Source organism: Panthera uncia (assembly GCF_023721935.1).
Source record: "Panthera uncia isolate 11264 chromosome D3 unlocalized genomic scaffold, Puncia_PCG_1.0 HiC_scaffold_8, whole genome shotgun sequence".
Lineage (NCBI taxonomy): Eukaryota > Metazoa > Chordata > Mammalia > Carnivora > Felidae > Panthera > Panthera uncia.
The window spans coordinates 69,160,386-69,231,705 of NW_026057586.1; the positions used below are offsets into that span (position 1 = coordinate 69,160,386).

Genomic DNA, 71,320 nt, shown 5'->3' on the forward strand with positions numbered 1-71,320 from the left:
CTCCAAACTGAAACTCTTGTCTATGATGCTGGGAAAACTTAGAGAGAGAAAAGCTACAGTTAAAAAAAAAAGGTAAACAGAAAAAAATGATTGGGAGATATCTGTGTGGTATATTCTTTTTTTGTTTATTTTGAGGCAGACAGAGACAGACAGAGTGGGGGAGGGGCAGAGAGAGAGAGGGAGACACAGAATCCAAAGCAGGCTCCAGGCTCTGAGCTGTCCGCACAGAGCGCATCATGGTGCTCGAACTCACGAGCTATGATATGACCTGAGCCCGAACTCAGACGCTCAACCAACTGAGCCACCCAGGCGCCCCTCTGTGTGGTATATTCTTCATTTATTTTTTAGGGCTTAGCACAGCTGTGACTAAATCATTTTCCCAAAACATCTTAATACCCAGATCCTGCCTTGGACTGTGAACTCCATGGGGGCGGGGGCCCAGTCTTTCTCACGCATGCCTGACACAGTGCCTGGCACCTAGTAGATCTTGGTCCACATGTGCTGGGTGGATGCATTTATCCTCTCCTCCCGTGGTCCTCCCAACCTGGCTGACCCAAACCCTGAGGGCAGGCAGTAAATACTGGGAGCTCTGGACAAATGTCCAGGCCATGTCCTGGCCTATGGTCCTAATTTTGGGGCTCCCTCGGTCTCTCCCATCCTTCTTCCTTATCCACCCTGGAGCGTTTGGCCCTGGCCTCTTGGCCCCCTCCCTGGCCTCAGTGCCCCTCGGGCTCTGCTGCTCTCCTCTTAGCTGAGAGAGCTCCACTCCCAGCCTTTTCTCTGCTTCCCCTGGAGAGGGACTGGACATAAAAATGAAGAATCATTCAGCGGGCTCAATGGCAGACTGGACACACAGACGAAAGGATGCACGGATCTGAAAACAAAAAGTGGAAAAAAATGCAGCAGGACATCTGAGATCTGACCGTGTCCAATGGTGGAGCGTGCATACTAATGGAGTCCCATCAACCTGGCCTGACAAAACGGGACTTCCCATCCTCCTGTTCTGCAGCTACTTGATTTGTTATTTTCTCCTTTGTAGCAACAGCAGTAACAAGGATAAGGATGTGGGGGCAAGAAAGGAATGGCATGTGGTTTAGGGGTTAAGAGCATGGGCTTTAGGAGACAATCCTGGGACTGAATCCCTCCTTGGTCACCTACCCTCTCTGACCTTGATTTTCTCCTCTGTACCTACCTTGTGAGAATCAAACAAGGTAACATAAGGAAAGCGCCCAGCAGATACTCTAGTCATGGTAAGTACTCAGTAAGTGCTTTTATTCTCATTACAAATATCATGGTCTTACCATCATTTTCATTTATGCACATTCCTTTCCAGACTTGGTCTGTATTCAAATTTTTAAAAAATATTTTCACAATCATGATGCATTACCATTCAATTTATTCTCTTCAAAAAAAAACTCAAACAACTTATTTGTCAATATTTAGTTTTTTACATTGCTATTAAGAGTTCATTGACATCATTTTAAAGAAGGGGGCTCTATAACCACCCCCTGCATTTTTGGTGGGTTTACTTTTGTGTTTTGTTTGTTTCCTTCCCTGTGTTATTTAGCCCAAGCTCCCAGTGTGACAGGGACAGGCAGGTTCTTGCCAATCACTTCCTTTTCCAGACAGTACCTGGAACTCAAAAAGGATCTGCATCCAGGCTCTGCTGCTAACTTGCCATGGGCTTTGGACAAGTTCATTGCCCTCCCTGGGCTCCCGGGTCCCTTCTTATCAACGACAGGCTCTGCCCTACCTATCTCACAGAGGCACAGAAGCACTGTTCAAACAAACATGTCTGCCATCATTGCCACTCATGAGCTAGAAACAAAGACACTCAAAGTCCTAAGTCCTCTTGGAGGCACTAGGTCGTACAAGCTTCCTAGGAAATGCCTGTGATAGTCATGTTCTCTAACAGGGTGTAGAGAAGGCACTTAGAAATTCCTGCTTAGGAGTAGTGGGGTGATGGGGCCCAGTGATCAAGTGAGCAGGGTTCAGACTCCCATCCCACCTCACTTGTAACACTTGTGCCATTGCTCATCTTAAACCTTGGGGCCTCCTCAGAGGATTTAATTGGCACCAGGTGGAAACCATTCACCTGGACCAACATACCCACTTTGCAGATGGGAAAACTGAGGCCCTGAGAGGTGAAGGGGTGTGCCGACCAGCACTGTTCTGGATGATCCTGAGTGAGGTGTTTGCAAAGCATCCCTGAAAGGGTGCCCTCAAGATCTGAAATGAGAAAGAACATAATTCTTCAAGGGAGATCCAGTTTGACCTAGCAGTACATTCTGGGAAATTTGAAAAATTGCTTGTCTTCTCAAATCCTTTAAACCAGGATGCCAGTAGGAGGCTTGAACACCGCTCCGAGCGGTCAGGAGCTACGTATGACAAAATGAAGGTGAGAGGGGCTGTGTGAACCGTAACAAGTAAGGTAGGTAAAGCCCAGAGCTCCCCCGACTCACCTCACCTTGCTCCAGGAACAAGAGCTAGGTCTGAGGAGCTCAGGGAGAGAGAAAACAAATGACTCTTGCCTCTATGGTCCCTGGCAAATGCCTCTGGGAGGAAACAGAGTCTTCCTGCTGCCTGTCAGAATGGCTGACCCCCAGCCTGATCTCACCTAATTCAGCAGCTCGAGGGGAAGACACCACTCCCATCTCCGCTCTGCATCTCAAATGCACCAGGAGAACTGGTGCGGCTCAGAGGAATTGCTATTGATTTTCACTTGTGCAGCTGACCTAACAAAACCAATTCGTCAAGTGCTTGTCTGCCTGGCTGCTCCAGACACTCATCCTACCCACGTGCAAATAAATTGCACAAGCATCTACGGTGATTTGTCAAGGTCCACCTGGGCAGGGGCCTGGATCCATGGATGGACTTCAGGCTAGGCTGGGTAGGATCAGGCCAGCAAATACCCCACTGCTGATCCTCTGTTGATTGGCAGTGTTCTGGGGGGGTGGGGGGGGGAGGCGGGAATCAGGATGCCTGCCAGCTGCTGCCACACTGTGAACCAACTGCCTGCCCACCCCCCCCCCCCCCACCCCCCCCACACACACCGGGAGGAGGTTTTGAGGAACTAGGTCCAAGTCCTTCAACAGGGCTTGGCAGTGACATCCTCATTTGTGTCTTCTGGTCTCTGACCCCCTGATTTTGGAGGATTTGATGGAGTGTACACACAACCAGGAAGTACCAAGCTCAGGTTTTGGCTGTTACTGGAGAGGCGTCCTCGAGTCAGCTAAGAGACGGTGATGATACCACCTATGGGGGTCTAGAACCCTATAAAGACCAGGGGTCAGACTGAGGGTCTAATCCCTGTTCTCCTACTTCCTAGCTGTTGCCTGGGCAGGCAGCTTCAGCTCTCAGTGCCTCACCTTCCTCACCTATACCTCACCTACACTAGGAAATAGTACCTACCTCCCTGGGTGGAGGTCGCAGGGACTGAACGAGAGGGTACTGAAGGACCACAGGACCTCACACCTTTATCTCTTCCTTCCACGAGCAGGGACTGGATACTCAGAGAAGGGAGTGATGTGCTCAGGACCACACGGCAAAGCAGGGCAACATCAGGAGGGGTTACAATGAGACGCAAGCGCCAAAGGCTGAGGAGAAGAGCGGGTGATCATCTGGCTTTCTTGCCCTCCTGATGGTGGCCGTCACTGAAGAATGGGATACAGGGGGAGTGGGCCATGGGCACATCATGGATCATTGCTTGAAAGGGTCAAAAATTTTATTTGCAGGCCTTTTTTGTTTTTGTTTTTTAAATTTACAGGTTTCCTGCCGTCCGGGGTAAAAGAGAAGTGGTGTGTTGCTGCACGAGGTTTGTGGGGCTTGCCTTGGGACTCTGTCCCCATCCCTTTTGCCTGCTGGGGTTCTTCCTGCCCCAGGGGTTCTTCCACTGTGGGATAAGGCACTGTGTGTTCTGCAAGAAGGCGCTCACGGCTGGCTGGTGGACGGCGAGGCGGCCTTCTCAGGGGCTGCAAAGCTGAGGCTGTTGAGGGGTGGAGTTGAACTTGGGGCCCTGGCAGGAGGCCAACTGGTGAGGAGACCCAAGGCTATGGTAACTCAGCCCAGCAGGTCTGGTGTCGCTGCCTCCCGGCTGGCCCTGCCATGGCGGCCTCAGGATGGAATCATGCCTTTGCTTCTTTTGCGGTCAGCCATGGTTCTCCGGTTGTGGTTGGCTCGCGTCGCCTTGTTGGCTTCCTTCTTCCTGCGTTCCTGGGTTGTCTCACGGTTCTGCCCGTGGCCCCGGGGGCTGCCGGCCACTGCTGTGGAGCTGTCGTGCCGGTACCTGAGGGAAGAACAACCCACCCCAGGAGATGGGAAGAGCTCACTGCCTTTCTCAGAGGTCTCTGGGAGAGGACGCACGGCTTGGGCCAGGAAACCCATGTCCCAGCTTCCAGTAGGAGAAGAAATAGAGCCCAGCAAGGGCAGGGCTGTGGGGATTTTGGCCGGTCCTGTGTCTAGTGAATTCTCTTCTCTGAGCCTTGCCTCTGGATGGGTCCCTGGCTGAGGGAAGGACACGCTGTGGGTTGACCACAGCCCACAATAAGGAGAGGAGGGCTTAGGGATGGGGATGGGCCTGTTTCTTCCTCTGTAAAGTAAGGATAATGATAACAGTGGCTACTTCATAGGGCTGTTGTGAGGGTTAAATTAATACATGTAAAGCACTCAAGGTTTACGTGTGGGCTTCCTAGGTGGTTGGCTGAGCCCTTCCCGGATGGGTCCCCTCCCACCAGAAACAGCGCTTGAAAATGCTCACCCCTTCCTGGCAAGGAAGGCCATGCGCCTGGCTTCTGCTTTCTCCCGTAGCACCGCTGGGTCCTGCACAAAATGGTCGGGCTGTGGAGGGGAGGGGAGAAAAAAAATCTAGAGTCATGAGCCTCTCTATTTCCCAAAGCTGTGGTGAGGCTGTGCCTGACTGGATCTTGTTGATGCCTCCATGCTAGGAGTGGGGGAAAGCCAGGCTATGGCAGGGTGATGTCCTAGAAGGAGACACCCTTGCTTGGTCCAAGGTTTCTATTTGAAGCCTCTCTCCTCCGTCCCTCCCACCTCTTTTGTGATGGGGAGGCAGCTAAAGGGACTGAGGCTTCCTGCACAGGCATGATGGGGCGAGTGGACCATAGCTGGAGCATGGATGACAAATGGGGGTCAGGCCAAGATGGCCACCATGAGAGGCCACATAGGGTCTTGAAAGCCAAGAAAGCTGCCCCTGGGAGCTGACTCGTTCTCATTCTAGCACCACCACCAATGTGCTATGGGAGTACCCACTCTTTTTTTTTAAGTTTTTATTTATGTATTGGGGGGAGAGCAAGAGACAGAAGGTGGGGGGGGAAGAGAAAGAATCCCAAGCAGACTCTCTGCCATCAGCACAGAGCCTGATGTGGTGCTTGAACTCTCAAACTGTGAGATCATGACCTAAGCTGAGATCAAGGGTCGGATGCTTAACCAACTGAGCCACCCAGGTGCCCCAAGGGAGTACCTTCTCTCAAAGATTTTTTTTTTTTTGGGGGGGGGGGGGATCAACAAACAAAGGAGTCTAGACTAGCAGCAGGAAAAGCTGTGGCCTAAGAACCACAGATAGCTTTTGGTGGCCTGTACTGTTAACACACACACACACACACACACACACACACACACGTACAACTGATAACATTTGAAAACTGGGAGATTTTACATAAAAATCCAGGCTGACCTCTTGCCTGGGAAGAAGGGAAAGCCCTGGAAGCCCTAGGCCTACATTTATGCTGAGGAGCCCCTTGGGCAGAGGGTATGTGTACTTCTGTTCCACTAGTCACAGTCTCCATCAGGACCCGCTACTCGTTTATGCTGGTAGCCTGGCCTGGACACATCTGAATTTGTCACCCTGGTGGGAGGGCATGAGGGGATACAGGGGGTCCCAGGGTGCCACTCGGGTTCAAGCTGAGCAATCCCGTCCTTATCTGTTTCATATGTTGAGGTTCTAGTTAAGATTTCATTTGAAGAAAAAGTTCAGTTGCTAAAAAATACAATTTGCAAACCCACCAGCCCAGATGACCTCCAAGGGCCCTTGGGCTCTAACACCTCTGTGAGTTTAAGAACTGGCATCCTGAGCATGGTGGCCAAGAACTGCCTGCCCCTCTCTCGGCCCCCAGGCTCCTGGGTCTCATGAACCCAGCAGCTCAAAGGCTTGGCCCCTGAGCCTCCACTGAGTAGTGGAGGGGAGTTCTAAGCCAGCAACTCTCCAAGTGGGCATCTCAGGCTTGAAGCAGCCCCTCTTCTCCTGGGCAGGGATGCTGGGGCTGCCTGAAAGCCAGCTGCAGGCAAGCAGGGGCACGGTGCTCCCAATATGCCCTTCAGAACCACACCCTCCCCTTCATCTGCCACCTGCCAATGAGGTACCTTGGGAGCCTCGTCCTCAGCCTCCTCCTCCTCCTCATCTTCGTCCTCTTCCTGCCCTTCTCCAGGCACTTTGGTTCTCAGCACCTGAGGGATGGTGAAGGGCCTGAGGGTTTAGAGAGAAAGTGAGATCAAAGACTAGATTAAACCTGGAGAGGGAGCCTCAGGGAGGAGGGAATCAGGGTGGGTGAGAGGGGGCTGTCAGGATGGGGATGGGCTCAGGCAGCTGGAAAAAAAACAAAGTGCTTTTCAAGCCAGCTTTGTTCCAGTCCCCGGACCCTCTGAGGGTACCAGAGTCCGATATGGGGGCTTAGCCAGAGCTGGGGCAGCTCTGCTTTTATCTGCATTGGGAAATCTCTGTAAGGTTCTATTGGGGAGAGTTTTCTGTAGTTAAAAAGAACAATGTAAAATGACTGCCTGAAACCAAATTAATGCTGCCCCACTCAGGATGGGTTGGGCCAAATGGCCAAGGGAGTGACTGGGGGTGGAGGGAGCACTGGACCAGGAGTCAAGAGGCCTCGGTTTGGGCCCTGGCTCTACCACTGACTTGCTCACGTAATCAGGGCCTTGGTCTCCCCAGCTGTGTACACAAGAGGCTTTGGGAGAATCGCTGTGCCCCTGGGATTCCGCCCTCTAGCTGCCCTGCGGCCTCACCTGCGGCTGATGAGCTCATCATCCGAGTCAGCATCGTTGGCGCCCACCTGGTTGCCATCATACGTGTCATCGTACTCGTCCTCATAGTCATCCCCGCGATAGGGCAGGCCCTCACCTGGCTGCAGCGGCACCTGCAACAGCAGAAGCGTGGGGCCGAGGGGCCCAGGGCTGGCTGATTCTCCCCCACCCGGCGAAGGCCCAACGGCCTGGGGCCACCTACCTCCTCCACCACCACGCTGTACTGCTCGTAGCGCTGCCGCTGTGCCACCACCTCCCGCTTGTCGTTCAGCAGGCTCCGCGTGTTCTCCTCCTTCCTGGAGTTTCGAGGGGACAGCGCAGAAAACCATGAGGCTTTGAAGGCTGCAAGTGCCAGGTTCCAAAGCACCACGGGCTCAGGCTGGCACAAACTGTGACAAGTGGTATCAAACACTGGCAGGGGTGTGGGAAGGTGGGACTCACCGCTGGGAGTGCCCACGTGACCAGGTCCAGACACTTTGGGAGGCATTCCAAAACAGTTGTTGCAATGTAAAATGTGCCCGCCCTTTGGCCAGGAAATTCCTCTTTGAGGCACCCACCTGAGGGAAACGTTGGCCCTGAGCATTAAGAGGTCTGATCCGGAATTTTCTTTTCAGTGTTGTTTGTAACAGCGAAAAATAGAAAACAACTAGTGTCCATCACAAGTGAAATGGCCAAATGTTGTCACATCTTTATTACAGAACGCCAGGCGGCAGTTATCAAGAATGACATTCAACTGTTTGTGCTGATGCAGAGAGAATTCTAAGACTTATTCCCAAGGAAAAAAGCAAGCTGCAGAAAAATGTATATGGTATGATCCCATTTGTATAAAAGACAGAAAGCCAGCCAAACAAGCTGTTCCTATGAGTGCATATAATTTACATAAGTCAATGTACAGAGAGGGCTAGTTAAGTCCCCCACCAAATGACAATGGTTACTCCTGGCATTATTTGAACCTTTTAGAAAACAAAAATTTAAGAAAGACAAAGGCCAGGGGCACCTGGATGGATGTCAGTTAAGCATCCGACTTCAACTCAGGTCATGATCTCATGGTTTGTGAGTTTGAGCCCCACATCAGGGTCTCTGATGTCAGCACAGAGCCTGCTTGGGATCCTCAGTCCCTCTTTCTCACTGCCCCTCCCCCGCTTATTCGCTCTCTTTCTCTCTCAAAAAATAATTAAAACAAAACAAAACAAAAAAAAGAAAGAGAAAGGCCATATGTGACCTTCTAACTGAGCTCAGGGGAGCCACAGGGGACCTCTGGGGTGTGAGGGGCAAGCAGGGGTCCTGCCCTTTTCCTCCTACCCCTGCTTCCTCACGGTGACCTTTTATCTGTTCCACAGTTCAATCGTCTATGTCAGTTTGCATTGGAAGAAAAAGCCCAAAAGTTAAACTCCTGTTATATCACAGGTGAGGTGTGGTGGGTGGGTGTGGTGGAGGGAAGGAGAGGGACGTGTTTGGGATCAATGAACTGTGGCGGAGCCTCAGCCGGGACTGAGGCCTCTCGACTGTGGCTTTGCAAATCTGTAGAAAAACCTGGCTTGTCTCACACATAGGCCTGTGGAATGTAGTTTCTAGCCCTGCAGGGTAAAATCAATATGAGATGCCAGGCAAGAAAATCCAGCTTAGCTGTGAAATCAGTTTTCTGGAATGTATCAAAGGTAGGGGGAAAAAAAGAAGAAGAAGAAGAAAAAGAAGAAGAGATACAAAGTCATAGACAGCTTCCATTAAAATCTTCTATTAACTGGCTTTTGGTGCAGGGAGGGACAGGGGTCTGAGTCTCTCAGGCTATCTGCCTGGGAGCTTGGGGCAGGTCAGGATTTGGCTTCCTTCAGTAGTTTTTACTAAGGGCCTACTACATGCCAGGGAGGGTACTAAGGCTGAGCTGGGGAGAGATTCAAAAAAGAGGAAGATCTGGATCTGTCCTCATGGAACTCACAGTCCAGTGAGGGTCGCAGGCAAATGGCAGCTAACATGAAATGTGCTGAATGGACGCAAGCATGCTCTGGAAACAAGACCCCCTGGCTTAGGGGGTCTAGCTGGTGGGGGTGGGGGGAGAAGGGGTGGGAAATGGAGGCCCTGTGAGGTGGTAGTCGGCAGGGGGGGTGGCGGCATTTGATCTAGACCAGGGAAAATTCTTGGTCCACAGGGAAATTCTGTATGACGCCAGGAAAGGGGCCTGTGCCTGTGGCCCTGGCTCCTACCTGGCTCTCTTCACCAGGCTGGGTGGGGCTGGAGAAGAGAGAGCAAGTGAAGGGGGCCCGGGTGTTTAGTGCCACTGGAAGGAACACATCTACTCATTCCACATACATTTCCTGAGAGCCTACCAGGTGCCAGGGCCTGTGCTGAGCCAGGCGTCCAAGGATGAATGAGAAGTATCACTGTCCTTTCTGCCACATCCCACAGCTCCTGGTCCATCCAGTCCCTAGTTCTTGTGCGGAAGGCCCCACTGTGGGCCTCTAGTTATGTGGCTCCCTGGCAGGGCCAGAGAAGCCTTGCAAACTCCACCCACCCACCTGGGACAGGACACAGGCAGGTACAGAGGAGCCTGGTGCCCTGAGCATCCCCGTCCAGGGAGGTGCAGCTTTGGTCCCATGACCCCCTTTGGAGCCAGGAAGGAAAAGAAAAGTGAGGGTCAAAACCAGCCAGGAAAAGATTCATCTGAGGCCTAAACTCCAGTCAAGTCTGGAAACACAGGCAACAGTGGCTTCAGAGATTTCTTCGGAGCAGGTGCTTCCTCAGGGAACCCAGGGAATGTGTGGGCTTCCCTGAAGCTGAGTCACTCTTCCCCTCCTCACTTCTTCTGGCCTATCCTTCAAGGCCCAACTCAAACTGGCCCTTAGGGGTGTGACTGCCACCTCTGAACTTCTAAGGGACCTGTAGAGGCAACAAACCCCTTCTTTTATAGGTAAGGAAACCCAAGAGGCAGAGCAACTTTCCCAAGGTGACACAGCTTCTACCAGCAGAGCCACAGTGCTAGAACACAGGTCTACTGACTCAAGTTTGCTGGGGTACTTCTTGAGCTGTGCGATCACAAGCAAGCTTCTTATCCTTGCCAAGTCTTTTTTTAAGTTTATTTATTCATTTCGAGAGAGAGAGAGAGTGAGCAGGGGAGGGGCAGAGAGAGTAGGAGAGAGAGAGTCCCAAGCAGGCTCTGCACTGTCAGCGCAGAGGCTGATGCAGGGCTCGAACTCACGAAACATGAGACCATGACCTGAGCCGAAACCAGAATCAGACGCTTAACCGACTGAGCCACCCAGGTGCCTCTCCTTGCCAAATCTTAATTCTGCATTCCAGGGATGAAATAAGATGATGACTAGAAATGAACCTGGCACATACTGGGCTCAACAAAATGAATCCTATTTCTTTTTACTGCAGGACTTATCAGAGCCTTTAATGTGCTAATGTGCTCTGTGACTCACCAAGAAGAAAGTGCACAGACTTTTTTGGCCATAGAGCCTGTTTTGAGGGAGAACACTCATAATCTTCCAGGGTACCAATGTTCAATCCAAAGAATTTATGGGACCCCACCTTATACACACCGCCTCCTTCATGTAGCTATGGTATACCTGCAGCACATGTGCTTGGCCTCTACCCAACAGCCACCCTCTACCTCACCCCCACTCCTAACACACCCTCATTTGATTCGGGTCTTTCCACCTTTCCCCCTTCTCCTGGAGCCCTGGACCTTGGCCCTGTGACCCAGTTCCCCGCTGAGATGTGAGTGGAGTCTGGAGACTTTTGGGAAAGGCTTCCTGGTCTATAAGAGAAACACAGGAAGACCTGGTCCAGACTTCCTCTTGGCACTGTCATTTCTGGAGGTCATGGCTGAAACAGCTGTGGCCACCCAGTGGCTTCGAAGGAACTAGCTCGCAGAGATGGAAAAGATGTATCCTTGATGATGAGGCTGTACCACAGGTTAACCAAACCTAGACAGACCTACCTTGCAACTCCCTTTCGTACAAGGGACAGGTTTCCCTATTACTTGAGCCACTGAGTGCATCCTATCTGATTTAACCCATACACACATTGTAACTCAAGCGTGACCTTGTGCTACTTTTCTCATGTGCCCCTTGACTGCCCTGCCCAGATTAGGACAAGAGTCCCTATGGAGGCCCTTGTATGCCCCACCCCGGCATCTCTCCCACTCTGTCACTACTTGTTTAATGGTTTAAATCTTTCCCACAGTCTCTGCGTCGTTTGAGAGCGAGGCCCGGGTGCCCTGCTCACCTTGTCTCCCTGGTATCTAGCACAGGATCTGGCACTAGTAGATCACTTAATAAATATTTGCTGAATGAATAAGTAAATAATGAACACATGAATGGAGGCTTTGCCTCTTTGCAATCCCCAGCCCCTGGGCTACCCAGCACAAGGAGTTCAGTAAACATTTGCCTCCTAGACTTTCCACCTGGCAGCTTGTAGTGCCCTAGGAGCAGGGCCTGGCCCTCCTCATCTGCCTCTTTCTCCACAACAGAACCTGCAGAGGGTCATTCAGACCTGGAACAGTGGCCACGGATGTAGGATAACATCTCTTGCCTGGGATCTGGGGATGTCGCAACGTGTGTGACTAAGCAGTTTACAAATGCTTCCTGTCCAGCCAGCCAGATGGCTTTATAGCTGCCCTGTGCCCGCTCCCCAAAGCCCTCAGCCAGCCAAGCTTCCAGCACGGGGCCCTCACCGAAGAAGCAGCTTGTAATTCTGCCACTGGGGCTCCTATCACAAGAACGGGGCAGGTCCCCCATTGCCCTTCTCTGAACCTTGCTGTCTCCATATATACGATGGGGGGAGGGCAGGCTGTACTCATCCAGCAGTTCCCAGATTTCTGGATTTCATGAACCAATACAATTTAGTAGAACTCTAGGGGCTAGCATAGTGTTGTCAAGGGTTTGTCATTTCTCTTGAACTCTCTATCATCACTACTGACTCTTGGTCCCTCCAGTGGGCCTCCATTCCAAAGCCAGGTGATCTTTCCAAAACATGTCAGCTCATGGGACCCTCATCATGTTCCCCATGACCTCGTGGCCATTGCCTCTGTTTTTCACTCTGCCTAGAAAGTTTCTCCTTCCCCACTCTTTACAGAATTGGCCCTTTGGCCCTTCCTCACACTTCCACTCTTGGTCCCATGTCATTTCCTCAAGCTTTCCTCTCTGGATTGAATCCTCTACCAGAGGTTCAGAAGTCTGCACACCTGCACCTTACAGTGCCTGTTATATTTGCAATTTTACTTTGCTTGTTTGACAAAGTGATTAGTGAAAACTCCACAGGGGCAGGGGCCATGTCTGTCTCACTGCCCACTACACCTCCAGCACCTGATAAATCCAGGGCCTAGTATGCCATGAGCACCAGGCAAATATTTGTTGAATGAATGAATAAATCATAAATGGACTTTTCAATGCCAAAAAAGTAGGAAGGACATAAACTAAAAATAAGTAGAAAGACCTTAAAATTGAGTATGTTCACCTTCTGAAAAGCTGACTTAGTACAGGTCCTTAGTTTTCTCATTTTGCCACAGAATGGAGAAAATCAGGTCGAGGAGCAGCTTCTAGGAAGTACTGCTCAGCTCTATCACCCAGAGATTTGATGGTTGACACATCCCAAGATGTAGGAAGGGAAGAGGGGAACAGTTTAGGTCCCTTTGGCCTTTTGCTATCAACAAGGGGATTCATTAAAAAACAAACAAACAAACAAACAAAAAAAACACCCTGTCAGAGTCAGAGCCTACCATATAAGTATCAGAGAACCTGCTCCTGCCTGCTGGGAGCACACAGGTCCTGGACTGCTTGGGGGGACACTGAGCCAAAACTCAAGCCAGTTCTGTAAACACAGAGTCCTTAGTTTCTCTCAAATTTTCTCACTGCACTTACAGAGTTGGGGTGCCTGGCACCCTGCAGCCCACTGCACTCACCTCCTGCCTTTGTGCACCCGGCTCAGGTCCACTGTATCTCTGCTGAACACATCAAACTCATCGTTCTGGAAGACGTTGTGACGAGATGTGAGCAGGGGTGTCGGGTCTGGTTTCACCTGTCTGGGGGGGGGGGGGTGACAGAGAAATCAGTTCGAGGGAGAAAGGTCAGCTGATGTCTACCTGTGCTTTCTTGACCCGAACCATGTTACATGCATCAGATTCTATACTCCCCTTCAACAGCCACATGAGACACGATCTAAAAAACCTGCCCTGTCTGGCCCCTACCTGGGTATGCAGCCATGCCTGACACAAAGTTCCCCCTCAGTCCCATGTGCCATTCAGAGATTTTCTCAAAAGTTCCCTCCCTCATTGAACACTCACAACAGTCTTATAACATAGGTAGCTAAGATCACTCGACCTCTCTGGGCCTCAGTGCCCTCCTCTGTAAAATGGGCACAAAGTGGCCAAGGTACTTGTACAAAGGCAGAGCTAACTTCATTCATTCAATAAACATCGTCTGTCTGCGGAAGAAACACCCATTTGTGCACTCATTCTCGCTGCTCCACAGGCCTTCAGAGGAGCAATGGGTCAAACTCAGAAAGGGTAGGAATGAAGAAAGTGAGAAGCTCTGGCCATCCTCCTTCAGGAATCTACTGGAAAGGTGCCAATGACAGGGGCAAGCCAGAGACTTTGGAGCTCCAAAAGGCTCAGCAACCCCTCTGTCACATCCCACATTTCTGATGGGTCCTCCAGCAAGGAGCAGCTAAAATGTCCAGCTGTGCACACTCTCTCCCCTGCAGGGGGCATGTGAGAACCTCCGGGAGGGCCTAAAGTTCTGATGTGTTCCCAAGGAGGCCATTCATTTAAATGGCTGGGGAACACTGCCGTAGGGAAGAGAGAGAAGGCAGAGTTCTGGCACAGGTGTGGGAAGCAGAGAAGCTAAGAAGGGGCCCTGACAAGGCCCCCAGAGCACCTTTGGCCAGGGCCCTGAGACAGCCTGGGCGCCATGAACCCCCTCCCACCTATCTCTCCCACCTGTCTAGGCTGCGGTCCAGCTGGCTGAGGGCAGGGGCCAGCCGCTCCTCCAGGATGTTGTTGATCACCTGCTCCGGGTTGTAGCTGTAATGCTCCAGGCAGGCCAGGATGAAGCCCTCACCAAGATCTGGCAGCAGGTCCTTCACTTGGGAGATGAGGGAGTCCAGCTCCACGCCACACACAGGGGGGCCCAAGGGAGCAGCTGCCCCCATACACTGTGGAGAGAACTACCGTGAAGGAGGGAAAGGCCAGGCCAAGTGGGTGATAGGAAACAGACCTCAAATACCCCAGGACTAGGAATCAGGGGACCTGGTTGAGTCCTGGCCCTGCCATTCCTGGGCCAAGATCTCAGCCAAGTGACCCAGGTCTCTTGAGTCTCCAATTCCTGAAACCACGTGAAGAGGGAGTGGCTCTATGACTTAGTGATTGAGCTACTTCTGGCTGTGTGATTTGGGGCAGGGCACTTCCCCTCTCTGAACTCCAGCTTCTTCCATGTAAAATGGGAGTACTGCCTTCTACCTCACAGAGTTGTTTCAGATGGTTCAAAGAGAATAAGGCTGAGCATGGTGCCTGGAGAAGACTAGGCACCCCACAAATGGCTGTGGCTTTGACTAATCCTTTTCCAACTCTAACAAGTTAACGGCTGATGTTGGAGAGAAACAGCAACCACCAGCCCTGGACTGTACGGAGATGCTCCCCTTTGACGTTTATCTATTTTTGGGACAGAGAGAGACAGAACATGAACGGGGAGGGGCAGAGAGAGAGGGAGACACAGAATTGGAAGCAGGCTCCAGGCTCTGAGCCATCAGCCCAGAGCCTGACGCGGGGCTCGAACTCACGGACCGCGAGATCGTGACCTGAGCTGAAGTCGGACGCTTAACCGACTGAGCCACCCAGGCGCCCCTCTCCCCTTTGATTATATTCTTTTTAATGAGGGGGATTCAGTTCATATCCTGCTTGATGCGGCTTAATTGTGTTAGGATTTTCATTTAAGGAAATTCCAAAATCAAAACAACAACAATAAAAATCATCCATGTCTCAGAGAAGCCAAATGGGGAAGAAGGTGGGAAGAGTGGAGGGGACTGTCATTTTCCAAGGCCCTGTGACAGCCACAGGGCCTGAGTCTAACACAGGAAGGAGAGCAGCATCTGTTAATAGTGCATAGGGCCAGCCAGGCTTGGGGCACTGCACCCAATAGCTCTGGGAATCCCAACAACCTTGTGGAGGCAGGGATGGCAATTATCCCCACCTTAGACATGGGGAACAGAGGCTAGATGTGAGTGATGTGCCTCCAGCCACAGAGCTGGTGAGTGGCAGAACAAGGGTATACCCCTGAACTGTCTGACCCCAGAGACCCACAGAGACTGTGGTCTTAATCCCTATGTCACACTGCCTCCCAACTTGCAGGGAAGAGTCCTGGGCTCAGTGGGCAATCTGTATGGCCATAGATTTGGCGAGTTCTGGAAGAGCCTGGAGCACCAGAGGCTTCCACACTTGCTTAGTGGAGCCCTGCAGTCCCACGGTGGGGCATCCAGGCTGGCTAAGCAGTGAGACCAGACGCTGCTCTCCACTGCATCCAAAGCAGCTACATGGTGATCTGTTTAGAGGAGAGCTCTGGGAAGGATTTCACGTGGAAAAAGCTCCATCACTTCATTTTACAGAGGATAAATGGGGGTTTGGCAGCTGAAGGGACTTGCAGACTCTCTAAAGGCAGCACGGAGCTGACCCGCAGGCTCAGGGCTGTCAATTCCAAAAGAAACCTTTTTCTCTGAGAGCTGAAACAAAGAAGGGACACGTTTCCTGGAAGGGGCAGGGGAAGCAGGGGAAAATGTTGCTCCAGACACATACCTCCTCTTCCTCTGAGTTTTCCAGATGTGAGAACGGTCCACTGACTGGTTCCACCATCGCAATGACCCCATTAGGGTCTTCAGCCACCGGTGGGTCTTTAGCATCTGTGGCTTTCCGTCGGTCCACCCCTTCCCACGCACTTTCGACTGCCTGGAGGATGTAGGCAGTCCGAGTCTCGTCCCTGTGACACACGTTAAGGTGTCTCTCTCTCCGGTGCCAGAGCCTTTTCTGCCTCTCTAGCTCTAAGGCAACATAATTTCTCAATACTGCCTCCGCATCTGACCCTATGACTTGTGTTAGGGGCTATCTGGGCTGTACCCAGTGGGCATTGCAGGTACCAGGGCTGCCTGGGGAAAGAGGCCAGACCACGGCCACGCTAGCCTTGAAACCTAGTACCTGTCACTCAGCAGAAAGCAGCTCTGGATGAAGACAGGGCCAGGGGCATCCTAGGACTTGATAATTGGAGGAGCCAGCAGCACCTCCTCTGCACTGACCCCCAGGAGGAGGGCCTGCCTGATGGGGTCACTGCCAAAGGGGCTTCCTGTCTGACTACTGAGGGCTTCCTGCAAAGGGGGCCCATAGGGTATCCCTAAGGCAAGACTGCGCAATCTAGCCCAGCCTTCAAAATGGCCCACAGGCCCTCCTCCCTGTCCTTCCTCCCTACCACCCTGGGCACTGCCAAGCCAGACATCCGGGAGTTGCCCTAGACTCCCTCCCTCCACTTCTAACCTAGCGCCCCCCGGCCATCCCTGGATGCCAGCAACAGTATCCTCACCAGCCCCTGGGCCTCACAGAAGTCTCAGGTCAGTCTTTTCTCCTCCCTGTGCCAGACAGAGTTTTTCCAAAGTATAAAACTGACCCTGTTACTCTCTGTTTCACACTCTCCCATGACACCCCAGTGCTTGTAGGATAGAGTCCAAACTTCTTAGTGAGAGTCATCCCAGAGCCGTGCAGGTCTGCTCATCCCCAGCTCATCTGCCATGCCATAGCCTCCTCCCACTAGACCCCAGGCCCCCTGCCCCACCCTGAGATCTACACAAAATGTCTGTGGGCTCCTCAGATGGGCCTCTCTGTCCTCCATCCACTGGGAACACTTAGCTCTGGGATTGGCCACCTCCAATTTCTTCTGCTGGTCTCGGCTTGGACAGCCCCTCCATCTCACAGCCTTTCCCTGAGTTTGCAGGGTTAGGTGCCTTCCTTGGCTTTCCTGTCCTCTGGATTTCTCCCATATGACACTTCAACTGCTTGTTTACTTGTCTGTCTCCTCTCCTGCAATGAGGTCTGTGACAGTGGGGCTGAGTCCATGTTGGTCACATGGGCCTAGACACTCAGTAAACGCCTAAAGAATGCAGGACACTACCCCACCCAGCTCCGAGGATCCGAGTAGTCATCTCCTCCAGAAACAGGGGCTGGGGCTTTGGTGGGCACTCTGGGGAAAACTGGCTGACCTGAGTATTCTGGGGATAAACCTCCCTCTGCTCCTCTGGGTCCTAGCAGCCCAACTCCAACCTGGCCAGGCCAGGTCCTGTCAAGTGGCTGTGGTAGGATACAAGACTGCTGAGGCCTGTTGTAGCAAGCTGACATCATCGGCCACAGGGAAGAGTGTGTCGTAGTCCCGGAGGAACCTGCCAGGCAGAGAGCAGATGGAAGGGACAGGGCTGGGGCAAACTGGTCTGCTGCCCAACCACAAATCCCAGAACCTTAGACCATGATGAGCATAGGGTAGAGGCTCTGGGATGTAAGGCCTTGTGTGGACTGGTCCCGCTCAGCCACACTCACCTCTTCTCCTGCAGCAAGGAGCTGAAGATCTGCAGGAACTCTTCGATGAAACCCTGAATGTTGTCACAGCTGGAACAGGACACCAGGGAAGAGGAGTTCATTCGATGCAAAGGATCTATAACTCCCCTCCCTGCTGTCTGCCCTGCCCCTCTGCAAGGCCCCAGGCCAGTTGGAGGAAAGAGGCATTTGTCTCTTTCCCCATCTCTGCTCAGCAACCCCAGAGCAGGGAAGGGGGCAGATGACATGAGGGAAATACCTCTGCTGGGCTTGGGGAGGGGTTCTTCTACCCAGGAAGCTGCTCCTGAGGGCTCACCTGTTTTCCAAGACAGGGAGGAGGCAAATCTGGTTCATGAGGATGTGAAAAATCTCCAGTAGCTTCTTCCTGGAATGGGACAGCCTCTGCCACAGGTCACCTAGCAGCCTTTGAATGCCCCCGAGAGAAAAAAAAACAAAAACTGAGATTTGGGAGATTAAAAGGCCTGAAGGGAGCTTATTCTCAACAGCTGCAGGTGTCCCTCTCCAGAGCTGAGAAAGCCTCACGAGTCACTGTCAGCAAAGGGTTACAGGCCCTGAGAGGCCAGCTGATTCCAGGGCCGCTTCTCAGTTTAAACAGTGGGTGGGGAACCAGTATGCCAGTTACCAAGAGCTTAGAGCAACAGCAGAGAGAAAAGGTTAGGATGCAGGGGCCAGGAGGCTGCTAGGTAGGGACAATGAAGCTAGAGCTGCACAGTCCATGGTGCCACCTCCTTGTCTTAGAGATAGGGATGTTAAAGCCCGGGGAAGGCAGGGCCTCTCTCTCCCACGACAACATGCTTAGTTTTAGCCCCGGCTCACTTGCTATCTTCAAGCCTCCTCTTCTTAATTGCAGACTCCAGTTCGGGAATTGCAATTTCATAAAAGGAAGCTAGTCTGTGGAGGTACACATGGGGAAAAGGCAAGATTAGTTCATAAACACCACACTTCATCAGAAAATCAAAGCAAACCACGGGAAGCGGGAAGGCCCATTTCTTGCTCCCCAGTTGTCACCACAACAATTTTCTCCCAGAAACTCCCTGGCTCTTCCCTAAGCTTACCCTAGATTGGCCTGCTGTGGATGGTCCAGGAAAAGCCTCAAGAAGTGACCTGCAGCTATGGGGCGCCTGGGTGGCTCATTTGGTTAAGCGTCCGACTTCGGCTCAGGTCACGATCTCATGGTTTGTGGGTTCAAGCCCCACATCAGGCTCGGTGCAGACAGCTCAGAGCCTGGAGCCTGCTTCGGATTCTGTGTCTCCCTCTCTCTGCCCCTCCCCCACTCTCACTTTGTCTCACTCTCTCAAAAATAAATAAATGTAAAAAAAAAAAAAAAAAAGAAGTGACCTGCAGCTACATTCCCCTTTCACTGGGAAACCAAAACCCAGGTAGGCTCATCCTAGCAATGAGCTAGAGTAGCAATGAGCTACTCAGAACTCAGTGAGGTTTGAGAAAAACCCAAGGTCACTCTTTTTGTTGGTTCAAACCTGCCAGTAGCTCCCTACCTCCTATGACATCACACTGTAGCTCCTCTCTCTGGTACATCCATAGCTAGCACGGAGTAGCCGACCTTGCTTCTCACCTCAACAACCTCACACTCACCCCCCATCACAACTCAAATTCAAACTCTCCATCCCAGCGACAGGCTCCCAGATCATGCTTACCCACGTGACTTCTCCTTCCTGGAATTAGGTGCACGGCACTCAGAACATGTTACTCTTACAACTTAAAACACAGCCACCTCTCTTCAGCAGTCTAATTCTTCCTCTGAACATCTTAAGCTTCCCAAAGCCAGAACAGTAGCCTTAGTGCCTAAGACGATGCTGAATTTGTAGCAGGTACTCTATAAACATTTAACTACCGACCGGCTGAATTCTGGCAACTTCTAGGTTACTGTAGTCCTGTACACAGCAGAGGGTAACTAGGCCCAAAGAGACAGGCTTTACTAGGACCACAGCATGGCACCCAGAAAAAGAGAGGGCAATTTGGCCCAAACAGATTCAGGTGTTGCCAGGATACATTGCTGGTGGGAAGGTAAATTGGAACAACCCCTATGGAGGGCGATTTGGCGAGATCTGTGAAAGTTAAAAATGCACAAACCATCTGTTCTTGTGATTCTACTTCCAGGAAAATATTCCTCAGATATACTTGCAAAGGTGCAAAATGATGTATGTGCAGTTATTCTTTGTAACATTTTTCTGTAATAGCAAACAACTGAAGAAAAATCTAAAGGTCGATCTATGGGGTCTGGCATTCCATACAGTACAATGGAATTCTATCTAGCCATACCAAAGATGCTTTGTGTACTGATACACATTAAATTTAAAAATAAAATGCAGAGTGTCTGGGTGGCTCAGGTGGTTAAGCATCCGACATCAGCTCAGGTCATGATCTCACGGTTTGTGGGTTCGAGCCCTGCGTTGGGCTCTGTGCTGACAGCTCAGAACCTAGAGCCTGCTTCAGATTCTCTGTCTCTGTCTCTGTCTCTCTCTACCCCTATCCCACTCATGCTCTGTCTCTCTCTCAAAAATAAACATAAAAAAATTTTTTTAAATGTAAAAAATACATACAGTACTCATATGTCAGCAGTTAATTTAAAAGGCAGAGGGGGTGATATATAATGCGCATATTTACTTGTATATGTATATTTATATACATATCTCCGGAAAACCCCACATAAAAAACTTAACAACAATGGTTATACGTGAGGAACAGAACTAAAGAAGGGGAAAAGGAAGACTTCATTACATACATATATGTATACACATTCTATATGTACTATGTGCATGTGAGTCTATGTATACATATATGTATATACATAACGAAAAGTCTTCCTCTCCCCCTTCCCTACTATATATGTTCATACATACATATTTTTGTTGTTGTTTTAATGCATTTTTTTTAAAGTAAGCTCTGCACCCAATGTGGGGCTTGAACTCATGACCCTCAAGATCAAGAGTCATACGCTCTATTGACTGGGCCAGCCAGGTGCCCCTCGTTATATATTTTATACCTTTTTAGTTTTGAACCATGTGACTGTATTATTCATTCATAAAATTAAGCCACAGAGAGAGATACTCCAATATACTTGAGGATATCTGAGAGGACGGAGGTTGTTGTGAGAGAATTAGCCATAGAGCTGTGTGGTGGCCGTAGCCCCTTCCAGAGAGTTGCGGGGACCGAGCTTGCTGCATTTGCTCAGCCAGCGTTCTTGGCCTCCAGCACAGCGTGAACAGGGTGGGCCAACCCCAGGCGGTTTCTGTTTGTGGGTCAAAGGCAGTGCCACTTGCAGGCAACAGTGTTTTCCTTTCTTCCTCCTCACCCCAAGATGGGTGGAGCCACTCCCCTGCCTTCACTGACCCTTGCAGGAAAGTCAGTTCTTCCAAAAATTACCCTCCATTTCCAAAGACCCTTTCAAAAGCAATCTGTGCCACATTTGAGAAGATGCTTTAACAAAATGGAAAATGCCTGTAGGGGAGGCTGACTGGCTCAGTTGGTAGAGCATGTGACTCTTTTTTTTTTCAATGTTTATTTATTTTTGAGACAGAGAGAGACGGAGCGTGAGCAGGGAAGGGGCAGAGAGAGCGGGAGACACAGAATCTGAAGCAGGCTCCAGGCTCTGAGCTGTCAGCACAGAGCCCGATGCAGGGCTCAAACTTGTCAACTGCAAAATCATGACCTGAGCCAAAGTCAGACGCTCAACCGACTGAGCCACCCAGGCGCCCCATGTGACTCTTGATGATGGGGTCATGATTTCGAGCCTCACATTGGGAGTAGAGTTTACTTAAAGAAAGAAAGAAAGAAAGAAAGAAAGAAAGAAAGAAAGAAAGAAAGAAAGAAAGAAAGGAGGAAGGAAGGAAGGAATAAAGAAAGAAGAAAAAAGAAAAGAAAGAAAATTCCTATGATAAGTGAAGATAAGCAGGGTACAAAATCCTAAGAACAGCCTGATCTCTCATGGTGATTTTAATTTTCTACCTTCCAGAATTTTCCAAATTTCTTATGAGCATTTGCCAGTTTATGCCACTTTAACCACGAGAAAAGATACCTTTCTCAAAAAGTGGACAGCTACAGGCCCATCCTAACCCCTTTCTTCCAGAGAAAGTGCTGATTGGTGCTTTATTCTAACATCTTCTGGGAGGCTGATCAGTCCTCACATCTGATTTTCACGAGCTGAAGAGACCCAGGAGGGGTCAGAACACCAGCTGCCATCTCTGGCACATGTCAGCACTAGATAAATGTTTTGTTGAATGGGCAAGTAAATGACTGAATGGACCGATGGCTGAGTGGACAGAGTTGGGTAGCTCCCAGAGGCTCCTGCGAGTGGTGGGGATAGATGATGCCTGGCAAGAGCAACAGCCAGAGGCCACTGAGAACAAGCCAATCCCCACTGTTGCCAGGCAACATGCAGGTTACCAGCCCAAGCCATGCACCCCTTTCTCACTGCACAAGGAGCAGACAGATGCTTGTGGTGCCAGCGGGCAAGGAGGGTCTCTCTCCCTATATCTTTCTTTACTCATATCCTCCTCTATATCTTTCCTCATCCTGGCAGGATCTTTCTAGAACTCCTTTCAAATAAATCTTCCAGGGGCTCCCTACTGCCTACAGAATAAAGGCCCCACTCCCCGCGAGCAAGTTCAAGACTCCTCACAATCTGACTTCTACCAACGTCTCCGGAGACTCTCCTTACCTGCTCCTTTTCCTACTGCCCCAGGCCCTGCTTCATCCCACTCCACTTCCTGGCACTCCCTGGACACTCTCTGGGCCTTCCCACCTGCACTCTGCCTGCCTGGAATGCCCTTCCTACCACTGTAATCTTACTCTTTCTGGAAGGTTCCTGTTCATTCTTCCAGATGTCACTTAAAGACCATCTTAAAACCTCTTATTTCACCAGACGGAACTTTGCCTCCTTCCTCTGTGTTCCCTGAGCACTTCATAATATGGCCACAACAGCTGGCCCCACAAGTGAGCAAATCTGAATGTCTCTCTGTGTGTGCTCTAGACTAGATGCTGAAGTCCTCAGACCAATTCTTATTGTCTGTTACTCCCTTGTGCCTGCCCATGATAGGGGCTTTGAAAGAACAGAACTGAACTAACACTGCCCTATTCTTGGTTGGTGTTTTTTTTATTCCCTCCGCTACTGAGTTCTTGGCTAAAAATGGGAATGCTTCTAAAATGCAGGCTTGGATGGGGCGCCTGGGTGGCTCAGTCGGTTAAGCGTCCGACTTCAGCTCAGGTCACGATCTCACGGTCCGTGAGTTCGAGCCCCGCGTCGGGCTCTGGGCTGATGGCTCAGAGCCTGGAGCCTGCTTCGGATTCTGTGTCTCCCTCTCTCTCTGCCCCTTCCCCGTTCATGCTCTGTCTCTCTCTGTCTCAAAAATAAATAAAACGTTTAAAAAAAAAAATTAAAAAAAATAAATAAATAAAATGCAGGCTTGGAAAGCCTGGGGGGCTCAGTTGGTTGAGCGTCCAACTCTTGATTTCAATTCAGGTCACTGATCTCACAGTTCATGGGTTTGAGCCCCGCGTCAGGCTCTGTGCTGACAGCTCAGAGCCTGGAGCCTGCTTCAGATTCTGTGCCTCCCTCTCTCTCTGCTCCTACCCCACTCGTGCTCTCTCTCTCAAAAATAAATAAACATTAAAAAAAAATAACAAAAGTTAAAAAACAATAAACAAACAAACAAACAAATAAATAAAATGCAGGCTCCACACAAGCAGGAGCCTCATCTGTCGTCTTCACTGCTGTATGCCCAGGCTGGAAGAGGGCCTGGCACATTCTAAGTACCCAGTAAATATCTGCTGAATGAGGATGCCAACAAGAACCTCTACTTCAGCAGTCAGAACTACTACTGTACCTGTAACAGAAGTCATGTTTCTGGAAGGTTTGGCAAGCCAAAGGGAAGATATCCAGAAAGGCCCAGAGTGTAGTGCAGGTATCACAAAGGTAGAGAACAATGTCTTTTAATTCCTGTTGCCAAAAGAAAACACTGCATTATTCTCCTCTGCCCCCATACACAGCTCTGTAGTGGGTCTGAGACAAAGTTGACAAAAGCCAGTGGGAGCCATCAGGCAGATACCTTGTCGGGGGAAGAAAAGACCAGATGTCTGTGCAAAGCCTGGTTGTTCCATCTCTAGGAGCGCGATCTGTACAAGTTACTCAATCTCCCTGCTTCAGGTCTTGCTACCTTAGCTCCAATGGTCATTGACCCAGTGAGCTCTGGGGTTACTTCTAGGTCTAGGATAATATAGTTCTCTCTTCTAAGCTGAAGGAGAACCACCCCTGAACCTGAAGACAATGCCTGTGGTCCCACACAGAAGGCACATTCCACTGAGGACAATAACAAGCCCATACCTTTCGTACATTTTGAAGAGGATGGAACATGGAATACCTTCTCATACACATCCCTGAGTCTCTTGACAACTCTAAAAATGAGGCTGAGCAGTTGTTAGGATCTCTGTTTTACAGAGAAGGAAACTGAGGTTCAGAGGGGTAAAATGACTTGTTCCCACAGTACTCAGTGTGTGTCTGTCTGAAACACTTGTTTAATGCCCATTTTCCCACAAGACTGGAAGCTCCAGGAGGGCAGCTCATGGCTGCCTCTTTCCTGCTCTATCTACTGTACTTTTAGCACAAGGCCTGATGCATGTCTAGGCTCCTTAAGTATTTACCTCTCTCTCAGACTGTAAGCTCCATGAGAGCAGGCACATGTCTGCTTTTGCCTACTGTTTTATCCTGAAGGCTCAGCACATGCTGGGGGCTCCTCAGTATAAATTCGCTGAACGAACACAGGGCTCAATGAATAACACGAATGAGCTCATTGTGCTGAACTAAGTGAAGATTAAACTCCCATCCTCTGAACTCTAGTTCCCTGTTCTTTCCACTACTCCATAAATGAAGCTCCCAGAGGAAAAAAAAAAAGCCTGCTGATATGGTCTAAACCTGTGTGATGGGAATAACTGTTTATGGAGTTGGGTAAAAAGGGCCACAAGCATGGGAAGCAGCTGCCAGATCCCCTGCTAGCCAAAAAGGCTGGGCTGAAGGGTAACCTCACCAGGAGAGGCATGTCGCTGGGGGTCAACCGGCCCCTCTCCTCAAGCTTCTGGGGTGTGGCGCTGGCCCCATCCCCTTGCAAACCACAGTGCTGGAGGATATTGCTAAAAACCTGTGAAACACAAGAAAAGGCTCTCTCACATCCTGTCAAACCAACAGCTGGAACTCATGACCTGCAGTCTGGGATGAGTGATCTGAAAGCTGTCTTGGAATCTCTGGAATATATGCTAGTGTTCCTATGAAACCAGAGACAATGATGGGATGCAGGGCAGAGTGGAAACTGTAAAATGGGAAAATGTAAAAATGGGGGTTATTCTTCTTACAGGACTGTGGTGAGGATTAAAAAGACAAAATGTACGGAAAGCCCCCAGAATCCTGCAGATATTACTTGAATGGATATGTTGGGCAAATGTATCATAATAAATAATTTAAGATACATACAGAAAAAAAAAAGAAAAAAATATATATATTTAGCAATATATTATATGTTTTGGATTCTCTGAAGATGGCAATATATGGAAACTATATTGAAATCAAAGGCAAATCAATGGTGAGGAGAAAACGGTCCATCATAAAATCGTGTAAGTCTTTAACCCATTGCACCGTCTTAAGTATGCTAGCACGTAACTACCCTAAAAGTTATCGTGAATAGTGGAGTCTCTTGGTGGTAGGATTATGGGTTAATCTTCCTCTTTCTGTTTTTTCTTTTCTTTTTCCATCATTTCCAAATTTTCTACAATGAACATTATTTTACAAAACAATTTTATAGAACTTTAAAGCTCTTATTTGAGAAACACAGGTATCTTAAACGGGTAACCTTAGAGACTTACAGCTGTTGGCGAACAGCACACAATTGAAGCTAAGCTCTTTTTGTATGAGTGCTAGACAGCCCTTAGATTTCAGTTCTGTTCAAGAGGGAAAAAGGGTGAATTTGAAAGTGTGTGCTAAGGGGCAGGACACAGTGACTGTCTGGAGATGGGGTTGGAGAGAGGTAGGGAGTAAGCATTTCTCCTGGGCTCTTCCAGGAAAGTCCAGGGTTGGAGAAGGGATCTGGGCAGGGCTGAGAGCTGGTACCTGAAGGATGGTGGGCATGGTTTCATCCAGGTCATTATAGTAACTTGGCTGCTGGATAAAGATGTTCCCTGAAAAGAGAAGAGAAAGGTAGGAATTGGGAAAAGATGGTGGGGGAGGAGAGGACACATTACAAATGGTTGCCAGCATATTCTGTGACCTTTCTCCCTTTTCCTAAGCCTGTCTGCACTAGAGCAGTCCTGGCCCCAGGCCCTGCTGGCACAGAGCTTTGGCCCAGCCTAGAAACTTCCCCAGCAAGAGGGAGGGACTTTACTCAGTACAATTTAACCTTTTAAGCACCTCTGCCTAGCAAATTACATAAAAGGCCTGCCCTGGTCAAACCAGCTCGCCCTGATGTCCCCAGGGAGTGATCACATTTGGGCACCGTGCCTTGTATGACAGCATTGGCTTTGGAAGTGGGAGTTAGTCATCCAGGAAAATTAGAAGATATGATCTCTTTGCTTAAGAAACCTGGAGGCTACAATCCAGGATTCTCGCCAGGCCACACCTCTAATAATGTGAGGAGACTCTAAGGAGAAATTTGTCTGGAAATTCTCTTACCCTCTGCTTTTGAATATGCTAGCCATATTAATCCATCCTCTTCCAAGGTGAGAGGCCTGAAAGACATCTCGAGCTAAGGTTACCACACATTTGCAGTTGTTCTTAAGAAACAAAACTCCTTTCCGAATGTTTACTACCTCCAAGTGCGGCTGCTGTGAGTGCGTAGTTTAGAGCATATGGTAACTGGAACAGTAACCAAGTGTTCCGGCTGCCCAAATGGCAAGGGAAGGAGAAAAAATCACAGCAAACTAGGAGGCATGACAATGCAAAATGCCAACACCCTTAAGAAGAGGCCAGGGTTCATCATCCCACCGTGATCCTAAAGTCTGAGGCTGAGCGACTGTCAGGATGTGCTGAATTCTATGAGTCCTTTGTCCTTGGGCAGGTGTGTCCTCGGTTTCCTTAATGAAAACCCTGCAGCCCTTGCCCCATCTCAGAGGATTTGAAAAATCAATGAGATCAAAGGCCAGATGGGACTGGGTGAGTAAGCAAGTCACTATGTAGCCGGACTTTCTGTAAACACTTTCTTGGATGCCGCTTCATTGCTTCATTCCAGAAAACTGAGTTTTAGCAGCTTGAGCTTGCTCAGTGCATCCCACCTCCAGATGGGTGCTGACCCCTCAACCCATAAAGGTACTCCCTGACCATCTGTGCCCGCATCCTAAACTTGATAGCAGGGAGGGACTGAACTGTCTTGTCTCCCCACCAAACTCTGTTCTTTCTCACAAAACCCTCCTATCCAAAGGTATCCTCAAGGTCAAGTCAAAACTCCTGACCACAGCACAAAGGGCCATGTGAGATCTGGCCCCATTGGCATCTCCAGCCACCTTCTCCCCATTTCTTGCCTTGCATTCCTCTCTCATACCTCTTCAACCACAGAGAACAAGCCCCATCCCCTCCCTCCACCTGGAGTGACCTCTCAGAGCTAAGTCCACCCTAAGGCAGGTGTCACCTTCTCCAGGCAGTGCCTCCTGACCCAGGCGTTAGGAGCAGGTCTCCCTCCTCACCCCATACCACATGGTGGACCCCACCACATCCTGACTACCTGGCATGGGGTAAGGCCCTCTCTTATAATCCTTCTAGTGCTTAAGCCTGAGTAACAGGGATGTTTTACAAGCATCAAAACATCACATTTCACAACTGACTCTTTCCTCTCCTTTATCTGATCCAGTGACAGTGAAGTTCTGACTTTCAGTTTCACAAAGAAACTGTTAAGAAGTAAGGGACAACCTTCTCAGGCTAAAGCAGTATGGAAACCCAGAGAGGAAAAAAAAGTGGGGGGCGCCTGGGTGGCTCAGTTGGTTAAAGATCTGACTCTTGATTCTGGCTCAGGTCATGATCTCATGGTTCATGACTTCGAGCCCCACATTGGGCTATACACCGAGCGTGGAGCCTGCTTGGGATTCTCCCTCTCCCTCTCCCTCTCTCTCTGCCCCTCCCCTCCCTATGCTCACGCACGCACACAATTTCTTTCTCCCTCCTTCTCTCTCACAATAAACAAACTTAAAAAGAAAGAAAGAATGTGCCTGGATTGCTCGGTTGGTTAAGCGTCTGACTTCGGCTCACTCAGGTCATGATCTCACAGTTCATGAGTTTGAGCCCTGTGTTGGGCTCTGTGCTGACACCCCAGAGCCTGGAGCCTGCTGCAGATTCTGTGTCTTGCTCTCTCTGCCCCTCTCCTCCTCTCAAAAATAAATAAACATTAAAAAAAATTAAAAGAAAGAAAGAAAGAAAAGAAACCCAGGGTGAATGGAAGATATTGCCAAAGAGATCAGTGCAGTCCTTGGTGGGGCCAAGGCCTGATGAACTCCTGCTTTCGCAAAGAGGCTCCAAGAGTCTACTTGAAAGGCCCTGCTTTCAAAATTACACTTACTAATTCAGAATTATCAACCTTGAAATTAAAAAAAAAATCCGGGTGTGTGTACAGGGGGATGGGGGTGCCAGATAAGGACTGGGCTTCTGCCCAAAGGAAAATCAGCCAGTTCCCTTGTTCCTTCCTTTTCTCCCTTGTCAACCCTCTTCCTACAGCTGACCTGCTTTCCTCAAGAGCGTCTGTGGTAGAGAAACTGGAGGCCACCCCTTTATGTGCCTCCTGCTCAAGGGTTGGAAAGAGAGCTGCTGTGTGTGTGTGTGCATGCATGCATGCATACGTGTGTGTGTGTGTGAGTGTCTGCAGGCCCCTCCTCCATACCCCCCTCAATGCACACACCCCAGCACACACACAATGAAGGGGCTCTGTATGCCTTTCTTGTCCTCTTTTCCATTAACCACCCTCTAAGAGCCGAAGAAAGGGCTCTCTTAAATAAGTCAATTAAGGGTTCTCAATCTGGGGCTAAAAACATCCTAAAACACCTCAACATCTGTAAGGCGGTATGTTTTTCTGGGGACAAGATTTCATCTGATTCTCAAAGAAGTCAGTGACTCAAAAGATTAGGGGCTTTCTCACGCCACCCTTGCCCACCTGGAACTGTGGCCAGCAGTCTTCTCCCCCAGCATCTCACACCTCACAGATCTCTATGCCTCCACTCATAACCCTCTCCATCCCCCACCCCTCCCGAAGGCCCTTTCTCTGCACCCGACACCAGTTTTCTCCAGAATTGTTCAAACTTTTCCCTCCAGCTGAACTCCCTAAGCACTGCTTTATTCTGCCTCCAGGATGTCTTCTTCTCCCCCAGTAGCCAAACCAGGCTCTCACCTTCAAACCCACGCTGAAGCACTGGCCCCCTCCTCAGCCTCCTGTCACCACCCTCCCCACTGGCATGCTGCCAAATTAACCTTGATACCAGACAGCTCCTCCTTGCAGTTCCCATGGCCTCATGACAGTAAGAGCTCACAGTCATCAGGCACTTGTAATGAGCCAGGCACCATGTTAATCCTCACAACCATCCTATGAGGTAGGTGTATCACTAGTCTTCCCATCCTTCAGATGAGAAAACTGAGGCCGAGAGAGGCTAACTGACTTGGACAAAGTGACACAGCCAGGAACAGAGCTGGGGTGTGAATTGGGCAGAGCCTGCTTTCTGAGACACCAAGCGACACTGCTCCCCAAGTGCTAAAGACTGACATGGAGCCCTCCCTGAAGTGGCCCCAGCTTTCCCTTCCCCATTTCCTGCTGCTGTCCTCCCGGAATGCTCCGCTCTAACCAGACTGGCCTAATAACTGTTTCTCTAACTAATCATGCCTGTTTTTGCTCACTCACCCCATGCCCTCAGTCCACAGTAACATTATGAAGAGTCTTTCTCTGGGAAAGTCAAAGAAATGAACTGATGATCAGGGAACAATTAGATTTGAACGGGAAATCAGAGGCTGTTCCAATGAAAAGGCTGGATGTGAAATTTCATATATATTATGCTCTGATATGGTTCTGAAAAATATAGAGAGACAAGACTGGAAGGAAATAATCACCAAATGATTGTCTCTGGGAGCAGGAATTTGGTAATTGCTTTCTTGCTTTTTTACATTTTATATTCTCCCCAAATTTTCTAAATTAATATATATTATCTTTATTATTACCTTTATTATTAGGAGGAAGGAAGGAGGCAAGCCATTTCAAGGGATAACTTAGCTTTGTAATTGGGCATTTAGAGGACTATGTCCTATAATCTCAGAGGAGAGGCTGACAGTGGTGTCCTGGGTGAGCACCTCTTTGTGTCCAGCCCAATGCCATCAGCTGTGGTTCAAAGAGGAATCCACTGGCTGGAGCGCTTGGGTGGCTCAGTTGGTTAAGCGTCTGTCTCTTGGTTTCAGCTCAGGTCATGATCTCACGGTTCATGAGATCCAGCCCCACATTGGGCTCTGTGCTGACAGCATTAAAACAAATCAGAGAAGAATCCACTGGGGCATTGTTCCCTCTGTCACATCCTAACCAAAGCTTCAGTCTCTGATGGAACCTTCCAGCCCACTGCTTTTTTTTTTTTAATGTTTACTTATATTTGACAGAGAGAAAGCACATGTGTACACAAGCAGAGGAGGGGCAGAGAGAGGAGGACAGAAGATCCAAAGGGGGTTCTGTGCTGTCAGCAACAAGCCCAATGTGGGGCTTGAACTCACAAACCACGAGTCCATGACTTCAGTTGAAGTCGGATACTCAACCGACTAAGCCGCCCAGGCGCCTCTGGCCCACTGCCTCTTGACGGGATCCAACTGCTGAAGTCATTCCTTTCTCAATCCAAAAGAGTCCTCTCTGAACTCTGTCTCCATCTATTCTCAGCAACAATACAAATCATGACATTTTGGGGGCAGCCCCATTATCCTTGAAGCAGGGAGGGATGAAGAGCAAGAGCTCGAGAGTCAGGCCTATGTGACATAAATCCCAGCTTGGCCACTTATTAGTCATGGCCTCTCAGGCAAGTCCCTTATTTTAACCTCCATTTCCTTGTCTGTAAATAATGGTGATTACAGTGTCACATCACAGGGCTGCCGTGAGGATCCATTAAGATCACTTAGGAGGAGCACTCAGCAGAGTGCTGGGCCCCCAGTGAGCACTCACATAGAGGTTAGCAATCACTGCTGTTCTACTCTCACCACCAAAGCAAACTTCCTCACTACTGCAGCTGTTTGGCATATGGCCTAATACTAAGATCCTTAAGGGACCGTGCGATACAGTGTTGTCTCCACTCCCCCATGGCCACCTAGTCGCATCTTTCAGAGTTGACACACATATACCTGCAAGGTCATACCCAAGCCCCATCCACCGCTACAGCTCTGAATCCCCCGGCGCTCATCTAGGTGCCACCTTTGGGATGTCTAGTTTGGCATGTGGGGGCCATCTCTGTGCAGCCCTCTAGGCCCTGTGCCTTACGTACCTATCATCTTCTGGAGCAATGGCAAGTTGCCTTTTCCAAAGAGCACGCAGAGATCCAGGATCTTTGGGATGTCAAACAGGAAGTTATTGTAGAGGATTTCTCCAAATGCAGAGGGGGAAATGAAGTGATCCTAAGGAACAGTACAGAGAGGGAGGATGAGAGACTGTCTGAAAGCATATCTTTGTGAAGTAACAGCAAACTCACAAGAAACAACAGGGGACTGGCTCATAAATGAAAGCCCGTACACTCTGTGGACATATCTGGGCCTTATATATTGGCCTAGAGGTACAGCTATTCCTCATTTTAATGTAAAAAGAAGCAAAAATACACTATACAAAGTTGGTTGGCATTCATTCTAAAATATTTATGGGTTGCAGCACCTGGTTGGCTCAGTAGAGCATGTGACTCTTGATCTTGGGGTCATTAGTTTAAGCCCCACATTGGGCATAGGGCTTACTTTAAACTAAAAATAAAATATTTACAGGTAAATTACCATGATGTTTAGAATTGCTTTAATATACTCAAGGAAAAGAAAATACTCCAATAAAAAAAAAAAAAAGAAAATTAAGGGGAAGAAAGAAAATAAGATTGGCAAAATATTGATAATTATTAAAGCTGGTGATGGGTATGTAGGGTTCCTTATGCTTTTGTATATATTTGAAAATTTCTATACTACAAAGTTAAAAAAAAAAAAGCAAGCTCCTATTGTAAAAATAAATGTACACACACACACACACACACACACATCTAAAGGAAAAAAAATTCCCTGAAGGAATATGTACCTTAACGGTGGTTATTTTCAGGGAAAGGGATTTTTCTTTCTGTAATGTTTGAGTTGTTTAGAGACAGCATGATTTTTCAAATTGGAGGAATAAAAGTAAATGTTTTTATTTTTTATTTTATTTTATTTTTTTTTATTTTTACATTTTTTATTTTTTTTTTATTTTTGGGACAGAGAGAGACAGAGCATGAACAGGGGAGGGGCACAGAGAGAGGGAGACACAGAATCGGAAACAGGCTCCAGGCTCTGAGCCATCAGCCCAGAGCCTGACGCGGGGCTCGAACTCACGGACCGTGAGATCGTGACCTGGCTGAAGTCGGACGCCCAACCGACTGCGCCACCCAGGCGCCCCTAAAAGTAAATGTTTTTAAAAAGCACATACGAGTAGGGGGCCTAGGTGGCTCAGCTGGTTAGGCGTCTGACTTTGGCTCAAGTCATGATCTCACGGTTTGTGAATTGAAGCCCCACATTGGGCTCTGTGCTGACAGCACAGAGCCTGGAGCTTGCTTCAGATTCTGTGTCTCCCTCTCTCTCTGTCCCTCCCGTGCTCGTACTCTGTCTCTCTCTGTCTCTCAACAATAAATGAATGTTTAAAAAAAAAAAAAAAAAGGCAAAAAAAAAAAAAAAGCACATACAAGTTCCTTTAACAAATCAGGATCAATGTTTTCAACCCTCTGAAGCATAAAAAAAGGCAGTTACATGTCAACTGGCAAAGGGGCCTCGGCTCCCATTGATGAAAATACTTGATGTAATACAGACCCAGTGAATTTGCGGATAAGGCGGGTAGCACAGATTTCTTCCCCAATGGTAGGAATAAAGGCGGAGGGGAGACAAAGAGGAAACGTGATACTTCCAGAGCCTTCCTTCCCAGGGGCGGGAGAGTCTGGCACAGAGGTGTCGGGTGGCAGGTAGCACCCCATCACGGGATCAGGGGCTTACTTTGGATTCCTTATGAGTGGACATGCGGAGGAAGGTGAGGAAAACACTTCGATGGAGCCGTTTCTGCATGTCAACAACCTCAGGGGCCGGGGCCACCCACTCGTCGAACTTTCGGGGGACATAGCGCAGATAGGAGTCCAGGCACTTCTGCAGGGTTTCATCGAAGATAACCTATGCCAGATGACAGATCAGAGCAAGGATTTGTCACTAAGGCCCAAGGGCTTGTGGGTGGACTGTGCAGGGGCTCATGGCCTACCAGCCCTGGCCTAAGGCAAACACTCCAACCCCAAGGGACTAAGGAGGTATGAATGAGCCGAGGGCTAAACACAAGTTTCTAAAAATGACACGTTGGAAGGCGTTGTGTAAACACCATTAAGATCGTGATACAAGACAGAACAATCCAAACCACACTTTGCTGTTAAGGATCCAGTGTAAGAAGTAGAGAGAAAAGCATCTCCTAGGGGGAGAAAAACAACAACAGCAACCAACCAACGGCATGTCATGTGCTTTGTCTTAGTGTTAATTTTGATAGAATGTTACCTGGCACCAGAATTTATCGTGAGGCAAGGCCAGGAGCCAGTCGAGGTCATTGGCTACGAAGGTGGCGCGTTCCAGGTACTCCTCCACTAGGGCGGGAATGTTGTCTTTAGGGGGCGGTTTGTATAACACAAAATACCGGTCTGCCTTCTGCTCGGGGTGCTACGGATCCAAAAACCACGTGTTAACGTGGCAGAGGTTAGTCAGCGAGGGCCCATTTGCCAACCCACAGCAATGACAACACTTGGCTGTTCCAACCGGTGACCCTCCAAGGAGTTTTTAAGCATAAAGAACCAAGTGTCTCTAACAAAGGGGGCTTGGTTGCATCCAGGGAACACTAGGCAGGCATTCAAAACCATGTGTTTTGGAGGATATTTAATGACACGGGGAAAGGTCAAGGGAAGAGAAAGCAGGATATGAACCTATTTAATATAACCAGTTTGGGGATTTTTAAAGAAATATATATATTTACACAGGTTAAAAAAAGTGGCGGTGGAGTGGGGGAGTAACAACCTAAAACTAATAGTGATTACCTTTGGTGGGGGGTAATTAGGACTTGAATATATTTTCCAATTTAAAAAACATACACGTGTATTACTTTTTAAGTTATTTTGTAATTACATGAGAGAGACACATATTTTCTTTCAGAAGTTACAACCCTGCTGAGAAGGAGAGTCTCCTGGGACGATACTCCCCGTGTCCCCATGTCCTCCCAGGGGTGACCACTCACCATCCAGTAAGTGTCCCTGCAGACCTTTTCTAGGCTTTTAGGGGAAAATATACTCATAGAAGGTATTTCAGATCTGTTTTCATCTTTCTTACATAAACAGAATCATACTGTATGTATCATGCTGTATCCTTCTTAGAATCAGAGACAAAAAAAAAAAAAAAAACCTCGGGAATTTTTTTCTTTTAAAGATGCTAATCCAGGAACACGGCAGGTCTCAGCTTAGAATTCATAAGTTCTTTCTTCCAACCCTTACCTTGCCATGAACAAACCTTACTTTGTTCACCTTAAAGAGATGAGCTCAGTTTTCTCCCCGACTACATAAGGGCTGCTTTCTCCAGGGGAAGTGGTAATAGGAGGAAGGCGGGGCAACATCTCAGTGGTTATCAACCACAATCCACCCATTTCCAGGTCTGTCAGTCCAGGGGGACAGGAAAATCATGACTGATTGGTCAGTTTTCTCAAGAACCCCCTATGTCTCCCTACTGCCTGATGCAAGTCTTCAAACTGTGGTGTCTTTGAATCACACAAGGATTCCTTGGGGGCCAGCTATGAGAGGAGCCTTCAGAATCCCTCCCACTGAAATCAGAATTTAAGGGACGCCTGAGTGACTCGGTTAAGCGTCCAACTTCAGCTCAGGTCACGATCTCATAGTTCATGGGTCTGTGAGTTTGAGCCCTGCTTTGGGCTCTCTGCTGTCAGCACAGAGCCTGCTTTGGATCTTCTGTCCTCCTCTCTCTCTGCCCTCTCCTGCTTGTTCTCTATCTCTCTCCATGATAAATAAAAACTTAAAAAAAAAAAAGAAATCAGGATTTATACAGTGGGCTTCCAGGTGCAAATTTTTTGAAAAAGGAAATCCTGCTGACTGAAACAAGTTCAAAACAACTCTCTAGGATCTAAATTCATCTCCTTGATTTCCAAGCTCTTCCCCTCCTCTATCTGTTGTCATTTCTCCTCTTAGGTCACTTTTTAGGCAGGGCTACTCATCACCCCCTACTCCTCTGACAGAAGTGTACGTGCACACACACCCTGAAATTCTACCTTCCTTGCGATCCTACAAACATTTACTGGCACACTGTTGTGTGTCATGTGCATGTTCATGTACATGAAGAAAACATCCACGTGCTCACAGAGCCTATGCTCCAGAGGGGCAGATGCACATCTAAGCCATCAAGGGAGCACAAAACAGAGGAAGTGACAACGCAAACCTGGCATAGATACCGTGGGAGTGCAAAAGGTACCTAGAGATACCTACAGGACAGGGGACAACTGTACCTAGAGGACAAGGGACAACTTCCCAGAGCAGGCAGCATCTAAGCTGGGCCTCTGAAATTGAGAAAGATTTTTAGATGAGAAAAATGGTATTTTATGGAGGGATAAAAATGGGCCATGAAATAAAAGGGAACTAGAATGCACTGGGTGGTGGGAAATAGATTTGGAGGAAGAGAACACTGGAATGGTGCTAATAAAAGCCAACACCTGGGGCACCTGGGTGGCATCTGACTTCGACTCAGGTCATGATCTCAGGGTTTGTGAGTCTGAGCCCCACATTGGGCTCTATGTTGACAATGTGGAGCCTGCCTGGTATTCTCTCTCCCTCTCTCTGCCCTTCCCCAACTTGCACACATGCATAATCCCTCTCTCTCTCAAAATAAATTAATTTAAAAAAACATAAAAAAAAAAGCCACCACTTAACAAGGACCTGCCCAATGCCGGGCTACTGAGTAGGTATGTCCCACAGCCTATTTCTTTTTTATCTACAACTACTTAAAAGGGAAATAGTATTCTCCCCATTTTACAGAGGAGGAAACAAAGAATCAGTAAGGTTCAGGAATTCTGCTAAGGTCACAGGGCTAAGGAGGCAACTGAGACAGGATCTGAAGCAAAGCTTATGCTGCTGATGGACTGAATGACCTACAGTACCCATGTGCCATCCTGGTCTCCCTCTTTATCCTTCTGAGCCCAGCTCTGACCTCATCTCCCCAACTCCCACCCCTAACTAGGTTAGGGATTCACCTGGGATCCCCTAACACTTGCCCTCTATGCTTCCCCAACCATAGCACCTGCTGAACTATATCAAAAGTACTTCCAGATCAGTGGTTACTACAGATGGGGAGAGAAGAAAGAATGGATCACAGAAGGGCACAAAGAAACTTTTGCGAGTGGTAGAAATGTTCATTATCTTGATTACAATGATAGCTTTGTGGGTATATACTAGTGTCAACACCAACCAAATTTATACTTTAAAGTATGTGCAGCTTAGGGATGCCTGGGTGGCTCAGTCGGTTAAGCTTCCGACTTCGGCTCAGGTCCTGCTGTCACAGCTTGTGGGTTTGAGCTCCGTGTCGGGCTCTGTGCTAACAGCTCAGAGCCTGGAACCTGCTTTGGATTCTGTGTTTCCCTCTTTCTCTGCCCCTCCTCCACTTAGGCGCGCTCTCTCTCTCAAAAATAAATAAACATTAAATATGTGCAGTTTAGTGTCCTTCAATGACACCCTAATAAGGTTACGTAAAAAGGGAGGGCCTGCCTTCTGTCTCCTCCACTAACCTGTAGGTCTCCAGAAGCCATCTGGGCTTCGCTCACCACAGCATTCCCAGTCCCTAGAATAGTGTCTGGCATTGAGCCAACTCTCCGTATATATTTACTGGCTGGCTGAAGAATGAAGGTGTGTAATGAAGGACCAGATCCCACCAAGTTCTTTGAAGGACCTTGAATGCCAAATTCAAGAGTGGGGACTTTATTCTGTAGGTAACAGGAGCCACGGGAGATTTCAGGGCAGAGAGCAGCAGGCTCCAGCTGTATCTTCCACCCTTCAAGCCTGGCTCAGGTCCCACTTGCTCTGTGAAGCTTTCTGGACATTCCCTGCCCATCAAACTTCTGTTCTGCTTATCTTGATAAGAAACTATTTTATACATCTCTCCAAATGTTCCCCTACGTGAGTCCTGTCTTCCTCAAGGGGCTCATTCACTCATTTGGGCCCAAGACTTTATTTCTTTTGGATTTTCAAGAGCACCAAGTGTGTGCTGTGTGTGCAGTTAGCTACTCAATAAACATTAGCTCCACCCATCACCCTGCAAAGGCAGCGTGGTGGCTACCCCTTGGCTAGAGATCTCCTTGTCCTAAGTTGGGACTAAAGAGACAAATATACAGGGACGCCTGGCTGGCTCAGTCAGTTAAGCGTCCAACTCTTGGTTTCGACTCAGGTGATGATCTCACAGTTTGTGGGATCGAGCCTCGGGGTGGGCTCCGCGCTGATGACACACAGCCTGCTTAGGATTCTCTCTCTCCCTCTCTTTCTGCCTCTCTCCCACTTGTGTTCTCGCTCTCTCTCAAAATAAATAAATACACTTAAAAAAAAAGAGAGACAAATACACAGTGGGTAAATATCCTTCAGCATGGTCAATAAGACCACTCCTTGATCAGGCAGCTGTCTCCCCTCAGCTCATCCTTCTTCCCACCCTACTTCCCATTCGAAGCTTCTGCCACTTGTCACTGTTGTCATCATCACCATTATTGACTGCTTACTATGTTCTGGTCACATGGCCAAGTATGTGTGAGATTTAACGCAAAGCTTGTGAGCCTTAACTCAATGATACTGCTTACACCCGAGTCACTGGTGGTTGGTGTAGGAGTCAGACTCTCTCAAGACTCCGGGACAGTAAGTATACTTGGGTCCTCCTTCCGGGTTCATCCTTCTCCCACTGCTCTGCCCAGCTAGTGCTTATCCCCCCTTCAATACCTGGTTCAGGATCCCCTTCTTTCAGGAAGCCTTCCCTAGCTGTGCATGCCTCCCCCCCGCCCCCCACCACCACTCCCAAGACCTCCCTGCCCTACAGTCCTTCAGTCTGGATCAGTGGCTTGGGCTCTGCACCCACATAGCCACCTGGACTTCTATCACAACCCTGATCACACTATAGAGAAACTACTGGACTCCTTTGCTCTTAGTCCACACACCCCTCAAGGCCAGGAACCATGTCTATTTTCTCTGTAGCTCCAGCATCTGGCACAAAGCCTGTCTGGAGTTCTTGACTCATTTACTGAAAGTTTCCTGAGAGAAATGCACCCGGCACTGGGAAACCAGAATGAAGGGAAGGGACCAGGTCCCTGTTCTCATGGAGCCCACAGTCTAGCAACCCAGGTATTAAGTACATGGAGAAGGACTGAGATGGAAAATCAGAGTCAACTACTTAAGAAGTCAGTCTCCACCAGCCCAACAGAACTGTGTGTGTGTGTGTGTGTGTGTGTGTGTGTGTGTGTGTGTGTGTTTAATGTTTCCTTAAATTTATTATTGAGAGAGAGAGAGAGAGAGCGTGCACGGGCACACAAGCGGGGAAGTGCAGAGAGGAAGACTGAGAATCTCAAGCAGCTCTGCGTTGTCAGCACAGAGCCCAAGACGGGGCTCAAACTCACAAACCGTGAGATCATGACCTGAACCGAAATCAAGAGTCGGACACTTAACCAACTGAGCCACCCAAGTGCCCCAGAACTTTCTGTGTTAATGGAACTGTTCTATACCTGTGCTAACAAATACAGTAGGCATTCACCACATGGGCTATTTTAATTTAAATTAACTAAAATTAAATAAAAAATGCAGTTCTTCAAATTATCCACATTTCAAATGTGCAATCCCTCTATGTGGCGAATGACTATTGCACTGTGGCTACCATACTAGGCAGAACAGTTCCAGATTTTCTGATAAACACCCTCCTCACATAAAAAGGTTATGAAAACAAACCCACAGGCTTTATAGCAGAAAGTTTAAGGGTATGAGAGTCAGTCTAGCTGGGCTCCCATCCTGGCTCCCCTAACTTCCTAGTTCTGTGACCCTGAACTTTCAGTTTCCTCATCTGTAAAATGGGGACAATCAAAATACCTACTCACAGGGCCATGGTACAGCTTAAATGAGATAATCCAAGTGAAGTGTTTAGAAAGATTTGGCCCAGAGAAAGTGCTCTACAAATGTTAAGTCATATTACTAAAGAGTAGTTAGGAAATAATAAGAAGCCATCCAGAAAGCAGGAAATAAAATATCAAGCTCTTGTTTCCCACGACTTTACTCGAACCCCCCTAGAAAATACTTCCTCAATACTTGAGCTTGTTCAAGGAAGCTCACATTCTTGGGAAAACAGTAAGTGGGTACGGGGACTCTAGTCCTCACGTCTGTCTCCTTCAGCAGCCTGGCACCTCTCCGTAGCCCATATCTCACTCTGCAGCTCACAGCCTCCTTATTTTTCAGTCTCCCAAGCCCTTCAGAGTTGGTATGTGGCAGGTGGCGCTTAGCCCATTGCAATAAAAGACAGCCTGACCTCTGAAACTGGCGTTCCCCCTTAAGTGTGGATAATAGGTGAGACAGCTCTGAAAAAGGCCTACCTGAAACCTGAACACTTCCCACAGGGTCAAATCCCCAAACCAGACTTTGGGCTAGATCTTTTTTCTAGGCCAGCTCAGGTTGAGTCAGAACTGCCATCAGACTCTGATTCAAAATGAAATGCTTTGGAGGAAAGGTGTGGGGTGGCAACATGGAAAATACTACTCAAATTCAAGCTGCTGCTCAGAAAGGAAACTTCTGCACCGGGTCTGGAAGGATCTAGTAGTGTCCCAGCTACTGAATTACTATTGACTGTGGCCCTCGGGTCATTCTTGGAACAGATAAAGGAGGAATTTGCTTTTTGCTTCTGAAATTGCAAGAATGATAATATCAGGCTGAACAGCCTCAAGGTACCGGCTCACCAGCGCTGGTGAAGTCCTCAGTTTTCCTGTCTTCAGGTCCGTGTGGGTGATCTGGAGTTGGTCCAAGGGCAGAGATGGCATTGTGCTGTGTGACCCTCCTGTAAGGAATATGGATGGGAAGAAGAGAGCAGACACATAGGCTCCTGGTGGAAGGAGCCTGCTCTGGAACTGATCTCAGAGCCAGGAGAGAGGCTTCACCCTCTGGCCTCAGAAGGCTCCTGAGTTAGTCCCTGAAGACCCAGTTCTTGTACCTACTAATTCAGACAGAGGTGACTTTTCTGCCTAATGCTGGAGTTCTCAACTGAGGAGGAAAACACTCCCCAAGTGACTTCTGATATATTCCCACTGACTTTGTGTTGTATCGGCTAAAAGTACATTATTTTGGGGGACACCCGGGTGGCTCAGTTGGATAAGCGTCCGACTTCGGCTCAGGTCATAGATCTCACAGTTCGTGGGTTCAAGCCCCACATAGGGCTCTGCTGACAGCTCAGAGCCTGGAACCTGCTTCAGATTCTGTGTCTCCCTCTCTCTCTGCCCCTCCCCTGCTCATGCTCTGTCTCTTCTCAAAAATGAATAAATGTGAAAAAAAAAAAAAGTACATAGATTATTTTCATTATGGCTCCAACTCTGTGGTCCCTCTGAGCTCTGTGAAGACAGTGCCTGGGCTCTCCTTCTCTTGCTATCTTTTCTGTGACAGGCCTGATACAGAGTTGGTCTCATCAAATGTTTGACTCGTCAAATGAGTGACTGAATATGAGGACACTTTTCTTAAGAATTCTAACCAGATTGGCAGTCTTTTGAGGGAATGGAGTCATGAGCCTTTCCTCACTCACTTATAGAGAGTTTTAATATTTTACAACCTCCTTAGGCTTCAAGGAAAAAGGACATGGATGAACAGAAGGACCAGAGAGGACAACGGAATTCACAGAAACCTGCCAGTGTGAGCTCTTTTCTGCAGAGGCCCAAACCCACCTCAGAGTCAGTGAGTGGCAGACATCATGTCTCTTGTCTTCCCATCCAATGTTCTGTCCATAATTCTACTTGGCCTGACCCACAGAAGGGACATGCATATTGGCTGAATCATGGAACGGAAGTGAATCGGGCCCCTAATTCACTAATGGAAGACATGCCATAAAAGGCCAGCACAGTCTCAATGACAACATAAAGCCATATTGAGCCTGGGATGAGGAAACCATCTGTCACCTCCTGAGAACCTCACAGATGAGGTGAGGGGCTCAGTCAGCTATGAGTTACAGGGAGGCCCGTATCTCAGATATCAGGCCAGGCTCTGGGGTTATTAAGACAGACTGATAATGCAGGGTCTCTGCCCCACAGGAGCTTACAGTCCAATAATTACAATGATAATGGCAGCAACAGCAGCAGCAGCAACATGCTTATCATATGCTGGTGCTTTTCCTAGGCCTTTTCTCAGCATTAACATGCTTGGCATATATTAATGCTCATGACAACTCTAAGGTTGAGTCTATTTTTATCCCCATTTCATCAATGTGGAAACAGAGGCTCAGAGAAGATGAGAAACTTTCCCTAGGACTCAGTAGTTGGTGAAGCTGGCTGGCTCTTAACCATTAGCTGTACTGAGTCTAGTGATAGTGTAGCTGAACTTGGGTGTTGCTGTCAGGAAAGCATTTCTAGGGAGCCTAAAGGATCAGGAAAGCCTGAATTGAGTCTTGATAGTGGCGATTAGCCAGGAAGAAGGGTGCTCCAGGCAGAGGATACAGCAAGAGCAAAGGTAAGAAGGTAGGAAGCAGCTTGGTACATAAAGGATCTTAGTTCATGGGCTGTTTTAAAGACTGTGAAGATACCCATTATAAAAGGATGTAAAAGAGAGAGGACCACTCTGTCTAGTCCTCAAGGCTTATTCCAGGTCTAGAATCTCAGTGGGTCAGATATGTCGTCCCTGCACACATGAGGTGGCCTCAAAATAATCACAAGGTGAAGTAATGAAAGGGGCTTGGGTAAGTTTTCACCTTTCAGCTTTGCAAAACGATAATGTACACATGTTGTACGTACATTTTTTTTTTTAATTTTTAATGTTTACTTATTTTTGAGAGAGAGAGAGAGACAGAGTATGAGTGGGAGAGGGGCAGAGAGAGAGAGGGAGACACAGAATCAGAAGCAGGATCTAGGCTCTGAGCTGTCTGCATACAGCCTGATGTGGGGCTCGAACTCACGAACCATGAGATCAGGACCTGAGCCGAAGTCGGACGTTTAACTGACTGAGCCACCCAGGTGCCTGCACATACATCATTTTTAATCAAGTTACTATCTTACCAGCCTCTCACAACCCAGTTAAGCACAACAAGGATTATTATGCTCAGATGTCCAAAGAGGGACTTCGATTTGCTCAAGGCAGATACATTAGTGGCCAAGTTGAAACTGAAGCCCAGACCTTCTGCTTTAGCACCTGGGTCTCCTGTGCTGTACATACTAAAAATATTTATTTCCTAACCCCCTAGTGATGCTGGGAGGGCAGCTGGGAACACCAGGGGTCTGCTCACCAGTGCAGAATCTAAATGACTCACAGGCCCTGTTCTTTCCATATTCACATTCCAAAGACGGTTGTGGGAGTGTCCAATGTAGGGACCTAGGTTGGGGAAAGAGCCATAGTAGGTGGTGGCTCTTTGTCCTTTAAATTCTAAGCCACAGAGACCAGGCCTAGATGGGTAGAGACAGCTACCTGATTTCAGAAGAAATCCACTCATACAAGCCAGTGCCTATAAAGGTGGTTCAGACCCAGGCTGCTGTGGTGGTTAAAAGAGAGCTTTATAGTTTTGCAGCCTGGGTTCATATCCTGGCTCCACCTTTTCCTACCCATGTTTGAGACCTTGAGACAGTTCCTTAAACTCTCTAAGCCTTGATTTCCTCACCTGTAAAATTGAGATGTGAGAAGAATCGATGGTAAGTGTTCAACACAGTACTTGGCACATAATAAGCACTCAATAAGGTTTGCTTGTGATTACAAGTCCCAACCATAGGCAGGACACTTGGGACTTCCTCATTTACTCACCAAACACTGACTGAATACATTCTGGGTCCTAGGCATATAAATGATTATTCAGTGTGATCAGAGCTGTAATAGGAAATATCCAAAACAAGCACAGCAGAGAAAGGGAAGATGACCCATAACTGGTTGTTGAAAGATAGGAAGGAAAGATGGGAAGGAAGAACATTCCAAGCAAAGAGCAAGTGTGAACAAAGACTCAGAACCAGTGGCTTTGAAGGAAGAGGGAAACATTTGGCATGGCTGAAAACACAAGGTCAGGAAGGGGATGACAGAAGTAGAGATGAGGTTGGATAGGAAAGGTGAAGACATTTTACAAAGAGCCTCCAGGGCTCCTGGGTGGCTCAGTTGGTTAAGCCTTCAACTCTTGATTTCAGCTCAGGTCACGATCTCACATTCATGAGATGAAGCCCCAAGTCAAGCTCTGTGCTGACAGCACAGAGCCTGCTTGGGATTGTCTTTCCTTCTTTCTCTACCCCTCCCCTGATTGTGCTCGTTCTCTCTCTCTCTCTCCCTTTCTCTCTCTCTCTCAAAAAAGAGAGCCTCCAATGCTATGCTAAAGATTTTGGTCTTTCATCTGAAGGCAGTGAGGAGTCATTTAAGTAGAGAAGAGATATAATCAGAAAGAAAAGACAATAACCTGGTGGCAGAGAGACTGCCTATGAACCCTTGGAGAGCAAAGACCATATTAATGATTAATGATTAGTCATTTGTGATCACCTACTATGTGCCAAGCATTGAAGCCTGGCAAATACCAAGGTGGACAAATAATAGACTTGGTCCTGCCCTTCATAGACCTTACAGTCTTTATGGGAAAGACAGATATGAATTGAATAGCCATACAAACTAGTTATACCATGATGTATGCTATGTAGGTCAGGCCCCTGGGGCTGTGACAGCATTTAACAGAGAGAACAGTCGAGGGAGGGAGCATGTCAAGGAAGATTTGAGTTTCATCTAAAGTATGGGTAGCAATTAACTAGGCAAAGACTAGACTCTAAGTTCCCAAAAGGCTCTAAGTTCCATCTGTGCCCGCCAGTGCATCCTTCATGCCAAGCAGGGCAGCAGAAGCCAAAACTTAGAAAAAGGCTTTCTATAGAAGGTGAGCTTGGTGCAAGCACCAACTACAATAAGGCCTGGGAGCATTGCCAGGGCTACTGCTGCCTCAGTTTCTCTGTCTGTCATCACCCTTCTGGTCTCAATTCAATATTACTTTCCTCAGAGATGTTCGCAGACAACCTGACCTAAAGTATTCACTCCGCAGTTACTGGCATATCTTTCATTATCTTGTGCCTTTATTTGTCGCTGTCTCCTGCCACGTGTTTGTCTTGCTGTTTGTATCCCCAGCGCCTAGATCTGTGCAGGAGGCGCTAGACATGTATTTGTTAACGAATGAATGAACTCTAAGGAAACTGAAACCCAGAGTGAGAGTAGGAGGCCTGTGACTCGTCCAAGGTCACTCTGGGGCTGAGCCTCGAACCCGAGACTCACGGCTCTGGCGGCCTGGCCTCAGGGGCGACTCACGGCCCCTGGGGCAGCGTCAGTCTCGGCCCCGCCAGGCAGGCGGAGAGGCCCGCAGCCGCCGGGGGCATGGCCGCGACTCCTCCCAGACCGGATGCCCCCTATTCGGCAGGGCCCAGCCACGCACTCACCTCGGCGGCTCCACTACCGGAGCTGTGCCGCCCCCGCTGCCGCCGCCGCCGCCGCCGCCGTCCACGGTGACAGCTCCCACTGCGCCGACACTTCCGGGGTCAAACGGCGATTCCGCAGGCGCAGACAGGAAGCCTCGGCCCCGCCCCCGCCCCCGGTGCTAACTGCCTTAGAGAAGCCGGACCCGTGGTCACGCCCCCAGCCTTAAGACTCCGCCCCCACAAGGAACAGGCCCGACTGTAACGACGCGCCCTGCCCCCTCTTCTCTCCCTAGAGGTTCAACCTGTTGGAAAGTATTGTACCTGGCTTTACAGAATCTCAGGTTTCCACCTCCCTCCTAACCTTCTCAGTCATTGTTTTACAAATTTAGTCCAAAAGAGTAGTTTTAACAAGTCAAAAGCATAAACATGGTGTTGAGCAGAAAAAAGCAAAGTGGTACAGACTCAAATTTTGTTGATAGGAACTTCTAGGACAGGCAAAACTAGTGAGTGGTGATAGGTTTAGGATGGTGGTTATCTCTGGGGCTCATGACTGGAAGGGGCCACAAGTGAGACTGGGGACATTCAGTAGGTGTGTTCAATTTGGAAAAGTCATCAAATTGTACACCTATGAGTTGTGCACTTTCCTGTGTGTGTGCAATGCAAAAAGGTTTTTTGTTTTTGTTTTTGTTTCAAATCAGGAAGACTGCATAGAGCTATCTTAAAAGCAAAAGGCAAAATTTCCACAGAATGTCTTAGGTGGTATAGGGTTGGTGCTCTCAAACCTGGCTATGCATCAGAGTCATCATAGAAAGCTGGTTAAAAATACATAACCCAAGGAGCACCTGGGTGGCTCAGTCTGTTAAGTGACCAGCTTCGGATGAAGTCATGATGTCATGGTTCCTGAGTTGGAGCCCCACATTGGGCTCTCTGTTGTCAGCACAGAGCCCACTTCAGATCTTCTGTACCCCTCTCTCTTTCTGCCCCTCCCCTGCTGGTTCTATCTCTCTCTTTCTCAAAAATAAATAAATAAACTTAAAAAAATTACACAACCTGGCCTTAATCTCAGTGCCTGGCACACAGTAAGGATTCAAAAACCACCATTATCATGAGAGTGTTATGGAATCCCCTAATGGAACACACAACCCAGCCCTGTGAGTCATGAAATATTATCCAGCACCCTCCTAGTGCCAGGCCCTGCTGTCTGCACTGGGGTTATAGGGAACAACAAGCCCAGTACCTGTCCCAGAGAAGCTTACAAGGTAGGGGGTGGCAAGAAAACCAAAAGCTATAAGGATTTGTGATGAATTCAGGGTGCTAAGGAAGTAGGGGAGATGGGCTCTGAACCAGAAATGGGATGGGAGGGATTGGATACTATATTAGTTATGTATTGCTGCCTAACAAATTACTACCGACTTTGCAGCTTATAACAACACACATTTATGATCTCATATTTACTATGGGCCAGGAATCTGACACAGCTTAGCTGGCTCCTCTGCATCAGGGTCTTCCACAAGGCTGCAAGGAAAGGGTCAGCCAGGGCTGGAGTCTCATCTGAAGGGTCAACTGAAGAAGGATCTCCTTCCAAGTTCATGTAGCTGTTGCCCAAATTCAGTTCCTTGGTCGTTGTACTGAAAGTCTCAGTTCCTAGCTGGATTTTGGCCAGAGGCTACCCCCAGTTCCTTAACACATGGGCTTCTCCAATGCAGCAGCCTGCTTCATCAAAGCATGTAAGCTAACAAGGCAATAGAGAGAATCTGCTAACAAGACAGAAGTCACAATCTCATGTATCTTAATCAGGAAAGTGGCACCGTAGCACCTTTGCCGTGTTCTTTTTTTAGAAGCAAGTCAAGGTCCTGCCCACACTGTGAGGAGGGAATTACATAAGGGCATAAATACCAGGAGGTGGGAACCATTAGGGGTCACCTGAGAGTCTGCCTGTCACAGATGCTTAAAGGACACACATCAACTCCAGGTCTTCAGGAAGAGGAAGCGGAGGTGCAGCGAGGTAAAGCTTGGTTTATCCCATGTAGCAATGACTACATTTATCAGGCCTTTAGTCCATCACAGGCACTGGACTAAGTATTATCTCTTGACTCTTTATATGAATTATGAGGGGTGTCTGACTGGCTTAGTTGGTAGAGCATGCAACTCTTGATCTTGGAGTTGTAAGTTTGAGCTCCATGTCGGGTGTAGAGATTACTTAAAAATAAAACCTTCACACACACAAAAAAAGAATTGTAAGCAGTAGTAATTATTATTATCCCATTTTACAGAGAGGTTTAGAGACCAAACCAGGGTCACAGAGCTTATAAGTTGATGGGGTGGAGATTTGAACCCAGCTTTGTCTAGCTCCAGAGCTTGCCCTCATAACCTCCCTACCAAGGGCTGGCCTAAGTTCCGTGAAACAAGTTTGAGGGTCTCAAGTCCAGGAAAAATTCTGTGGCCAAATATTGCAAGCTGTGTCAAAACAATGGGTGCTTCCTTTAATTGCTGTCATTTTTCGGGCAAAGCTGATCATCTACTGATATGGATATGTCACCAGCCTGACTCCAGGAACTCAGGAAATTTCTAGTAGAAGCTTTTACTTCACTGTCAGTCTTAGCTTTTAAGAACTAAACTCCTAGAAGCTTCTGCCTAGCTTTCAACCTTACTTTTTAAAAATAAACTAACGAACTGTTGTAACAGAAAACGAAGCATTTGTGGAAGATCCCTGTACAGATGAATCAGAAAGTGCCAGAAGTAACCAACAGTTACCTCAACCTCATTGTAATGTTCAAATCTCCTTCTGAACATTCATCCCAAGCCCCATCAAAGGAGCCTGCCTTCCTTTTTCAAAGAGTCAGGGCTTTGGAAATTATTCCCCATAATCTCCTTATTTGTACAAATGAAGATTACTCATGTGGCAACTCCATCTGACGTAGTCTCTTTCTATAAATCACCAAGGGCAGACCCACTTTGGTCTGGTAACAGAGGGGCAGAAAAGGTGCCAGAAACTCCCTGGATTTTTTCTCTCTGGCACCACACACGTTGGGCACACAGGATATATAATCTGTATCTTGGTGATTGGTCGGATGGAAATCATTTGTAGCAGCCTTTGGCACAGAGAAAGCTTAAAATAAGACTTCTGGCAAAAATGTATGGATGTGTTTCATCTTTCCTTATGGGTGTTAATATCACTAAGATTTTGGAGCTAAATAACAGAACTGTAAAAAGACAAATCATCCAAGAAGACACCTAACTTCTCCAAATGTGTCACACTCTTCTCATCTGTTAAAAGGGGTCGTTTGGGCACCTAGCTGGTTTAGTTGGTGGAACACGTGGCTCTTGATCTCGGGGCTGTAGGTTCAAGTACCATGTTAGGTGTGGAGATTACTTAAAAATAAAATCTTAAAAAAGGGGGGGTCATTAATGCTCACTTCTTGATCATCAGGAGGTTTAATGAAATAGTATAGACAATGCCAGGCACATGATAGGAAGGAGAGGAAGGAAGGAAGGAAGGAAGGAAGGAAGGAAGGAAGGAAAGAAGGAAGGAAGGAAGGAAGGAAGGAAGGAAAGAAGAAAGGAAGGAAGGAAGGAAGATTCCTTATCAGTTAGAGTGTTAACCCTTATATTTCCTTTACCTTTGTTTTCTCTTCTTTGCCTAAAGAGATTAATAAGGAATCTGAGTTTCCAAAGGAGACATCTTTGTCTAAGCTAACATATGTCCAATTGAAATTAAATTAATAACCCATTTTAGGGGTGTCTTGGGGGCCCAGTCGTTAAGCATCTGACTTCAGCCCAGGTTTGTGAGTTCGAGTCTCACATCAAATGAGCTCGATCCCTACTTTGAGTGAGCGTGAACCCCACTTCAGATGAGCTCATGCTCCTCTTGGGGGGAGCATGAACCCTACTTCAGGTGAGCATAAGCCCCACTTCTGGTGAACACAAGCCCCACTTCGAGTGAGCCCCACTTCTCTCTCTCTCTCTCTCTCTCTCAAGAAAAAAAAAAGCCATTTTAAAAGAAGCCTTAAGCCATACATTAGTCACACAATGTGGAGGAATTTGGGGGCTTCAACTGTCCAGATTAAAAGAAAAACAACAAATAACTTACTTTAATAGTAAATATTTGGGTTGACAATGAAAGTGTCTGTGGTGCCCCTAACCAATCAAGTCTAGGGATAACTTGAGAGAAAAACTGTCAGTAGTTGGAGCTGGAAAATCAGCACAGGAATTTCTGGGCCTTTATCCACCCCCACCTCCCCACCCCCCACTCAGATGCTCTGAGTCACCTAAAATGAATCAGTATCACCTTAGTGCTTCAGTCTTCTAGCAAGTAAGTGTCCGTGGAGAACCCATTGTTGGGGTTAGCTGCTGTATGGCCCACCCCCTGTTCATTTCCCCTGTTCACCTTCCCCCTGACAGTAACTTGATTCCTCCTCAGGGAGTTATTCCTTCCACTTCAGTCCACATGGAGTTCAACTGATCCCTTACCTACAGCTGAGCGGTAAGTAAGCAATTGTATCAGTTATGTATTGCTGTGCAGCAAATCGCCCCAAAACTCAGTGGCTTAAGACAATAATAATCATGGGGTGCCTGACTGGCTCAGTTGGAAGAGCAAGTGACTCTTGATCTCAGGGTCATGAGTTTGAGCCCCATGTTGGGTATAGAAATTAAAATAACTAAGTAAACTTAAAAAAAAAAACAATAGTAATAATTTATTATGTTATATGGCTTCTGTAGGTTAAGAATTCCAAACTGGCTTGGCTGGGTGATTCTGGCTCAGGGTCCCTTATGAAGATGCAATCAGATGTCAACTGGGACTGTACTCATCTGAAGACTTGATCAGAGCTGAAGAATCCACTTCCAAAGTGGTTCATTCATGTGTCTGGCAAGTTGGTACTGGCAATTGGAAAGTTATTCTCCACAGGGTCGTTTGAGTATCCCCACAACATGGCCCCTGGCTTCCTTCAGAGGGAGCAATCCAAGAGGTTAAACTACAAGCAGCAATGGCTCTATGACCTAGCCTGGGAAGTCACTCAGCATGACTTCAGCTATATTTCTATTGGTCACATAGGCCAGCCTTGGTTTAGTGTAGGAGGGGACCATATAAGGGCATGAGTATCTACAGGCAAGATCACTGGGGGACATTTTAGAAGCTGGCCACTACATCCATCTAAGATGGGCTTGACCAGGGCACCTGGGTGGCTCAGTCGGTTGAGCGTCCAGCTTCGGTTCAGGTCATAATCTCACAGTTTGTGGGTTCGAGCCCCGCATCTGGCTCTGTGCTGATGGCTCAGAGCCTGGAGCCTGCTTCGAATTCTGTGTCTCACTCTCTCTCTGCCCCTCCCCCGCTCATGCTCTGTCTCTCTCTCTCTCTCTCTCTCTCCTTCAAAAATAAATAAAAACATGGGGCACCTGGGTGGCTCAGTCGGTTGAGCATCCAACTTCGGCTCAGGTCATGATCTCACGGTCCGTGAGTTCGAGCCCCACATTGGGATCTGTGCTGACAGCTCAGAGCCTGGAGCCTGCTTCTGCTTCTGTGTCTCCCTCTTTCTCTGCCCCTAACCCACTTACATTCTGTCTCTGTCTCTCTCAAAAATAAATAAACATTAAAAAAAAAATTTTTTTAATAAATAAAAACATTAAAAAAAATTTAAGATGAGCTTGACCAATTAGCATTTTCTAAACCCACAGACACAGTGATTGGTTCAAGAATAAAAACATAATCTTCACCTATCCAACAATACCTAATTCTGGGATCTTTATTGAAGTCAAAACAATAGAAAACTCTCTTTCAGATGAGATTAATAGCAATAAGAAAGAACTAAGCCGAGAGCTGTCAGAGACCACTACCTGAACTTAAGGATGAAGCCACTGCAAAGGAAGCAGAGCTGGGAAAAAGAAATGGCAAGCAGCGGGGAATGAAAGAGCAGGATGAAAGCATTTGATCCTTGGATCCAGGTGCACCTGAATCCAGATTCCTCGGACTTTTCTTCCTCCTGTTTTCCCTAAGCCATTTTGCATCAGGCTTCCATTCTACACAACTTCTAAATGCCAAGTCTTTCTCATGTCCAGCTCATTAGCTTTTTCTAAAGATTATGACTGGCACCCACTGGGACAAGAGGGTTGAGGTTGCCTGTTAACTCTTCAGGCTTAGGAGTTGCTGGCATTACAAATAACTACATACTGGAATAAAAACAGACACTCAGATCAATGGAACAGAATAGAGAACCCAGAAATGGACCCGCAAATGTATGGCCAACTAATCTTTGACAAAGCAAGAAAGAATATCCAATGGAACAAAGACAGTCTCTTCAGCAAATCATGCTGGTAAAAACTGGACAGCAACATGCAGAAAAACGAACCTGGACCACTTGCTTACACCATACACAAAAATAAACTCAAAATGGATGAAAGACCTAAATATAAGACAGGAAGGCATCAAAATCCTTGAGGAGAAAGCAGGCAAAAACCTCTTTGACCTTGACCACAGCAACTTCTTACTCAACATGTCCCTGGGGCAAGGGAAACCAAAGCAAAAATGAACATCAAAATAAAAAGCTTCTGCACAGTGAAGGAAACAATCAGCAAAACTAAAAGGCAACCTACGGAATGGGAGAAGATATCTGCAAAAGACATATCAGATAAAGGGTTAGTATCCAAAATCTATAAAGAACTTATCAAACTCAATGCCCAAAAAACAAATAAGCCAGTGAAGAAATGAGCAAAAGACATGAATAGACACTTCTCCAAAGAAGACATCCAGATGGCCAACCGACACATGAAAAAATGCTCAACATCACTCATCATCAGGGAAATACAAATCAAAACCACAATGAGATACCACCTCACACCTGTCAGAATGGCTAACATTGGGGCGCCTGGGTGGCGCAGTCGGTTAAGCGTCCGACTTCAGCCAGGTCACGATCTCGCGGTCCGTGAGTTCGAGCCCCGCGTCAGGCTCTGGGCTGATGGCTCGGAGCCTGGAGCCTGTTTCCGATTCTCTGTCTCCCTCTCTCTCTGCCCCTCCCCCGTTCATGCTCTGTCTCTCTCTGTCCCAAAAATAAAATAAAAAACGTTGAAAAAAAAAAAAATTTTAAAAAGAATGGCTAACATTAACAACTCAAGCAACAACAGATGTTGGCGAGGATGTGGAGAAAGAGAATCTCTTTTGCACTGCTGTGGGAATGCAAATTGGTGCAACCACTCTGGAAAATAGTGTGGAGGTTCCCCCAAAATCAAAAATAGAACTACCCTACGACCCAGCAGTTGCACTACTAGGTATTTATCCAAGGGATACAGATGTGCTGTCTCGAAGGGACACATGCACCCCAATGTTTATAGCAACACTATTAACAATAGCCAAAGTATGGAAAGAGCCCAAAAGTCCATTGATGGATGAATGGATAAAGAAGATGTTCTTTGTTCAATCAAAAAGAACGAAATCTTGTCATTTGCAACTATGTGGATGGAGCTAGAGGGTATTATGTTAAGTGAAATTAGTCAGTCAGAGAAAGACAAATGCTATATGACTTCACTCATATGAAGACTTTAAGATACAAAACAGATGAACGTAAGGGAAGGGAAGCAAAAATAATATAAAAACCGGGAGGGAGACAAAACATAAGAGACCCTTAAATATAGAGAACACAGGGTTGCTGGAGGGGTTGTGGGAGGGCAGATGGACTAAATGGGTAAGGGGCTTAAGGAATCTACTCCTGAAATCATTGTTGCACCATGTGCTAACTAACTTGGATGTATATTACAAAACAAAACAAAAACACCAAGTCACTACATAGTGATGAGAAGTCAACACATGGATTGAACAGGTACACCTTGGGTATGCAGCAATTGGTATTCTTTAATTAGACCAAGTGTGTTCAGGAGAGGTACATAGTAAAGAAGTGGGAAATGGGGCACGTGGGTGGCTCAGTCGGTTAAGCATCCAATTCTTGTTTCAGTTCAGGTCATGATCTCTCCGTTCATGCATTCAAGCCTTGTGTCGGGGCTCTGCACTGACAGTATGGAGCTTGCTTGGGATTCTCTCTTTATCTCTCTCCCTCTCTCTGCCCCTCCCCTGGCTCGCATGTGTTCTCTCTCTCTCTCTCTCTCTCTCTCTCTCTCAGAAGAAACTTTTTTAAAAAGTGGGAAGGACTGAGGCGCCTGGTTGGCTCAGTCGGTTGAGCATCCGACTTCGGCTCAGGTCATGATCTCAGTTTGTGATTTCGAGCCCCGCATCGGGCTCTGTGCTGACAGCTCAGAGCCTGGAGCCTGCTTCGGATTCTGTGTCCCCCTCTCTCTCCGCCCCACCCCTGCTTGTGCTCTGTCTCTCTCTGTCTTTCAAAAATGAATAAACATAAAAAAATGTTTTTTAAATTAAAAAAAAGTGGGAAGAATTGAGCGTGGCTCTGTTGATTAAGCATCAAACTCTTGGTTTCGGCTCAGGTCATGATCTCACGGTTCGTGAGTTTAAGCCCCGTGTTGGGCTCTGCGCTGACAGTGCAGATCCTGCTTGGGATTCTCTCTCCCTCACTCTCTGCCTCTCTCTTTCTTAAAAATGAATAAACATTTTTTTTAAAGTGGAAAATGGATTGGGGGTAGAGCCTGAAGACCTGGTTTGTCCCAGCTCCCCTGCCTGCTCACTGGGAAACTGGACAAGCTGCTTAGCTTTTCTGACCCTTCATTTCCTGCATAATGGGAATAGTACTACTTGTTCAACCTACTATGTCCGCTCAGCAAACATTCATTGAGGACCTATTATGTGTCAGGTATTGTCGACAAAGCAACAAAAGACTTAGTTCTAGTTTTCAAGGGTTTCACAGTCTTGTCAGAAGTATGAATATAACATGAAGTGCAACATGAGATAGATGTACATAGTGTGAGATGTACACATGGTTATTTTGAGGTCACAAGGGAGAAAGCATTCAGATGGTGGGATCTGCATGGACATTCTGAATGAAGAGGAAGCTATTTAATCTGAATTTTCAGGGAACATGGGAACTTATGGGGTTGGAAGAGAATAACAGGCAAAAAGCACAGCGTGGCAAAAGACCTAGGGGTGTAAAAAAGAATGGGCTGTTCAAGGGGCACCTGGGTGGCTCAGTTGGTTAAGCATCTGACTTTCACTCAGGTCATGATCTCGTGGTTCGTGGGTTTGAGCCCCACAACGGGCTCTGTGCTGACAGCTCGGAGCCTGGAGCCTGCTTCAGATTCTGTGTCTCCCTCTATCTCTGCCCACCCCCCTCAAAAATAGACACTAATTTTTTTTTTTTTTTAAGAATGGGCTGTTCAAGAAATTGCAAGTAGATGTGTATAGCTTGAATCTTGGGGCTTGGAGGTACGCCGAGGAAAGACCAGATTATAAATCGCCTTTTGGACCACGTTTAGGAGTTTGAACTTTCTCCTGTCAATGGTGGGGAAGGCCCTGGGGAAGGTCTAAATAGAATCAAGGAATTTCACAAATGTATTTTAGAAAGGCAACTCTGGTAGCCTTGAAAGTGCGGAGAATGAATAATGGCAAGAACGGAAGTAGGCCTGTATTTTTTTTTAATTAAAAAAATTTTTAAAGTTTATTTATTTTGGGAGAGAGATAGAGAGAGAGAGCAGGGGAATGGCAGAGAGAGAGAGAGAGAGAGAGAGAATCCCAAGCAGGCTCTCCACAGAGCCCTATACGGGGCTCAAACTCACGAACCATGAGATCATGACCTGAGCTAAAATCAAGGCTTAGATGCTTAACCAACTGAGCCACCCAGGCCCTCTGGAGGTGAGCCTGTATAGCAGTTACTTGTTGCTGCAAAACACATTACCCCGAAACCTAGTGTTTTACAATGATATATTATTTCTTGTGATTTTGTGAATTGACTAGGTTCAGTTCTTCTGCTCCGTGTGCTGTCAGCTAGGGCTATCATTTGGTTATGTTCAATTGGGTGTTCAGTTGAGGATGAAACATTCATTCGCATGTGTGGTTCGGGTGTCTGGGACAGCTGGCAGCTGGCTGGGCCTTTCTTACAACATGGTCTCTCATTCTTCAGTAGTCTAGTCTGGTGGTTTTCAAGCAGGGGTGATTTTCTCCTGCAGGACATGAAGGGAAATGTCTGGAGACATTTTTGGTTGTCACAACTGGCGCCTCTGGTGGGTAAGAGCCGAAGATGCTGCTAAACATCTGACAACGCACCAGATAGCCCACCACCACAAAGAACTGTCTGGCTCAAAATGTCAATAGTACCACGGTTGAGAAACCTTAGTCTTAGCCCTTCTTTACATGGTGGCTGGGCCTCAAGCTGGTAACAGTGGGAGTTACCAGATCTTTTGAGGCCTAGAATTTCCTCCACATTCTATTAGTCAAAGCAAGCTGCAAGGCCAGCCCTGATTCAAGGAGATTGGAATTGGCCCTCCTCTCCCATCCATGAGCAACTACTAATGTACTTTCTGTGTGTATGGATTTTGGGTGGCCATTTTTATAGGCAATCTACCACAGCCAGGGAGACTATACAATGGGAGACATTCACGTGGGAGATGGTAGTGGGTTTGAGCTCAGGTAGCAGCAAAGTATCCTCATGAGAAAATGAAACAATGGCAGAGAAATCTCTTTGCAAAATGTTGCATAAAAATACTAATTTCCAGAGCTCCTGGGTGGCTCAGTTGGTTGAGCGTCTGACTTTGGCTCAGGTCATGATCTCACAGTTCGTGAATGCAAGCCCTGCAATTGGGCTCTGTGCTGATAGCTCAGACCCTGGAGCCTGCTTCCAATTCTGTTTCCCTCTCTCTCTGCCCCTCCCCTGCTAGTCCCTGTCTCTCTCTCTCTCTCTCTCTCTCAAAAATAAATAAACATTAAAAAAATTTTAAAAATACTAATTTCATAATCTACACTGTCCCCAACCAGGAACTGCTGTCCCTAGCAGCTTTCTGTTAAGCCCAGCTTTCTCTCAACAGGCCTCTGCTCTGTGACTAGCCAATCCCCCCTGCCCTCTGTTGAGTTCATCAAAGCTTCTGCTGACTCAAGAAGAATCTAGAGAATGATCACTGCAGTGAAAGTCTCAAATCATCCCCCAGGGCCCCTAATAACAAAACATCTGCTTGTCATTCTCCCCTACCCCTCTGGGTTTTAGTGAGAAAACAGTGTTAAATGATGATAATGGTAAACAACTTAAAAACTAAGCCTCCTGGCTTCCAAGAAGGGAGGCCTAATTTGAAGGCAGCTAATTATCCACTCATTATAATTTACAAATAGTAGTTGTCTTGCCTTCTGTCTGTGAACAATGGTCATAAAGATGGGGAAAAATGTCCAAGTTACCACATTTTAGAAAGAAGAGGGCAGAGAATCCCCAAGTCAAAGAAAGAAATCTTATCAAACACGTAGCCTAAGTCTCTCATTTTATGGATAAGGACACTGAGGCCCCAGAGAGGGGATGGGACTTGCCTAGAGTTGCTCTGTAGCCGGTGGGTGGCAGAATGGGCACTGGAACCAAAATTTCTGTGCTGGCTCCAGCCTAAAGCCCCACCCAGGGAGATGAAAGGGTAGCTCCGTCTGCCCCATGCGGCCTGGAGACTCTACACTCAGACCACCCATCAAAGTGGCAATTGGCACGTCCAGGCCTCTCCATAATCATCAGTGTGGGACTATGGAACCACAGAACCAGGAGGTGGAAATAATTCCTCAAAGGTTGGGACATGGTTTAAATTGCAGAGGGGGGCTGGGGCTGGGGCTGGGAGATCTTTGCTTCACTTTGAGATTAAACATTTTTTATTTGGTAGCATCTTGTGCTTTTCATATAGGACCAGAAATAAAGAGGTTTCAGCTACTTGGAGATGGGAAAGGTTGGAACTTAACGTTTTTTAACCATTGAACCTGGGGTTTCAATGCAATGGAATATTGCCAGCTCTTCAGCTTTCCTAGGGAGATCACGAAAAAGAAGTTACTGGAAGATATGTGCCTTGACCATCACTAAAAGAGGGAACCCCTATCCTTCTCATGTTCCCCAGGCAGCACAGTCCTTGGAGGACTCCAGAATGCAGCCAGGTTATAATTATTCCCTGACATACACATTCCTAGCTAGATCCCTGCACTTCCCTTGTGTAGCATTGATCACATCTCATCACCTTGTATTTCTTGTGTGATTGTTTAGTCAATGACTGTCTCCCTCATTAGACTATGCATTCTGACAAGTTAGGGACCTTGTCTGTTTTGTTTCCCAACTTTATCCTTAGTTCTTAACTTGGTAACCGACATTCAATAGGGTGCATTAAATATTTGCAGAAGGAGGGGTGCCTGGCTGGCTCAGTCGGTAGAGCATGCAACTCTTGATCTTGGGATTATAAGTTCAAGCCCAATGTTGGGTGTAGAGTTTACTTAAAATAAATCCTAGAAAAAATATACTTGTGGAAGGAATGATTGAATCAAATCACCAAGTTAATCTAGACCAACTCTTCCAATTTCAAGTAAAGAAAATGTGGACCAAAGACGGGCAATGACTTGACCAGGGTTACAGAGCAAGTATCTAATAGCTCCTTGCTGATTATTCACTTACATAGAGTAGTGCCCGAAATAAGGCTATTTCAAGGAAATGCAAGCCTGAGGGGCTGAACTGTTGTCCATGCTTCGGACAATCATAGTCCCTCTCCTTAAGAGAAGACTCCCTTTGAGGCAGGAATTCCAAACATGAGTTCATGTAGGGGCTCCCAGGATCTATGTATCCCCTGAATTGTATACAGATGAATTGGGGAATTTTTTTCAGTAGTGAGGCTGCAAGACTTTCTTCTGATCCTCAAAAGAGCAAGATCCCCAAAATGCTAATAATCATTCACATGAGCTCTCTGCTAAAGCTTTCATCCCCTTCTAGCTAGAAAAGCCACTCTATAGCCCAAGAATTTCTGGTGGCAGAAATATGGCTTAGTGTGAAGGTGTGGGGTCGGCATTGTTCAGGGTTAAGTGGCTAATACATGGGATCAGAGAAATATATTTTCAAATAAACAAATAAATTTATTTTTAGCTTCAGTTGGTTGGGGGTGTCAGAGAAAGCTTCTTGGAATAGGTGCCAATTAAGCTGGGCTACAATGAACTGTGAAGGTTTGAGAGGCTGGAAGTGACATGGTTTGAGGGGGGGAGATGGGTGGCCCCAATGTCCCTATCAACTCCCCATGCCCAAAAGGAGGGCTTGTTTAAATTGTTCAGTATCAGGATCATTTTGGTCCAGACACCAGCCTAGCTGTAGAATCTCTTTTTCCCTCCTCCTTTAGAAGGAAACATAGGCTCTTTTTGTGATGACAACCATTGCTGGCGACCCTTTGTCCCCTCCGTTGAATTATTCATCCTCCAAGATGAATTATTAATTTCCAATTTTGTACAGCAAATGCCAGGCAAACAGGTAGAAGTGGAGTTGAGACCCTGGGCATAGAGCCACAGATTTCCCCAGGTCCCCTGAAGCACAGACCATCAGGGCCAAGAAATTATGCAGGAATCTGCAAGGGGCTCACCCTGGAATACACTTGCCTAAGGGCACAGTTGGCACAAGATCGAGATCGTGGTGTCTGTGAAGTGGCTGGGTTCCATTCTCCTCCAGCTCATGGGCCCTTTGTTTTCCTGGGTCTTAGCTGTAGCACACCCACCTGCTTCCAATGCTGGGCTGCGCTGCATATCCAGAGTGGTGTTCAGCTGCATTTGGCAGGGTGACTTGGGTTTGACTCTAAACCTAGGATCTGAGTAGCCCTGGGTTAGTCCAGCGGGGTTTCTTAACCACAGCACTATTGGTATTTGGCCCAGATAACTCTTTGTTGGGGACGGTTCTGTGCATTGTAGGATGTTGAGCAGTATTCCTGACCTCTACCCATTCAATGCCAGTGGCACACCTTCCTCTCCCCCACGTTGTGGCAACCAAAAACGTCTCCTGACATTACCAAGTGTTCCCTGGAGGGAAAAATTGCTCCCACTTGAGAGCCACTGGGTTAGCGCTTTTACTTCTTTGAAGTTAGTTTTTGTCTGTTAAGTGGAGATCAGAGTATCAGTTACCAGGGTGCGATATGGCGATCACATGAGATCACAGATGTGAATTCTCTGTTTGTTCAGTGTCTCCACCCGAGGACTTGTCTGCTGCACAAACTGATGGTTTTCTTTTGTGCTTAAGTCAAGGTCTTAGTTAGGATTGTGTTCTGCTGCAAGTAGTGAGACATCCACCTTAAACTGACTTGAGCAGTGAAGGAGTGTAATGGATTCACATAACTGGAGACCCAGAAGTAGATTGAGCTTCAGGTTTGGTTGATTCAACAATTCGCATGTTGAATCAACCTCAAGGATCAGTTTTTTCTGTGTTTTTGCTTTGTTGTATACAGTGAGGACTGGGACTGAGACCTTAGAGTCTCAGGATGACCTCCAGCAGCAATTGGCACTGTGGCCTCCTTACTCACGTTAGTGTTCAAAAGAAAACATCTCTTCCTGCATTTCAAGCCAAAGCCCTTGGTGTCAGCCTGGCGGGGCCACTTAGGTCACAAGGCCACTCTGAAATTAGCATCTACATCCAGTGGAATGGGTGTGCTGGTTAGTTTAAGCCCTTTAAATCCTACTCCTGGAACTTGGCATGGAATCATCTCCCCCGGTATATGGCTACGTAGATCCCAAGAGAAGATCTAAGCACTGATAGGATCTAGTGACCATTCCTGAACCAATCATTCTATTTAGAGGGGAGGAAGAGACTGTGTAGATTGGCTGGACCTGAGACTTGACCAAACTTTGGAGTTGAGGGTGTAGGGATATGGGGATGTCAGATTCACCCAATCACAGAGAATGAAAGTGGGGGAGGCTTGGTTTCTCAATCCCCAAAGTAAGGATGCTGCTGCCAGAAATGGTGCTGAACAAGCAAGAATAAAAGATTTCCATTGCAGGTGGTCAAGAGAGGGCCCATGGGTGGCGATGGTGGGACATGTTAATATATCTGTAGACTAGATCAGACATCTCTGTGTACCACTTCAGGTCCTCTTGGGCTCACCTCTTATTCCAATGTGATAGATGCTCTCAGGTGCAACTTAACAATGCTTACCTCTTTCACTTCTTTCATGGGGGGATGGAGGGGGTACTTGTCAGCCTCAAAACTCACCTGGAAGCGTGAGATGTTAATGCCCTGTGAGGCAACCCTTGACCAACGGGAATGGGAGGTGATGGCTAAATGCTTCTCCCTTTGGGGTGCCTGGCTGGCTCTGTTGGTGGAACATGGGACTCTTAATCTGGAGATTGTAAATTCAACTCACATGTTGGGTGTAGAGATTACTTAAAAATAAAATCTTTAGGGGTGCCTGGGTGGCTCAGTTGGTGAAGCATCCAACTTCAGCTCAGGTCATGATCTCACGGTCGATAAGTTCGAGCCCCGCATCAGGCTCTGGGCTGACAGCTCGGAGCCTGGAGCCTGCTTCGGATTCTGTGTCTCCCTCTCTCTCTGCCCCTCCCCTGCTTGCACTCTGCCTCTCTCTCTCTCAAAATAATAAATAAACATTAAAAATAAAATCTTTAAATGCTTCTCCCTTTATTCTTGGAATAGATGCTCCTGAGATATATTTCCTAAGGCATTTCAAAAGATCCCGAGGGATACTCATGATTCATTCTTCTTCTGGCCCCTGCTCCTTGTCTGTTCTTCACTCCTGCTCCCTGGGGCTACTTCCTAAATAAACTATCCACACAGAAACCTTTATCTCAGATTCTAATTTGGGGGGAAACCTGGATAAGCCAAAGATTTTAGTTAATCTAGGATTTAGATTTAAGTCTTTATACTTTTTTTTTTTTTTTAAGATTTTCTTTAAGTAATCTCTACACCCAATGTGGGGCTCAAACTCACAACCTGAGATCAAGAGTCACATAATCTACCAACTGAACAAGACAGGCGCCCCTAAGTCTTTCTACTTTTTAGGCAACATGTAAAAGTAAACGAAAGTAAGTTTTATGCCTTTAAACTGGCCTCCTGCCTGTTGATTGGGGGCCGTGCTCAGAACACGGTGCACTCAGGGAATGAAAGTCAAAGACTCTTGAAACCCAGTGAGTCCCAGGCTTTTCCTGGCAGGAGACAGCAGCCTGACAGCTGGGTGGGCAGGCGGGCAGCAGGAGCGGCCCAAAATGAAACTGCTGCCCAGAGAAGCTGTCAGAGGCTGACTGCAGGCCTTGAGAACTTTATCAAGATGTTACCAGCCAAATTGGGAAGGCTGCCCTGCCTCAGCTGCAATCCTGTGATACTAACTGATGCGTCAGGACACCAACATGTCCCCAACTCTACTCGGGCATCAGGTGCTTTTTTGGGGTGGTCTGGCGGTGACAGGGCACGAAGCAAACCTTTGCAGAGATGGTGAGAGGGGTCTGGAAAATGGTCTTTCTCTAGCAGACCTGCCTCTCCACAACTGGCTACAGACGTATGTCATAATATGGTTTCTGTTTCCTGCTCCCTGGGCTCAGTTTCCTCCACTGATGCCTGGTGACAATCCCTGACACCTTGTATGAATTCCTCATTATCTCAACCCCCTGGCCCCTACCCATACGTCTACTGTGCTCCCCTCCCGGTAGGACCCTCAGCCACCCCTGCTGGGCCCAACCCTTGCTCCTTGCTGTCAATAAGACCAGCGAGCCCAATACATCGTACCTTTGCACATTTCTCTACCTCCCCAACAGAAAACCACAGCAGAACCAGCAGGGCACAAAAGCAGCCTGATTTATACATATTTGGCAATATCTCAGTTTCTGGACAGGCATATCAGGGGAATTTGGGGCTGGACTAAATGGTTACTGATTAGCCCCCATCTGACTGTGTCATTCCTTGGCTTCATATGTTTCATTGGCACCCCATGGCAGTTCAAGGGCCTGTGTAGGGCATTCAAGCCTCTTCAACCTTGTCTCATCTTTTTTTTTTTTTTTTTTTTTTTGAAGGAGAGAGCGTAAGTAGGGGAGGGGCAGAGAGAAAGAGAGGGATAGAGGATCCAAAGTGGGTTCTGTGCTGACAGGCTGACAATAGCAATCCTGATGTGGGGCTTGAACTCATGAACCATGAGATCATGACCTGAGCTGAAGCTGGATGCTCAACTGACTGAGACACCCAGGTGCCCCAACCTTGTCTCATTTTGTCCCACAACCTCCTTCCAGTGAGCCTACTATAGCTCCATGACATCCCACACTCCCTCTAGTTCCCATGCTTGTACTCCAACTGGCCCCACTGCATAGGAGGAGGTTCCCACTCTTGTTCCTCTATTACCTGGCTTACTTTGAACCGTTTTTCAGGTCTCAGCTGACTGCCACCTCCTCCAGGAAGCCTTTTTTACTTTCTCAAGCAGTGAAATTCCTCCTGCAAGCTCCCATGTTGCCTAAAATAAAACTTAACACATTGCTCTGTACCTGTCTATTTATGTGTCTGTTTCTTGCAACAGGCACTATATTCCTAGGCATTCGGATACTATCCCTAGCTTACTCATCTTTCCCTCAGGGCCAAGCTTGGTGCCTGACACAGAGAAGGGGCTAAGTAAGGGTTTGTTGAATAAATGTTAAGAGACTTCAAAGTGTCTCATAATTTGAGCTGAGGGTTTATTAGAGGAAACAAAATTTCAGGTTTTGTATAACATCTAAAAGTAGAACAATAATACATGCATTAATATGGAGTATTAATATTACCAAGTTATATTCATATATTAAATATATATTTGTATACACAAACATTTTAAAACTCATATGGCTACCAATATTAAAACACATTGTTGTGTGTGTGGTTTTTTCTTTTTTTAACATTTTATTTATTTTTGAGACAGAGCCCAAGCAAGGGAGGGGCAGAGAGAGAGGGAGACACAGAATCTGAAGCAGGCTCCAGGCTCTTAGCCGTCAGCACAGCTGAACCCACAAACTGTGAGATCATGACCTGAGCTGAAGTCAGACACTTAACTGACTGAGCCACCCAGGCACCCCTAAAACACTGTTAAAAACAGAAAGGAAATAAATATGCAACAACCTAACGACATAAACATTGTGTATTTTCCTCTAGTCCTTGCCTTTGGGCAGGCATATTCTCTCCCATTACAGCAAGTGCTATGTCTACCCTTCACTTAATATTACAGTATCATCAACATTTTTTTTATCTTGGAATTTAGGTCTTTGGACCTAAAATGAACTTTAGAAATGGTCCCATCCATCTGTTTCATTTTCAGAGAGGAAGTGAGGCCTGGAGCCGTAACTGGCTCAAAATTACCCAACAAAATGACAACTCTAGTTTCTAAACTTCCTGACATGTGATGTCACTTTCCAGCCCCATAGTCTTTGAGATTTTCTCAGACACTCTCTACTTTGGGATCTAACAGGAAAATATTTTGAAAGGAGAGTTCCAAAGCAGAGATGCATCATAATTGGACTTGCATGCAATTGCTTTTGAGAGTTTAATGACGTACAATTTTTTACTTCTCTTTTTTTGTTTATTCGTTTATTTTGAGAGAGAGAGAGAGAAAGAGAGAGAGAGTGCTTGAGCAAGGGTGGGGCAGAGGGAGAGGGAGAGAGAGAATCCCAAGCAGGCTCTGTGCTCACAACGCAGCGCTTGGTCTCATGAACCATGAGATCAGAACCTGAGCCAGATGAAGAGTCAGAGGCTTGATTAACTGAGCCACCCAGTTTTGTTTTTTTTTTTTTTTTTTTTTTTTTTTTACCTCTGCTGGAACTCTCACACATGGCTGGTGGGAAGGTAAATTACACTGGTGCAACCACTTTGGAAAACTTGCTGAATATCCACCTATTCTATGGCCAAAAATTCCTCTCCTATGTGCACTCCACCAGAAATGAGCACTTGGGTCCATCAAATGACATGTGCAAGAAGGTTCACAGCAGCCTTATTCATAGTAACTCAAAATTAGACACAACTCAAATGTCCATCCACAGTAGAATGGAGAAATAATTGCGGTATCTTCATAGAATAAAATACTGCAGAACAGTGAAAACTAATGTATCTTTACTCTGTGTCAAATCATAGATGAATCTCAGGAATTTAATGTTAAGTGAAAGAAGCTAGACATAAAAGGGAATATGCTGTATGAGTCTATTTATATAAAGTTTAAAATAAGACACATTAGGGGCACCTGAGTGGCTCAGTCGGTTGAGCATCCGACTTTGGCTCAGGTCATGATCTCAAGGTTTGTGAGTTGGAGCCCTGTATCAGGCTTGCTGCTGTCAGTGAAGAACCCACGTCTGATCCTCCGTCCCCCTGTCTCTGCCCCACCCCCAATCACACTCTTTCTCTCTGTCTCAAAAATGAATAAACATAGGGGCACCTAAGTGGCTCAGTCGGTTGAGCGTCTGGCTTTGGCTCAGGTCATGATCTCACAGTTCATGGGTTCGAGCCCCACGTCAGGTTCTGTGCTGACAGCTCAGAGCCTGGAGCTTGCTTTGGATTCTGTGTCTCCCCTCCCCTGCCTCTCCCCCCCTTCTCACTCTCTCTGTCTCTCAAAGATAAACTTTAAAAAAAATTTTTAATAATAATAAATAAAAATCAAAAAATAAAATAAAATAGGACAAATTAATCTATCCTGACAAAAAAAAAATGGTTATGGGGGAGGCTGTTTACTTATAGCAGTCATGAGGTAGGCTTAGGGGTTGACAACATTCTATATCTTCATAGAGGTGTTGGTTACATGATTGTTTACATATGCAAAACTTCATTGAGCTAGATGCTTAAGATTTGTGTATTTTCTGTGTGAAAGAAAAATTTAAAAATATATTAAGCTCTCCAAACTGGTGTAATCTGAGTAAGGTATGTAGTCTTGTTAATGTCCTGGTTTTGAAAATGCACTATAATTGTATGAGATGTTGCCATTGAGGAAGCTGGGTCATGGGTATACAGAACCTCTCTGCACTATTTTTGCAACTTCTTGTGAGTCTGTAATTATTTCAAAATATGAAGTTAAAAAAAATGGGGGGCGGAGCACCTGGGTGGCTCAGTCACTTAAGCCTCCAACTTGATTTTGACTCATCAAGATCTCACAGGTTCATGAAATGGAGCCCCACAGTGGGCTCTGTGCTGGCAGTCTGGAGCCTGCTTAGGATTCTTTCTCCCTCTCTCTTTGCCCCTTTGCCCCCTCTCTGTCTCTCTAAACAAACAAACAAACAAACAAACAAACAAACATTTAAAAAAATTGGGGGTGCTTGGGTGGCTCAGTAAGTTGAGTGTCTGACTCTTGATCTTAGCTCAGGTCTTGATCTCAGGGTCCTGGGTTCAAGCCCTTGTACTGTGCTCTCTGCTGGGTAGGAAGCCTAGTTAAAAAAAAAAAAAATTCTCCAGGGGCATCCGGGTGGCACAGTTGGTTAAGCATTGACTCTTGGTTTTGGCTTGGGTCATGATCTCATGGTTAGTATGTTTGAGTTCCAGATCAGCCTCTGTGCTGGCTGCTTGGGGACTGCTTGGGATTCTCTCTCTCTCTCCTCTCTTTGCCTCTCCCCTGCTTGCACTCTCTCTCAAAATAAATAAATAAAACTTTAAAAAGAAATCTTATGCTCCCTACTTTCATTACAAAATCAGACATTATAAACATATTATTTTTTTTTACAAACATATTACTTTTTCAATCACATGCCTTCTGGAATTCTTTCCTACCTTCAACCAAATTTATGAATCAAATTAATTTATTTTCTTTTCCAAGTAGTTTTAGGCCTTCCTTCTCTCCCTCCTTTTTTTTTTTTTTTTTTTTTTAAGTAGGCTCAACTCCCAACGTGGCTTAAACTCACATTTCTGAAATCAAGAGTTGCATGTTCCACCAACCTGTCCAGTCAGGCGCCCCCCTTCCTTCCTATTCTTTTCTTTTCACTTTTTAAAAAAATATTTTATTTTTAAGTAATCTCTACACCCAACGTGGGGCTTGAACTCACAACCCCAAGATCAAGTGTGCACACTCCACCATCTGACTTAGCCAGGCGCCTCTTCCTTCCTTTTCTTGAGTGTCATTGTATCTGGCCTCTTCCTCTTTTCTCTGGATTACTCCACCTCAGTGAATGCCTTCTCTGAGAGGGTGTCTCCACAGGATATTACTATCCAATTGGTGAATCAGAGCTGGGGAGCCTAGAATTCTTCATTTCACTCTTCTCCCTGCTCCAACCCCTAGTAACCTATGGCCAGGTCCTAGTTTGTAAGTCTGGGTTTACCTGTTTAGAAAATGGGTTGAATAATAGATGCCTCCCTCACTGGGGTGTTAAACTTTAATTACTGTTTGCAACATTGCCTAAGATGTCGAGATGAAAGGCAGTTTTCAAGGTCCATGTTACTGGCATTAGTAATAAAGCTGAGGAATGTGTTTGTGAGTTTGCAAGGTTGTCATAACTGGGAAAGGGGGGGAAAAAGTTGATTTTATGTGGAAAAACCTTGCCCAAAAACCAGCCACAGATCCCGGTTGGTATAAATAGCAAGAACATGTTGTACCTCAAAGGACTTTGCAAATTTCACATTCTTCCATGCCTCTGAAAAGATAGAACCCACACTTCCAAAATTGAAAACAAGGAGTTACCTGGGGTTAGAAGGCAGGAAATTCAGGGGCCAATTTTTGGCTGAGACCATTCTCAGTTCTTTTCACAGTTTACAAGAAAACCGCAGTTAAAGCACGGGGTTCTTTATTTTTACTGCCATTACTTTGCTTTTTCTTTTCGCATTCTGATCACATTTTTACCGATATAGCAGTTAACAAGGACTCTTAGAAATCTACCATTTTTGTGAGCACTTTATAAGAGGAAAGTAGGATCAAATAAAAAGCTAAAACTCAGCCCATGTCCTCAGAACATTTACCATCAAGCCAGAAGATAAATAGGAATGAGTGGCCTATATTTAGAATTTATTTCATGGTGCCCTGTTATTAATAATAACTTCCCCCTTTGGAGTGTCCAAAGCCCTTTGAAATGCTTTGCTTCATTTGATCCACCGACAGTGCTAGAATTACAAGCTCTGATTTGAGGGTGAGGAAGCTCAGACAGAAGAGACTTTCTAAGGCCATGACGCTTGTAAGGGATGGTGTTGGTACATAATCACAATCTTGGGAATAAAATGGTCTAGCGTAATCTAGGGGAAGGATCGAGTTTTCTTTCCACTATACTGTCATGCCTGGTGGTTACTCAAAGAAGAGAGCCCTGGCCTTTTGTCCCAGGTTCAAACCAGCCTAGCCCAAACACCAATGCCACATGGCATCTAATCTGAAAGTGGAGTCATATAGAGTTTAGGGGTGTGAATCTTCAGCTCAGGCTTTGGATTCATTCCTGGCTCTTAATACTATGCAGATTGGGACAAATGACTTTACTCCGCTGAACCTCTGTTTTCTCATCTGTTACATAGAAATATAATAACAGTGTTTCCTTCTCTGTCAGGTTCAATTAAAAGAGATAATCAATGGAGAGCACTTAACCCAGTGCCTAACATATATAGACCTTTCTAATGGTTATCAGGTGAGACCTTAGTAGGCAAATGAATGATAAATGCATCTTCTCCACTGAAGAAGTGGCATCTTGGGCCAAGAACTCAAAGGAATGTTTTATTTTTTTTTAATTTTTATATTTTTAAAATATTTATTTATTTTTGACAGAGAGAGAGAGAGAGAGAGAGAGAGAGAGAGAGATCATGAGTGGGGGAGGGGCAGAGAGAGGGGGAGACACAGAATCTGAAGCAGGCTCCAGGCTCTGAGCTGTCAACACAGAGCCCGACACGGAGCTGGAACTCACAGACCACGAGATCATGACCTGAGCCGAAGTCGGACGCTCAACCGACTGAGCCACCCAGGCGCCCCTCAAAGGAATTTTTTAAAAACCTATTTTGAGATAATTGTAGATTTACATGCAATTGTAGTTATATCTCATTGTGGTTTCAATTTGTGTTTCTCTAATAACGAATGATGCAGAAACTGTGCTTATTTGCCATCTGTATACTGCCTTCAGTGGGATGTCTGTTCATGTCTTTTGCTCATTTTTGCTTTTCATATAAATTTGTTTAATATGAAATTTATTGTCAAACTGGTTTCCATACAACATCCAGTGCTCATCCCAACAGGTGCCCTCCTCAATGCCCATCACCCACTTTCCCCTTCCTCCCACCCCCCATCAACCCTCAGTTTATTCTTAGTTTTTAAGAGTCTCTTATGGTTTGGCTCCCTCCCTCTCTAACTTTTTTTTTTTCCCTTCTCCTCCCCCATGGTCTTCTGTTAAGTTTCTCAGGATCCACAGAAGAGTGAAAACATATGGTATCTGTCTTTCTCTGTATGACTTATTTTACTTAGCATAACACTCTCCAGTTCCATCCACGTTGCTACAAAAGACCATATTTCATTCTTTCTCATTGCCAAGTAGTATTCCATTGTGTATATAAACCACACTTTCTTTATCCATTCATCTGTTGATGGATTCATATAGATTTTTTTAATGTTTATCCATTTTTGAGAGAGAGAGAGAGAGAGAGAGAGAGAGAGAGCATGAGCGATGGAGAGGCAGAGAGAAAGAGAGAGGGAGACAAAGAATCAGAAGCAGGCTCCAGGCTCTGAGCTGTCAGCACAGAGCCCGACGCAGGGCTCAAACTCACAAACTATGAGATCATGACCTGAGCTGGAGATGGCCGCATAACCAACTGAGACACACAGGCGCCCCTCTTTTGTCCATTTTGTAACTGAATTGTTTGATATTTACTGTTGAACTTGAATTCTTTGTCAGATATGTAGTTTACAAATATTTTCTCCTGGTATCCAGCTTGCCTTTTCATTTTCTTCACAGGGTCTTTCAAAGAGCATAAGTTTGGTTTGGTTTGTTTTGTTTTGACATGTTCCAAATTTTCAACTTTTCATTTTGGGGCTTATGCTTTTAAAGTTTATTTATTTATTTTGACAGAGTTGGGTGGGGGGAGGGAAAGAGAGAGGGGATGAGAGAGAATCCCAAGCAGGGCTCGGGGCTTGAATCCCAACATGGGTCTCGATGCAGGGCTCAAACCCAGGAACCATGCATGAGATGGTGACCTGAGCCAAAACCATGAGTTGGATGCTTAACTGACTGAAACTCCCAGGTGCCCCTTGGAATTTATGCTTTTAGTGTCATGTCTAAAAACTTTTTGCCTAGTCCTAGATCTCAAAGATTTTCTCCTATTTTGTCCTTAAAGTTTTATAGTTTTACATTTCACATATAAATATTTCATCCATTTTGAGTTAATTTTTGTATTTGGTGTGTGGTTTAGATAGCTGTTCAATTTTTCTGCCTATGGATAACCAATTGCCCCAGCACCATTTGTTTAAAGGGCTATTTTTCTTCTATTACATTGCTTTGACACATTTGTCAAAAATCAGTAGGGCATATTTGTGTGGGTCTATTTCTGGGCCAAGAACCCACAGCAATCTTGACTCAAATATTGAACTTGGGCAAACAAAACATAAGAAATCAACCCATACAAAGACTGAATGAAGACTGATATGTGATACATTTATCAAACAATCTAAAGGTCTGTGTAATTAAGTGTGAAACTGTAATAAATTGGCTGTGAGTACCCTGATCATTCAAACACAGGCTCAGGGAAGTAGTGCAAAGCAGCAGGGGTGTATTGAAACAGGCCCTGATTTGGGGCCAGGGAGACCTGCAATTGGACTGTGAGTCTGTCATTTATCATCTGAGAGACCCTGAGCCGATATGGGAGTTAACTAACCTGGAACCCCACCTTTTCTCTCCTTCATGGATATCTTATTACCTGCCTCACAAGATTAGTTTGTGGACCCATGAGATGGGGGCCTGAACAATGGCTAACAATGAACTTGGTCCACAAGAGCTATGGCAGGGACAGAGTTTGGAGGTCTTAGCTCACATTCTCTATCAACCCCCTCTCAAGCATCCACTCTAAGTAAAAAGTGTGTGTACTATGAAAAAAGCCTTATAAATGCAGTGTTGAGTCCCTCTCTTCGACCAATTTACTGTTCTTAAACCCTTCTCTTATAGAAATTACAGAGATTCTACAGGTCTACAATATAAGTTGGGCATCTTTTCTCCTGAACATCAGAACTTGGTGGGTTTATCTTCTTTCTTTCTCTTCTTTCCCTGGACATCAGCTTTGCCCTGGAAAGGGGAAGAAACTTGATGCCTACCTCCTAAGATTGTTTAGGAGGACAAATAACGAAATGCAGAATACCTAGTGAGTTCCTCATACCTTCCTTGTTAAGCACTGTTCAGCAGTAGTCAGTAAACTATGGCTCAGGCCCCAGTTCTGCCTTTCCCTCTCCCCTCAGCCTGTTTTTGTATGGCCTGATAGCTAAGGATGGTTTTTACATTTCAAGGGATTTAAAAAAAAATTTTTTTTAACGTTTATTTATTTTTGAGATAGAGCATGAACGGGGGAGGGTCAGAGAGAGAGGGAAACACAGAATCTGAAGCAGGCTCCAGGCTCTGAGCTGTCAGCACAGAGCCTGACACGGGGCTCAAACCCACAGACCGTGAGATCATGACCTGACCTGAAGTCAGACGCTTAACTGACGGAGCCACCAAGGCTCCCCTTTTTCAAGGGATTTTTAAAAGAAAGGAAAGAAGGAAAGAATATGCCACAAAGATGTACGTTGTTTGTAAAGCCCCAAATATTTACTATCTGGTCCTTTACAGAAAAAATTTGTTGGCCCCTGCTATAGAGGATAAAACTGAGGCTCAGGGAACCTGGGGGGCTCAGTTGGTTAACCGTCTGTTGATTTTGGCTCAGGTCATGATCTCATGATTCATGAAGTCCAGCCCTGAGTCAGGCTCCATGCTGACAGCATGGAGCCTACTTGGGATTCTCTTTCCCTTCCTCTCTGTCCCTCCCCTGCTCATGAGCTCTATCTCTCTCTTTCTCAAAATAAATAAATAAACTTTAAAAACAAAACGCGGTGCCTGGGTGGCTCAGTTGGTTAAGCGACTGACTTTGGCTCAGGTCATGATCCCACAGTTTGTGAGTTTGAGCCCCATGTCAGGCTCTGTGTTGACAGTTTGGAGCCTAGAGCCTGCTTTGGATTCTGTGTCTCCGTCTCTATCTGCCCCTCCCATGCTCATGCTCTCTCTCTCTCTTTCTCTCTCAAAAATGAATAAACATTAAAAAATATTTTTTTAATTTGCTTTTGCCCAAAATGCCCAAGAGTGCTCCACTACTTGCGAGGGACTGCACTTTCCAAATCCATGGATTTTTTCCCTTTAAATAAAGGACGGTAAACTCATTACTAAATTGTATTATTTTTGTGATTTGACAATAGATTGGACTCCTTTTCTTCCTTTTTTTTTTAAAGATTTTATTTGGGGGGTACCTGGGTGGCTTAGTTGGTTAAGTGTCTAATTCTTGATCTCAGCTCAGGTCATGATCTCACGGTTCGTGAGTTTGAGCCCTGATTTGGCTCTGCACTGACAGAGTGGAGCCTGCTTGGGATTCTGTTTCTCCCTCTCTCTGCCCCTCCCTCTCTTGCGTTCTCTCTCTCTCTCTTTCTCCCCCTCTCTCCCTCTCTCTCTCTTTCTCTCTCTCAAAATAAACAAAATTTTTAAAAACTTAAAAAAAAAATTTTTTTTTAAGTAATCTCTACACCCAACACAGGGTTTGAACTCACAAACCCATGATCAAGAGTTGCATGTGCCACTGACTGAGCTAGCCAGGTGCCCCTGGACTCCCTTTCTATACAAGGATAACACGCTATGAAAATCGTGGGATAGTACAGTATTTTTTTCTTCTTAAATGATTATTTATTTATTGAAATGTTTATTTATTTTGAGAGAGAGAGAGAGAGAGAGAGAGAGCACAAGCGGTCATGAGATTGATCACACCCTCAGCTGAAATCAAGAGTTGGAGCGTTAACTGACTGAGCTATCCAGGTGCCCCTAGATAGCACAGTATTTTTCAAAGTGGATTCCTAGGAGCCCAGATTCCAAGAGTTTCCC

General features: G+C 46.8%; 1 protein-coding gene across 2 annotated transcripts; it reads right to left on the bottom strand.

The window, feature by feature from the left end:
• Positions 1-3,706: 3,706 nt before the first annotated feature.
• Positions 3,707-44,604, bottom strand: ASCC2 (activating signal cointegrator 1 complex subunit 2). 2 transcript variants are annotated; one of them, XM_049619821.1, is made up of 20 exons: positions 44,491-44,604; positions 39,817-39,914; positions 33,363-33,521; positions 32,823-32,993; positions 31,103-31,232; positions 25,740-25,807; positions 24,667-24,777; positions 23,470-23,582; positions 18,443-18,517; positions 17,922-18,029; positions 17,609-17,677; positions 17,380-17,454; positions 15,830-16,010; positions 13,982-14,196; positions 12,947-13,066; positions 7,247-7,340; positions 7,027-7,157; positions 6,376-6,478; positions 4,757-4,836; positions 3,707-4,285 (listed from the first exon to the last, which is right to left on the bottom strand). In XM_049619821.1, exons 2-20 carry the CDS (start codon positions 39,895-39,897, stop codon positions 4,114-4,116), a joined length of 2,256 nt encoding a protein of 751 aa, XP_049475778.1. In that variant the 5' UTR covers positions 39,898-39,914; positions 44,491-44,604; the 3' UTR covers positions 3,707-4,113. The 2 variants fall into 2 exon arrangements, with proteins under 2 accessions (XP_049475778.1, XP_049475779.1); XM_049619822.1 differs by lacking the exon at positions 33,363-33,521.
• Positions 44,605-71,320: the final 26,716 nt, after the last annotated feature.

Coding starts and splice junctions, on each gene's coding strand:
- ASCC2 (XM_049619821.1), bottom strand. CDS start 39,897: ATGCCATCTCTGCCCTTGGACCAACTCCAGATCACCCACACGGACCTG. Junction 33,522..39,816: donor TGAGGACTTCACCAGCGCTG/GTGAGCCGGTAC, acceptor TTGGATCCGTAG/CACCCCGAGCAGAAGGCAGA. Junction 17,455..17,608: donor TCCTTGCTGCAGGAGAAGAG/GTGAGTGTGGCT, acceptor TCTGCCTGGCAG/GTTCCTCCGGGACTACGACA.